Source organism: Halichoerus grypus, chromosome 8, assembly GCF_964656455.1.
Source record: "Halichoerus grypus chromosome 8, mHalGry1.hap1.1, whole genome shotgun sequence".
Taxonomy (NCBI): Eukaryota; Metazoa; Chordata; class Mammalia; order Carnivora; family Phocidae; genus Halichoerus; species Halichoerus grypus.
The window spans coordinates 41,412,523-41,465,502 of NC_135719.1; the positions used below are offsets into that span (position 1 = coordinate 41,412,523).

The following is a 52,980-nucleotide window of genomic DNA, read 5'->3' on the forward strand; positions in this document are numbered from 1 at the left end:
CTTACTTGGGCAGGAAGTGGCCCTGATAACACCCTCCATAGGAGAACTTTAAAGAATAAAAATGGGATAATATATTAATGCACTTAGCATAGTGTGAAGTAAACTCCAAGCATCTGGTAAAAAGTAGTAGATGTTATTAAATACATCTGCACACACATACTCATGTATGAGTTCACTCATTCATTCAAAAATATTGTATTGGGCACTCACTCTGTGCTGGACAAGGCAACGTTCTAGGTGCTGGGATAGAAGTCAAGTCACCAACCCGAGCTTGCATCCTCGTGAAATTCCCACTCTAGTTGGGAATGCTAGATATAAACAATAAGCATGAAAAATAAGAAAGTCACAGTATGTGAAAGGTCCTAAGTGCCTTGGGAGAGGGCGTGGCATGTTCTGGAACAGCAAGGTGGCCAGTGTGGCTGGAGTGGAGGGTACGGGAGAGAAGGAGACTAGAGGGGGAAAATGGGGCGAGGTCATGTGGGGCCTTAGAGGCCATTGTGAGGACTCTGTGCAATGGGGACCTGCTGGAGAATTCTAGCAGAGGAATGTGAGAGACTGAATATACAAGCTGACAATGGCCAGGCTACATATAAAAAGAGAACCCTGACTTGCACCTGCAGCGACCTGCCCAGGGAACCACCCCCTTTTTTCTACAATAACCAGCCTAGGAAGCCAGCCTGCTGTGCGTCAGGTTTGTGGGAAGACAGACCTCTATCTCTAGTGACGATCCAGGAAGCCAAACAATAACTTCTGTAACAATTGGCCCCAAATGGTCAATAACTGACAGGTTGCCCACTTTTGGTCCCTCCTCCTAACTTAGAGTCAACCAGAAAAAAGCCAAATAGGCACTCCTAACCCATCACACAGGATGTTCTGCTTCTAGTCAGCCCACCTACAGCTCCCCTGTGCCAACAGCCTCCCACGGGGGCACACCTGAAGCCTCCCCATTTTCCTCCACAAAGCCTTCCCACGCCTCTGCCTGCCTTTGAGCCTCTGCCAAAACACAAGTGACGGGGGCTGACTCCCTGCCAAAGCAAGCTTCCGATAAATAGCCTTTGCTTTCTCATGTGGTTGGTCTTCATTTATTTCTATAAATGACAGAAATTGCCTTCCATTTTAGAAGCTGCTATTTTTTGAGAATAGACTGAATGTAAAATCAGGAAGACCCAGTAAGAGGCCATTGCAAGAATCCAGGCAAGAGATGATAGTGGTTTGGATCTACCTGGTAACAGGGCAGGTGACTGAAAGGGGGTGGATTCTGGGTATATGCATTTTATTTTTTTTTAAAGATTTTTATTTATTTGAGAGAGACAGAGAGCATGAGCAGGGAGGAGGGGTAAAGGGAGAGGGAGAAGCACACTCCCCTGCCGAGCAGGGAGTCCAACGTGGGACTCAATCCCAGGACCCTGAGATCATGACCTGAGCCGAAGGCAGACGCTGAACCGACTGAGCCACCCAGGTGCCCTGAGTATATGTATTTTAAATTTTTTTATTTTGAAATAATTCTAGAGTCACAGGAGGGTGAAAGGAACGCACAAAGAAGTCCCGTGCGCCTCTCCCCCAGCTCCCATAACCCTAGCACAGTAGCAACACCAAGGAATTGACCCTGACATCATCTAGTTTACTCAGATGTCACTGGTTATATGTGCACTCACTTGTGTGTGTGTTTGTGTGTAGCTCTACTCAATTTTTGTCACATGTGAGCCTGGAGTAACCACCACAACAATCAAGACACTCGACTGTACCACGGCCATGAGGTCCCTGGGGTCACCCCTTTTTAGCCACATCCCTCCCCTCCTGTTCCTAACCTCCGGCAGTCACCAATCTGCAGCTCTGTAACTATGTTCCTCCCCACAATTGTCACATGCATGGGATCAAGCAGTGTGTGTTCTGAGACTGGCTTTCCCACGCTGCATAATTTCCTGGAGATTCATCCAAGTCATCGCCTGCATCACCGGCTCATTCCCCTTTGTTGCCGAGTAGCGCTCCATGCATGGATGTGGTGTGGTATGTTGACCCATTCACTTTTTGAGGGACATCTGGGTAGGTTCCAGGTTGGGGCTATTACAAATAAAGCTGCTTAGGAACAAGTGAGCTCAAGTGGACAAGTCCCTCCATGAAAATAAGTCTTCATTCTTCTGGGCTAAATGCAATTGCTGGGCCCTTGGTAAGTCCATTTTTAGTTTTGAAAGGAATTTTCAAAGCTAGAACAAACAGTACAATCCATAAAAGAAAAACATGATTATATTGGCTTTCACCAAAATCAAAAGGAACTTTTTAAAAGACAGAGCCACAGGATCACCCGACAGATTAGATGTGGGTTTGAGAGAAAAGACAGGAGTTGGGGAAGGTTTGGAAGGAACAAATACACTTAGAGCAGTGCAGGGACACGGTAAGGGCTCACATCAGCTAGACAGCAGCTATGCAAGTGACAGCAAACAACAGCACAAAGTCTGGGGAAATGAGAAAACTCGTGAGACACTGCAGACCACGGGCACCAGGGAGTCCCTCAGGGGGCAGCCTTTGACTATCTGCATGTATCGAAAGTCAAAGAGGGGAGTCCCGCCTTCTCTCGAGATGCAGAAAGACACAAGAGAATGCCACTCCCATTCTAACAAGAAAAAGCCAGGTAATTTACAAACTGCAAGTTTTAAAACCCACCAGAGAGCTGAGGTTGTTGTGAGCAACCAAGAGATCTGAGTTCCAGAGAGTGACAAGGACCTCTTAGGAAAGACAGGACAAACGGCTTGCCTTGGGAGCTCATGTGGGGGGCAAGAGGGAGTTGCCCCCCCTTTCCCAGGAGGAAGACTGGAGGCAGAGTGGGAGGAGCAGGAGAGGGGAGAGACCCCCCCACACACACACACACGTGCAGGAGGTCATTGGCTGCTGCTGGAGGGCAGTCCCTGCGACTCACCTGTTTCTCAAGGAGGTTCTCTCAAACCCCTCGGGTGGGGGCAGCCGACTCTGGTCCCACGGCTGCTGGAGGAGAGGCAGAAACTAAGATCCTCCGCTGCTGGGGAAGGATAAAGGTCAAACGCCGCCGCTTGCCCTTGTGGGAGGTGCAGACCTACCACCAAGGTAGGGTTTTGTCTAAAACCCACTAAAAGTCACAAGGTGAAGGTCAGGAACACTGCCAGGGCCCACCCTCTGCGTCGCAGGTGCACAGTTCTGTGAGGCTGGGCCCGGAGAACGGAGAAACAGTAATAGCAGTCTACCACTAGGGGGAGAGCAAGAGCACTCAGAGGGACGAGGCAGGCAGGGACCTCTGAAGGCTGAGGCTGGAACAGCAACAGCGCCCCCACCCCGGCCCCTCCGTGAACCCCAGGCTGCCAAGAAACCCACTTTAAATATAAAGACCTCGGTAGGCTATAAGTAAAAGAATGAAAAATAGACATGCCATGCAAACACCAATCCAAAGAAAGATCAAGTGCCTAGACTAACAAGACACAAAGGAGACTTCGGAACAGAGAATACTTTTAGGAATAGAGAGGGACAACACAGAATGATAAAGACGTCAAGTTCATCAAGAGGAAAACCAACCTCAGGGTGGAGAACAGACCCCCAGGATAATTGCAGCTGATAGAGCTGAAAGGAGACATAGACACATCCTTGTCTCAATACTTCAAAGAACGAGCGCGTAGACAGAAACTCAGTCTGGATGTGTAACTCGAATAACACAGTTAACTGACTAAACCTGACTGACATTTATAGGACACTCCACCCAACAACAGTGGGATACACATTCTTTTCGAAGCACATGGAACTGCCCCAACATTGATCATATTCTGAGCCATAAAACAAATCGCAACAACTTAAAAATGATTAAAATCATACAAGGATGTTCTCTCATCATAATAAAATTAAACTATAAATCAATGACAGATATTGGGAAAATTCACAAATATTTGAAAATTAAACAATATACTTTTAAGTAACTCATAATTCAAAGAAGAAACCATGAGACTAATTAGAAATACTGTCATTAAATAAAATAACACAACCTAGAAAAATTTAAAGCAGTGCTTAGAGGGAAATGACAGCATTGCAAGTTTATATCAGAGAATAAAGGAGAATATCTTGGCGACCTTATTTAGGTAGAGATTTCTTAGCTAGAACAAATAGTACAATCCATAAAAGAAAAACATGATTATATTAGCTTTCACCAAAATTAAAAACTTCTGCTTTTCCGAAGGTACTAGGAAGAAAATGAAAATAGAAACTCCAGATTGGGGGGCGCCTGGGTGGCTCAGATGGTTAAGCGTCTGCCTTCGGCTCAGGTCATGATCCCGGGGTCCTGGGATTGAGTCCCGCATCGGGCTCCCTGCTAGGCGGGGAGCCTGCTTCTCCCTCTGCCTCTGCCTCTCTCTCTCTCTCTGACTCTCACGAATAAAAAAAAAAAAAAAAAAAAAAAAAAAGAAACTCCAGATTGGGAAAAAATATTTACAAAAACACATAACTGATAAAGAACCTGTGTCCAGAATAGATAAAGAAGTCTCCCGACTCAATAATAAGACAGGCAGACCATTTAAAAATGGGCAAAGGATTTAAAAGGAGACTTCATCAAAGTTGAGGTATGATGGAAATATGTACATGAACAGATTCTTACCATTATCCATCATTAGGGTATGGCAAATTAAAAACATAATGAAATGCCACTGAGTACCTACGAGAATGGCTTACAAAAAACGACAGTCCAAAGTTCTGGCAGTAACCACTTTGTGGAGCAATAACCACTTTGGACAACAGTTTGGCAGGTCCTTGTACAGTTAAACATGCACTTATCATATGACTCAGTCATCTCATTCCCAGATGTTTACCCAAGAAAAATGAAGACGTATGTCCACTCAAAGATCTGTTTGTGAATGATGACAGCAGTTTTCTTCATAATGGCGCCAAACTGGAAGTGACCCAAATATTCATCTCTGGTAAGGGAAAAAAAAAAAAAAAAAACCCTGTGGTCCCTATGATGGGATACTACTCCGCAAGAGAAAGGAACAAGCTATTGATACGTGACAACAGGGATGAATTTCAAAAGCATTCCGTTAAGTCAAAGACAACAGATACAAAAGGTCATGCACTATATGATTCCATTTATATAAGAGTCTAGAAAAAGCAAACTATAGGGGCAGAAAGCACATCAGTGGTGGCCAGGGGCTGGAGGTGGGGCTAGAAAATTGGCCACACAGAAGCATGAGAGAACATTTAAGGGTGATGGAAATATTTTACATCTTGATTGTGGGCTTTTCTTTATTTTTTTTTACAACTGCACATACTCGTCAAAACTTACCAAGCTCTACACCTAAACTGGGTGAATTTCACTGTATGCAAACTGTTCTTTAATATATCTGAATTAGTTTAAAAGTGAAAGAGACAGTTACTGTGAATCCGAAGCGAAATGGTCCTTGATGTCACGTATCCTGGAAACAGAGTCCTGCCCCCTCTGGTGGCATCCAGGGGACAGTGACAGTCTGTTTTCTGGCTGTGAAGCTCCCAGACGGCTGGGACCCCAGACGGAGGCCAAGGCCCCCATCTCTTGTCTGGCACGGGTGCACCGTCAGCTGGATAAAGTCCCTTGGGCCCAGGATTTGGTTGCCCAGGTCACCACACCGCAGGCGCTGTCTCCGCGTTTCGGGGGGTGGGGGGTACGTATATTGATACCGCAAAGAGGGAATTCCTTCAGGACATGATTATTTAATCAGATGTTACCAAGCCCAGCAGGGAGAGGGCAGAGGATGTAACCTATTTAAAAGCAAACAAGCAAAGACTTAAGAACTTCTCAAAAAGAAAAAGAAATGACAAATTGTCAACCTCACGGGGTATTCTGGCTGACCACAAGTTTCCAGCAAGTAGCAGTGACTCAAGTTGTAGCCTTTTTGTATCGTTGCAAACTTTGCAAACTCTCTCTGCATCCTGAGAGGGGCACTTAAGACTGGGAGGGAGTGTCATGTCCCTTTCCTTTGGACCCAGATAGCAGGGTCCAGTTTAGCCCCACCATAGATCAGGGGTATGGGAAGGCATGCCACACAGCGGGTGTTGGATGATTGTGGGCAACGCTGACTGCATTAGAGAACATGATAAAACAGGGTTCTGTTTGCTGGTCTTTTATCCAGGACTTTTGTATCCACTGCCAAGAGTAAAATTGGTCTGTGGTTATCATCATGAGGGCGGGTGGGGTGATACGGTTCTCTTTGTTAGATCTGGGTGTCAGGATTATGTTAGCTTCATAAGATCAACTCAACAGCATAACATCAATCTGTAAGTTTCCCCTATACGCTCTGGAAGAGTTCAGCTTAGAAATGACCTGCTCCCCCAGTTTGAAATAACTCATCCTAATAGTCTTTACATGTGATGTCTTTTTTAGAGATGATAACTTTTTTAAAAGATTTTATTTATTTATTTATTTGAGAGAGAGAGAGAGCACGAACACGGAGAGAGGCAGAGGGAGAGGGAGAAACAGGCTCTCTGTTAAGCAGGGAGCCCAACGTGGGACTCGATTCCAGGACCCTGGGATCATGATCTGAGCTGAAGGCAGACGCTTAACAGACTGAACCACCCAGGGACCCCTAGAGATGATAACTTTGAAAAATTTCTTCTGTGGTTATTGGTCTTTCGCTCATTGAGTCAATTTTGGCACTTTACAAATATATTCCTAGAATGCTATGATTTAATGTTGAAACACTCTAACTTATAAGCATGGAGTTGTACGTACTACTCTCTTAAATTTCAAAAATAATCGCCATGTGTTACTATTCCCTTTCTAATCTCATATTTTGTATTACTATTTTTCTTGACTAGCGTAGCTGAGGGCTTGTCTATTTTAATTCGTTCCTACCTTCCCTGCCCATAAAGAACAATCTAAGTATGAATTATACTGCTTCTAAGAGGAATTTTGCCTCTCCCCTCCCAGCCACTTTTTGAACTGCTGTTTCCAGGAGTCATGATTCCAGGAGCTGCAGAGGAAGGAGATGAAGGTTTGAACAGTGGTCAGGCTGTCCTTCCAAGCACAGGCATATGGCTTTCTGTCTGGTCCCAGATGCCTTGGAGGATCTCGTGGAAGCCACACCCCTGTCTCCAGAAATTTGCTTGTGTTTGAATCCTGGCTCTCCTATTTACTAACCGGGGGAAGTGGGGCAAGCCACATGGCCCCATGGCCTCTCTTTGCCGCAGCTTCCCCATCTGCAAAATGGGAATAATAATAGCGCTGCCTTCATAGGGTCATTGTGAGGATTAAAGGTGAATGTTTGTATACACTTAGGGCTGAGCCTGGCACATGGCTGTGTTCAAGAAGTTAGCTTTCATTGGCATCATTCCTGGTGTTCTCCTGCAGGGTCTTTTCCCCCTCCACCCCCCCAGAAGGTACTAGTGTTTCCCCACCCCAAGGGCCAGATCTGAAGTGGCTTCGTGAACCGAGGCACACTGTGGGGGTGATGGAAGGTTGCCCCAAAGAGGAAGAGGAAAGGAGGGAGGAATTGGGGAAGGCATGGTGGAAGCCGGCAGAGGAAGGAGGCTGGGAGAGCTTCCCCTGGACTGGAGAGACAGGGATGTGCCTCCCCTGGTAGCAAGGACAGTGTGCCGCTCTAGGCAGCGCCCTGAGGATGTAGTCACCCTCCAGGGACACTGCTGCGTGGTGTCCTTGCACCGCCTTGCGGAGTTCGGCCACGGGGCCAGCGTGCAGTGCCTGGAGTGGACTGAAGACCACAGGGTCCCTCGCTGTTGTTCTGGGCCTTTAAAAACCCCTAGGGTAAACCAACTAGTAGCGTGCGGCTCGAAGCAGGTTAAATGTGATTTCGAAGAATTAAAAAAAAAAAGAAAAAAGACGTGATTTCACATAGCCAGGGAATGTGGAAACCCAAATATATACCAGCTTCCCCTGCCTTCTGTATTTTGAGTTTCTCTGTGAAAGCTTTTTCAGGACCTTCTCATTCTCAGAAAGTTCTGCTCCAATGTCCAGGGTGATGTGCGTCACCCATGGGCTCCAGTGAGGGTCCGGGGGTGTGGGCAGCACCCCTCCTTCTCCCTGGCCAGCTGGTGCCAACCCTGCCCCCGGGCACCGTCTGCATGACTCAATCTGGGGGATGGCTGGGGGGCTTGGGGGGAGGTGTGTGGCACTTTCCAGCAAGTGCTGTGGTTTAGTTTGTACCCGGATGCAGCCATAGTGAGGAGCCGCCGGGGAGCCCAGGCCTGTGAGCGGCCACAAGGCGCAGAGGCAGTGGTTGGATAGCTGGGGAAGCTTTGGCCTCTTGTCTTGAGCAGGAAGGGGAGGAGAGGCCTGGCAGAAGCTGGGAAGCAGGGCTCCCCACCCCAGGCTGGAGGGCAGGTGCTGTCACCCTCACTCAGTCTGGAATCTTCGGGGCCTGCAGGAACCTCCGTCAGGAGGCTGGCCTGACCGGTAGCATCAGGGGTGAGGTGGGCCTGTGGGTCAGGGTGGGTGCTGCGGGATCAGGCGGAGGGACCTCCAGTGCGGAGGGGCAGGGGCAGGGCCCTGTGTTCCCGGTCTCTTTAGGGTCACACTTCAGAGGCTTTGTTTTCATGAAATCTGTAAATATCTCACAGGCCCCCCACCCCCGGCCAAGCAGTCTACTCAAGTGCTCGCTTAAGGGTCAATCCTACGGATCAAGAAGCTCCTCGCCTAAAAGTCAGGAACGATGTGGGCCGGCTCGGCCGCTCACACTAGTTCTCAGATGCTTCCATGACCCAGGCCTAAGTAGCTTCTCAAAAAAGGCGGGGTTTTTGTGGAGTCAGGGAGCCAGGAGGGGTCATGTTTTCTCCCAGACCCTACGCAGCAGGCACAGACCCCACTGCCGCTCTGGGGAGGGGGCAGGCGTGGAACTCGGTGCTTAGGTGGCAGGGGAGGGCAGAGGGCCGAGGCTGTGGCCAGGAATGCTGCGGGACCTGGGTCTGAGTGGTCCTTTCACCAGAGACCCCGGCCCTGCCCCCCTCCCCTGCCCAAAGCCCACTGTGAGGCTTTCCGAAGGTTCCAGCTGCAGTCTGGTTTGGCATCTGATGCCCCCACCTCAAGCCTCTGTCTGGAGCATCCCCCAAGCCCAGTGATGCCCCAGGCCCTCCGCAGGCTGCCGTCTCTCCCCTGGCTGCCGTGCTCTCAGTCCTGCAGCAGTGCCCTGACCTGTCCCCACACAGCCTGGGCTTTGCATGTCACCTCTCCTCTCCCTCCCCTCTCATCTCTTCTGCCCAATTCTCTGGAAGATGAGGAGCAGCACAGGGGCCCAAGGTGCCCCGTCCCTCGGGGCACAGATGGGGAGACTGAGGCCCAGCGGCCGGGAGAGTTAGGACCACAGCCAGGTCCCCTGCCACTTGCATGGTGTCTGTTCTCCCTGTCCTTCCTGCTTCCAGCCACGCTTTCCCCAAATTATTAGTACTTCACAGATTCCGTGGCCTAGACCTATGAGGAGGCTGACAGGAGGCCTGTTGCCCCCCGAGATGTTTCTCATAGCATGGTCTGAGAGGTGGTGAGCTTCTCCGCCTGGGGCCTGAGCAAGCCTGGCGCGGAGGGTATTGGGCAGGTGTCTGAGAGGCCCTTTGTGACCTAGATGGCACATGAGTGCCCAGACGCGCTGGTGGAGGCCCTCTGGGTCTGTGAGTCCTGGAGCGAGGTGCTGAGTCGGGCGTGGCGATGGCTCGCCCACCAGGCCTCTCTTCTTCCCCCACAAGGTCCTGTATGGGGCTGAGTGCCCAGCTCAGGGGGGCACACAGGACCAAGAGGGACTCTCTGTGTGGCACTGAGGACCTCACTGACCAGTCCAACCCCGTACTGTTTGCTCGGAATGTGAAGGATTCCAGGGAATCACTCTTTCTTGGTTCAGGCAGGGAAGGTGATCCCGCTCCTCCTGCTGGTGTTGCTCCCCCACCCTCTGGCCCCTGAGCGCTGTGCCTCCCAGGAGGCTTCCTTGAGCTGAAGGCACGGATACTGCCCCCGAAAACACCGGCACGCACCTGGCATGCAGCCCTGGCCCGCGGCTGAGCACAGGCTCCAGCACTGGGTCTGTCTTGAACTCACCTGGGCCCTCAGACAGGCTCCCATTCTGGGCTTCAACTGTCTGACCTGGGAACTGGGGACTTTTGACTCGACCTCCTAGGGTCCTTCTTGTCTGGGACCTCCCTTGCTCACTCTGGGGGCACCCAGAAGGGAGGGGGGTGGGGCTGGAATCGGGACAGCATCTCTGGGGGCACACATGGGCAAGGCCACAGCAGAATGGGGAGCCCTGGATGACAGGCTCCTGCCCACACTCCTCAGTCCTTCAAGCAGTCCTTCTCCAGTGCCTCATGGAGGGCGGCAGGGTCTCAGCACCTACCCTGTGCCAGGAAAGAGTTGAATCCCAGCACGACTCAGTGAGGGAAGGTGCGAGGCTGTGGCCAGGCTTCATTCCATCCTGCTGACTCGGCTAGGGAGTGGCCCCAGGACCCTTCTGGAGGAACTGCTTGGCTCCAAGAAGCCCTGCCTCTCCGCCCCGTTGCTGCGGGAGGCCCCGAGGCATGAAGAGCGTGAGAACCAAAGTGAGGTGGAGGGCTGGGCAACCCCCCTGCCGCTCCCCCAGTGCCTGCCCCTGTCACAGCGGCTCACTGGCTCTGTGTCAGCATGTGAACCAGGCACAGGGGCATTCCCATTTTATGGATGGGGAAACCGAGGCCCAGAGCAGGACTTGCCCAAAGTCACACAACCAGTGAACAGGGAGAATTGGCCTTGGCCCCTAGAGCTCTGATTCTTAGACCAAGTGCCTTGCCCGTTCTCACTAGTGTTAATCCCCAAGAAAGGAAGGGGCAGGTGGGTGCAGAGATACCCTAAGGGCTCATGCTAGGGGAGGGGGAGAGGCGCCCTCCTTCTGCTTCTTCCTGCCCCGACCCAGTGTCCGGGACCTTGGGGATACCACGGCCAGGGCAGGAGAGGGAGGGCCGGTGGCCATGGGGTCACCCTCCACCTCCCACTCCCACCCCCTTCAGCCTGAGCCAAGTAGATTCTTGTCCCTTCCCTTCCTCGGAGACGCCACCTGCCTACGGAAGGCTCTCCCTTTTCTCAGTCTCACTAGGCATGGTGAACACCCTCCCCCCTTCCCTGTGAGCTCCCTGACAGCAAGACTGAGGCGCAGCCTCAGCACAGGCCCGGCATTCAGTAGGTACTCAGTATTCGAGTACGGCAGTGGGTGGCTGGTAGAGTGAGTGATGGTGTGAGAAAGGGAGGGGGTGGGAGTGTGAGGCTGCAGGAAGAAGGGAGGCGGAGGAGGGGGACCCTGAGCAGGGGTGAGTGGGCTAGAGCTGCCCCCACCCTGGCACCAGGGTCCCACCCTCAGGGATGTGGGCCCCTTGCCACACAGTGGGCTTGGCCTTGGGATAAAGCCACAGGGTTTCCACATTGGGCTGGATGCCTTCTTGGTCAAGCTGCGGTCCTGACAGGTGGTGGCTGTCCTTGCCACATTCTGCTAGGGGAAGGAGGAAGCCCGAGGACGTCCCCTGAGCCCGACCTTGCTCTGGCCAGCCCAGTCGGCAGGCCACAGTGCAGAACCACAGAGTAGAAAAACCTTGTTTTATTCAGCCCAGGCCTGGGCAATCTTGCTCTGTGATATGGCCAAAATATAAAAAATAAAAACCAACAACCGACAAAATACCATTGTCGAGAAGAGTTAAGTACAAAATTGGGCCTGGCATCCAGAATCCCTGTGGTTTCGGTCTGCGTTTGCTCCCTGAGGCCGGCAGGGAGGGATGCCTGTGGCCTCCAGCTGCCCCTGCCTGTGGGGTGGGGGGGCCAGGTCAGTCCTGGCAGGAGGCTTCCTGGGGAGCCTGGCCGGCTTTGGGAAGTGGGGAGATTGGCCGTCTGTCCATCCTCTGCGAGATCAGGATCTAAGGAAAGAAAGCAAGCAGGTCAATGGTAGCTGCGGGGCAGGCCCCTCACTCAGCTGTGTGCCCCGCGGAGGCCCAGATCCCACAAGGGAGGGAGGGCAGGCGCGGTGGAACCCTCAGCCCCAGCCTCCAGAAGAGGGGTGTCCGGGCCTCCCCCACCCACACAGGGGCCGTCTCAGCACCCCCCGCCCCCCACCGCCCTGAGTTCCACAGTGTTCTCTAGGCCATCAGTAGAGACGCTACTGTCTGGGAACACTGTCTTGTTTTTTCTAACAAAGTGCTTTTTAAAAAAGCCTCCTTCCTCCTCTTCTGAAACATGACCGAAAGCCACAGGCGTCAGTCCCGTGGCCTTTCTGGGAACACTGTGTCCGGCTTCCTGTGCGCTGGCCCGGCCGCCTGCCTGCGGTCAGGGTACCAGAGACGCTCTAATAAGACTTGAGCCTTTCCAAGCACTTATGTAAAGGGCTTGGAAAGAAGGGCCTCTGCCTTCCCTGGCCTGCAGGCCCCCGGGGGAGCTAGAGGGGGGCACGGGGCTGCTTCTCCATCTGCCGTGTTGAGGGGCCTAGCTCATGGCATGGCCGGGAAATGGGATGCTGTTTCAATCCACACTTCCCAGTGGCAGGCAGGACCAGAGAGGGATGTAGGCTCCCTGCTTCCCTGCACACCCCTTGGCCGCCTTTTTTTCTTGCATGCCCTTTCCTTCCTTCCTCTGTCTCCTTCCATGGAATTGCTTCCCAGAAACCCTCTACCATTTAGGTGACCCCTGAATTGGGAATGGCTGAATGAGACAGGACCTGAGGGAGGAGGAGGTCAGAAACCCAGGCCTACGAAAGAGCCAAGGTACCAAGGATGGGGCAGGAGTCAGTTGTTTTAAACATACTCTGTGACCTGGACAATTCTGATCAAATTCAATTTATGAGGAATCTAATCTCTATACTGAACTAGAGGCTGCTATTCTCATTTTTAATATACACAGGGTGGTGGTGGTGGTGGTGGTGGTGGGGTGTGTGTGTGTGTGTGTGTGTGTGTGTGTGTGAACGGTTAGCTTAGTGGCTGCAGCTAAAGGGTCCTGACTCTGATCACACGCTGAGCCCTAATCTTGGTCACACACTGAGCCCTGAGCCTGGTCACACACTGAGCCCTAATCCTGGTCCCACACTGAGCCCTAATCCTGGTCACACACTGAACCCTGAGCCTGGTCACACACTGAGCCCTAATCCTGGTCCCACACTGAGCCCTAATCCTGGTCCCACACTGAGCCCTAATCCTGGGCACACACTGAGCCCTGAGCCTGGTCACAGGCTAAACTTCATACCTGTCAATCATTAATAAGCATGTGCTTTTGTCTCTCTGGGCCTTGAAATCTCTGCCATTTGTCCCCCAGCTGATGGACTAAAGTTCTAGGACTACTCCTGTTTTATTTTGTTTTTGTTTTAATGGAAAAGAGTTGCTTTGAGCCGATCAAACATTTTAAATTCCCATGGAGCGGGGTGCTGTTTCTTGGTGAGTTCATAAGCAGAAGGTACCTCTGCAAAGTACTTCACATGAGGAATCAGGAGCCAGACTGAAGACAGACAGACTAGAGCAGTGGCAACTGAGCCCCTGTCCTGGAGCCATGTGCCAAAGGCCTGGGCCAGAGTCCTTCAGCTTCTGGGTATACCTGGGCCCAGATGGCAGCTCATCCCAACCAGCATCAGTTCTAATCTGGGACTGTTTCGTTGAATCCACTCGCCACAGACACTGTTGGTAAGGCAGCTGCCATTCACGGGGCATGGCTGGGAAGGTTCTCCAACACCAGACATCAGGCCTTTCACTCTTTTAATCTCACAAGCCTACCTGGGAAGGGGCCTCTTTTGTGTTGAGAAAAGTAGTTCAGAGAGGTGAGGCGACCTGCCCGATGTCACAGACAGACTCCCCCCCCCAAGTATGCCGCTTCCTGCTGCTGGTTCCCCCTTGGGAGAGCTTAGGGAGCCGCACAATCTGGCCCCAGATCAACAGCCTGCGGCTGGAGCCCCACCACGAGCACTCAGCTTGGGGTGGGCATGGACGAGGCTCCGCCCGCGCAGCCGTGTTTGGCTGGGAAGGCGACCCAGAGCGCAGGCACCTTGTGTGGTTCACGTGGCCCCCGCCTGTTCCCCAGGGAGGACAGGGGCTGGGGCAGCACTTACTGGACAATTTTGCAGTTTGTTGTAGAAACATAGCGACCTGTGTAGTGGATGTTGCATCTCACCACGTTGTTGGTGAAGTCAGACTCCAGCACAATGTACTTCGGGTTCACGTGGACCTGAGGAAGAAGGGGAACAGAGGGGAAAGGGATCTGGTCGGGGGGCTGCATTTCACCTGGTCACCAGGGAAGGTGGTGGAGATGCACACAGACAGACATGGAGGGGACAGAGAGGAGGAGAAAGACCACTTGAGACCAAGAGCTATGGAGACAGAGATCCAGTGACGCAGAGACACGGAGAAATGCAGAGAGAGGGAAGAAGAGACAGCTCGTGGTCGAAGAAAACATCACCAGGTCACTCTTATTGGAAGATGGGAAGCTGCCCCAGAGCCAGAGCCCAGGCCAGGGGGGCCCTGCGTGGGGCGCTCAGGGTTGGGGAGGCTCAATCACTGCCCCAGGGATCACAGCAGTGAATGAGGGGCCGAGCAGGGATCCCGGGCCTGGTCTCCCGAGTCCGAGGCTGGCACCCTTTGACCACACATGTCTGTCGAGATGACCCATGCAAGGGCTGTCCGCTGCCAGGGGCATCTCCCGCCCTGGACCCGGGGATGCCTGACACTAAGAGGATGGCCCAGGCATAAGCTGTGCCTTTTGTCTGCAGAAGACCTGTCGGGACACAAGGAAGCCTTCTGAATGTTGGATTAACTGGCTGCACTGGGGTAGGCTACACCCAGATTTACAGTTGCAGAACATCTAAGAACATGTTACTTTTAAATCCTTTACACTCCCCCAGGGCAGGAAGTGTGCATTACTGATGTGGTTTGAATCCGAGTGCCTGGAACTCAGAGGCCTTTGTACACATGTGGTGAGTGGATGAACCCGGGAAGGAGAAGACCCCTGACAACCCTGGCCCCTGGCTGAGTCTGAGCAGAGGGGCCACCGAGCCTGCTGGGAGGTGCTGGGGACGGGGCTGTAACCAGAGGCCCCCAAGTTGCTGTGTTCCAAATGCAGCCTTCCCAGCAGGCCGTGTTCATGCGGCTCAGAGCGCCTCCCAAGCCGGTCTTCACTGCTCACTGCTCCGTCTCCTGCTCTTGGTGTAGAGCAGCGGGTCCAGGGGCAGAATGGTTCCCTGCCCTTGCTTCGCAGCTACATGGAGGAGGCCACGACGCCCCGGGCCCTGCGCAGCCTGCATGGACGTACCACAATGGGCTGTGTGTCCTTGACATGCTTTTCTACTCGCTCCCACCCCACCCCAAGGGAAGTGGCACTGGAGCAAGCATACACTGGAGAAGGGGGTCAGGCCAGACGGGACTCTTGGTCCCAGGGGCCCTTGGCTTTGCGGGGGTCCCTGTGAGGAGCGCCAGGTCCCCCTCAGAGCACGGCAGCATCCTCCTGCGGATGGCACAAAGCCTCCCGTCTGCAGACAGGGGGTCCACCGCAGAGCCCTCCAAGTCCTCTGTCCCCCAAGGAGGACAGCGTCACTACCTCTAGCATCGCCACACCTGGGCCCAAGGTTCCTTGTCTTCATGGAAAGGGAGCCTCTGCCTGCTTGAGGCTAAGACCCTCCAACAGGCAGAGGACACCTCCGCTTGATGGCCGGGACGTGATGGCCCCTGGCTCCGCAGCCGGGGACGAGGGGATGCCCTCGAGGCCGAAGCGCACCCCAGAGGCAGGGACACGGAGCGGGGCGGCAGGTAGGAGGGAGTGCCCCAGAGCAGGAGGCCCACCTTGAGGATGTAGTTCCCGGGCTGCACGTCGGTTATATCAATCCACTGGCAGTCGATGTCCGCGTTGTAGGTGTCATAGCAGCCGGGGCTCAGGCCCTGGGAAAAGGGACAGGAGTAAAGGCTGGGGTGCTGGGCACTCCTCAGAGCCACCCAGTGCCACTCCAGCAGTCTGGGCCCCTCCTTCCTCCCTTCTAGAGCCCGCTGGGTGGATGGACCAGACAGAAAATAGGGAGGGACAGAGTAACAGCCAGGTGGGAGGGACTGAAGGAGGGGGATGCCTGGAGAGTCGGATGGAGGAACAGATGAAGAGACAGATGGGCAGGATAGATAGACACTCTATAGGTGCCTGGACAGACTGACAGGAAGACGGATTTGGGTGGACAAACAGGCAAAGGAACACCATGCCATCTAGACTTTGTTGGAATGTTCCTTTCTTTCTAGGGGCAGACACGCCTGGGAGCGATGCAGGAAGGGACCCCGTGGTGACCTGATGATGGGTGAGAAGACCCGTGCTCCCACTGAGCGGAGCGGCCAGGAGCCCGCACTCCTGGGTCCCCGCCCTGGCCCTCTCGCCCGGCCGGACCTGTGTGTGAGAGGTGCACGCGTAGCGCTTGAGGTTGCCGAAGTCACAGGTGCTGTCCTCCAGGCAGAAGCTGGCCTTGTGGCCCTCAGCCACCTTCTTGCCTGTGGCTGCATCCAGCAGGTCATAGTGGCTGAACTCATCCATGCTGTGGTAATGTCTGGGGTCAAAGGACAGGAGGAGGAGAGAGAAGGGGGCCTAGTCACCGCTGGGCTTCCTGAGACGGGCCAGCCTCCTGACCAATCCTTGGTCCCCTGTGTCCCCCGGGGCCGTGTCTCTGGGGCTCCCCTCCTAGCCAGATCACCCTGGAGAGCACCTCCTTGGGACTCCTCACTTCCTTGTTGGGCTCCCACCTGGACTAGCCTCCCATGGGCCATTCCCTGTATTCTAGACATTTCCGTCCCTTAAGACCGATCCTCTTCCAGTCGAGTTTAGCTAAAGAGCCCTTGCCCTGGGGGTGGATCCATGGCAGGCCCTCCCACCAGCACCAGCTCCTCCCGGAGCACTAACTGGGGGGAGGAGCTCAGGCACCGAGGGGGCCCCCACCCCGGCCCGGCCCGCGGGGGTTGGGGGGGTGTAGGGGCGTGGGGGGCGGGGCACTCACTGGTGGCAGCTGTGCCACTCCCACGTGTGCCGTGGCCGGTTCGGGAGGAAGTCCGCGGTGCCCTGGTTCTTCACGCGCTGGGGGAAGCGTAGCAGCACGCGCACGTCGTAGTCGGTGGCCTCGGGGCTGTAGGCTGTGCTGCAGGGACAGGTGCAGAGACCGGCGTGGGGCGGGGTCCCGCGGCACCAACACCCGGAATGGGCCGACTTGTCCCTGAAGATCCTCTCCGCTGACTCCCCGTCCTGTGCCTGAGGCTCAGGCCTCTCCCCAACTCTCCTGAGCACACGGGCTGGGCGGTCCCCTCCTTTCTGGCTTCCAGCACGTGGCCGGCAGCTACCAAGGAAGCCTTTCTCAAGTGGCATCAGGCCTGACAAGGACAATCACACCTGCAGGTGACTTTCTGCTGGGGGCAGCCTCGGGGAGGGGGGGCATATCAAAATCTTTGGAGGGCTTTTGAAAAGTGGCCCTATCCAGGAGATTCTAGTAAGTGCACGGAGCCCTGATTGTTGACCAAAGTATGCCACGTCTCAGGTACGGGCCTAAGAAACGAGCTCGAGCTCTTCCGTGTCAAAGCCATTTCACTTTCCCGATCCTGTCTGCCCTGCGGCTCCCCCACACATCCTGGGGTTCCAGCTCCAAACACTGTTTCTCCAGCAGACTTCACTCCTGTTAATCTATACTGTTGCCCATGCTGTTCGTTTGACCCAGAACTCACCCAGCCTCCTAGGCCTCCTAGGAGGGAACTCAGGTTCCCTCCTCCAGGAAGTCTGCCTTGATTGCCACACTTAGAGGCATCTTGACTGCCTGTGAGCTCTAACAGCACCTCCTACGGCCCAGCCTGATCCCACAGGCCCCCTGAGCTAGGTCGGGGTGACTAGGCCACCTTTCCCCGACTGCGCGGCTGCCGGGCCAGCGACCTGCCCTGTTCTGTTTGGGGAGCACGAGTCTGCTGCAGACCGCCGGCTCACAATTTACTTGCTGACCCCTAATTCCCAACCGAGACGGACTTTGTGAGAAGAGAAGGGGCGCGAGAGAGGAATGAGGGGCAGCAGCGAGGGGAGAGAGACGGACAGACAGACACACACTCGCGCGCGCCTGCGCAGGGGCTGACCGAGGCTCCGCCCTTCCCCGGAGGACTGCTGACAGCTGTCCTGGCCGGCCTCAGGGGCACTTCCCTGGCACTCAGGAAGGTCTGGGTCCCGAAGCCAGAGGCAGGAGGCGGCCAGCTGTAGGGATTAGCTCGCTCTCTGGGAGGATGTCTGCACAACGGGCGGTGCAGGCTTCTGTCGGCCAGGACGTGAGGCCCTTGGCCTTGTCTGGCGGAGGCTTGGAATCCGTCTGGGTCTGGGCTGGAACAAAACCTCCGCCTTCCCTCTGTTCAGTTCAATCCTGCCCTTCTGTTCAGCTCAGCACACCGTGGGAACCCATCAGGGCCTAGGTTCGAGGCCCAGCTTGGCCACAGCCCCGCGCTGAGACTTGGAGCGAGTCCCTTGCTGGTCCGGGTTCGGCAGCTCTGCGCACCGGTAGCGCTCTGCGGCCGGTACTTCCCACGCTCCCGAGCGCCCCGCTGCCCCAGCTTCAGTTCTGCCGGCTCTCTAGGTCTGTGCCCCACGCCCCGCTGCCTCGGCTGCCCGGCCGGCCGGCCTTTCCTCCTCGCACCTACCCCCCGACAGCTCCGGCCCGAGAGCCGCTCCCACCCGCTCTCCTCCCACTCTCTGCGGCTGGGTCCTGTCATCCCGCGGACCAGGACAGGGACCGGGCTGCCGGCTCCCCAGCCCGTCTGGGAGCTTGGGTCTGGGCCCGCAGGATGCTCCGTGAAGATGGGGCGATCATTTGGCTTTGACCCAAACTCCTCAAAACTCAGCCTCGGTGGAGTGCCATGGAGGCTCTGACGTGCTCCCTGCTGGAGGGACTGTAGCAGGAACGTGATCAGGATGCTCTCTTCCCAGGGACAACTGACAAGACCAGACCTAATGCGCAGGCCGACTGAGTGGTACAATGGACCCCCTTATCCGTGGTCTTGCTTTCCGTGGTTTTGGTTAACCACGATCAAAGGCAAGACATTCTGGGCCAAGGAAGCAGTGAGCAAAGTTACATTCTGGTGCAAGTGCCTTATCTTGTTATGGATAGATCACGCCTTGCGCGTGAGCAGTTCCGTAACTGGGAAAATGCTGAGATTCCAAAGGGCTTCCCAGATACTTAAGAGTAAAAGTAAATAAAGAATTCAAATACAAATACAAAAACAAAAAAAAAAAGGCAGCAAGTAATTAAGAAAAACAGGTGCTCTCCAACATAGAGGGATGTCAATAGACGAGGCAGGACGACGTCATCTTTAATTCTTTCAGCACAGGGGGATGTCCCCGAAGCGCATGTATTTGAACAGAATATTCACGGTTAATACATTCAGAAGCAAGCTCTGCAGGAAGGAGAATCACCCAGGAATAAGGGAGAGCTAGCTGGGCTCCCATTCCTCGGTCTTGCAAACTGGTCTCCTTGCCCTTTCTCTCCACTGCCACACATAACTGAGGCCTCTTTGTCATCGTGCTCCCTGCCCCAGCTGGAGAGCCAACCTGTCCTCCGTGGAGACGGTTCCGCACTGCTGCCCTCTATCCTGAAGGCTATTCCCCCACTGGGGGGAATTCCCTGTGTCCTTGTGGGAGCACCTTCTCATGGGGCAGCTCAGAGCGGGAAGGTTCTAGTTCCTCTTTGCTCCTCAGTTGCCTGACTGGAAGAACACATACCCTCAGTGCCATGGCAAAGGTCCTTGTATCGTGACCCATATGGAAATGCTCGCTTGTCCCCTTTCCCTCCTGGCTCCCTGGGGGTAGGCGAGACTCACAGACGAAGAGGTCCGGGTCCTGAGAGGTTCAGGGGCTTGACCAGGGTCATTCGGCTTGTGGGCAGCCTGGCTGGCATGAGCACGGGCTCTGGGTGACTCCCAGAGACTGTCTCCACGTTCCACACTTCAGCCTCGGCCCCTTACCTGGCCAGACACTTCTCCTCCGCAGCACAGCGCAGCGAGTACAGATGGGCTCTCTGCACGTAAGTGGACGCTTGCACGTAGTTGGGGTCTGGGACCAAGTCAGGGAGACCTGGCAATGGAGCAGGAGAGATGGAGGAGGGGTGTCAGGCTGGCCACAGCTAATGCCCAGAGACCTCCCCAGCCCCAACCGCCCTTTACCATTCTCCTTCCTCTACACAGGCTGTCGCCTCTTCCAAGAAGCTTCCTAACCTGAGCTAGGGGTGTGATTGGAACGATTCCCTCTGGGCTCAGGCGTGGGCCGAGGAGGTCAGGGAACGGGGGCTCACTTCTGGAGCTCCGTGCTGTGGGAGCCTCTGAGACCCCCTGGAAGAGCTGGGACAGGAGCGAGGTCTGGGAGGCAGGATGGAGTCTGGTGAGCCAGAGAACAGGGAAGGGTACACTTGGCAGGGCAAGCCGCATGAACAGGGGCCTGGAGGCAGGACTGAGTGAACCAAGCAATTTCCTGACAGAGGCACTCCCTCCATGTCCTTGTTCGCCAGGCCTCTGGACACCAGCCCCCAGATGCCCTCTGCAGCCAGCATTCTTCCTGAATCCCCAGGAGAGCCCTGGGCTCTGGCCCCAAGTGGCTCCCAGAAAGCCCACGGGCAGAGCCAGGTGAGTATTGGCTGGCACAAGCGGGGTGGGCAGGAAGGGAAGGGCGAGCGGGAAAACACATCCCTAGAGTGGGCTGCTGACAGGGCAGGATTCTCGGCCTGGGCACCTAGCCCGACCTTCTCAGGATTTCTTTCTTCTTGCCATCGGCCCCCAGACCTAACCGCACCCTCGCCTGTCTACATCCTCTGGCCTGCAACCTGAGGGGCCTGGCTGCCTCCCCTGCAGGGCCCAGGGGAAGTCTGGAGTCTGCTCAGACCCCGTGATCACTTGCTCCTGGGACATGCTAGAGCCAGGGGCCTGTCCATCGGGCACTTCCCCCACCTCCGTGCCTGCGGTGGTCCCGGGGAGCGTGCGTTATTAGGAATTTGCAGACACCAAACTCACATGTCCAGACCCCGTCTGCATTGGAATAAAGGAACGGATCTGCTCTGGTCGCTGGGAGTGCAGGAGCGATGGGGCACGGGGTGGGCTGGGAGGTGGGCAGGGGACTCCAGAGCCCTGGGCTCTCCCCCAGCTTGGCCATCGACTTCAGGGTGAGTGAGCCTGGGGCCTCTCTGTCCCCTCGCCCTCAGGCTCCCGGGATTCTGGCAGTTAAGCGAGGACATGAGGTTACAGGTTGCTCTTGACTTTCTTCCAAGCCCTCTGCTCTTGGGGGGCAAGTAAGGTGCGGGGGCTTGAGGCACACAGACAGCAGTCCAGCTCCTCTGGCCAGCTTTCAGGTTCCGAAGGTGAGGCAGACCCTCACACACCCATCCCTTGGGCTCCGAGACCCCAGCCCGGCTCACCCTGGGCCTGGGCCTCACGCGGGAGCCTGGTCCCGGCAGCCGGTATGATCTCACCTACTCGGAATGAAGAGGAAGCTTGGAGCACAAGGGTGGGTGAGGATGAGGTGGCTCCTGGCTGAGGGGGGCCGTCTTGGCCAGCCGAGGTCCCATTACTCAAGCTCCAGGAATGCCTGCAGTCATTTCCCCGGGGATCCTTGGGCCCTCAAAGCAAGGGCCCACCTCGCTGCCAAGCCACTTCTCACCCTCTGGTACCCGGAAGCCTCTGGTGGGGGGAAGTGAGGAAGACAGGAGTGGTCCCCTTCCCTATCATCAAAGTGCCTTTCCCGCAGCAGCATGTGGGGGTGGGTTCGCTGGGCCTGAAGCCTCGTGAGACCCAGTACTTGGCACCAGACGGCCTGCCTCCCCCACCCCAGGCCCGGTTTCAATAAACAATGTACAGATGGCTCCTCAAAGCTTTTCTGGCCCGACCCTTCCTCTCTAGGCCATTCCAGGAGCTGGCTCTGCAGTCCAGGGAAGTTCGAAGAGCCAGCTGAGTAAGAGGCCAGAGGTACTGAGGGCCAGCGAGGGCTGGTGCCCCTCCTGGCCTATGACTGAGCCCCAACCCTGGTCCTGTACCGAGTCCAAACACACTGAGGTTGGATACTGTCAACAACTCTGAACCCCCAACTCATTGTTTGTCCCCAGACTACGTACTAAAAAACTCTGTACTTAAAAGTTTTTAAGGAATTGCTTTGACATCATGACTCCTTTTTATTGTAACTGAGTGGGTGGGTTTTGTTTTATTTTGTTTCGTAAGTTCCAAAGCCACGGGGGAGGGGCATCTGCACCTACATGTGGGGATTTGGGAGGAAGACTACGGACAGACACCTCAGAACTGCTCCTCACAATCTGAGCCCTGGCCCTGGCCCTAGATGACCATCTTCCTCTTACTGTTGATGAATCTCAGGTTCACAGGTACCTCCTGCTCCAGGAAGTCCTCCCTGACTGGCAGTGCTATTCCAGGCCGCGCGTAGGTCTGTCCCACCACTAGATTCGTCTTGATCTACAATTAGATTTCGTTGTACTTACCTGGGTCTACTCCCCCCCAGACTCTGCACGCTCTGAGGGCAGGGACTAGGTCCCACTCACCCCGTTAGCAGGCAACCTACCATGCTTTGGGGCTGACTGCTTGCCCCATCACATTGGCCTCTGCCAGGCAAGTTTCTTTAACGATTAGTGGCTTAATGTTTTACTGTCCCAGTGATTGAGGGTGCTCTGCACCCTGTCCCCCGCAAGACACCAGGGCACATGGAGGTGCTGGAGGGACCAAGGCTCAGAGAGGGCGATGAATTTGCCCATGGTTGTAGAGTGAGTGGGGGCAGCCCTAGGAGAAGCTCCCCACCCCCTCCCAGGACTCCACTTACTACTCTTTTTATAAAAATGAGCTTTTTGGAAGTATAATCTAATCACAGAAATGCAGACTTAAGGTTTACAGTTTGATAAATTTTGACAAATGGGGCAACCGTGTGACTACGGCCGCCATCAAGCTCTGCATTGTTTCCATCATCCCTGAAAGTTCCCTCCTGTTCCTTCCCATTAATGCCCCTTACCTCCTCCACCACCCCAAGCAACCATTACTCTGCTTTCTAATCACTGTAGAGAGTTATACCTTTTCTAGACCTTAAATGGAATCACTCCTACCATTATTTTATTTTCTTTGTTCTGTATCTCTGGCCATCACAGAGGTCCTGTGTCTCTCCTAACTGGCTCCCCCTGGCCATGCTCCACCTCTGTCACACTGGGGGAAGCTGCTGGAAAAGAGAGTAGCCTCGGAGTTCAGGCTGGGTTCCCCTACCCCGGTCAGAGGAGGGGACCCCCTGCAGAGGTCCCTGGGCACTGCAGGCCCCTCCCTCAGCTAGAACAATGCGTCCTTCTCCACCTGCTCTCCTATGAGGTATTCCATTAGCTTCCATGAGCAGTGGGCCCCCAGGCTTGGGCTCTCAGCCCCAGGGGGCTGGGACTTGGAGGGCACCCTGTGTTGTTAGAAGCAGGGGAGGAAAGGAGTGAGCAGGGGCTTGTGGATGGAGGGATAGGGGATTGGTTTGCTGTTTCTGGTTTAGGGGGTCCAACCAGGCCCTCCAGGCAAGATGGCCCATGTTGCCTGAGGTGCAGCTGCAGCGGGACCATGTGCCCAACCCCCACCCCAAGAAGTGTACGGAAGGTCCTTGAGAGAGGGTAAGGCTTACTCAGCAGGGAGAAGCCTCAGTCGTGGAGATGTCATTTTGAGGAGGGGCTGGAATCTTTTATCCAGAAAATATGGAATCATCCAGCCCTGGGACCTGGCACTGGAGACTCTATATAAAGTGGGTTCCAATGAGAACATCTCCCAGAGACCCCCATTTGTCTAAATGCAGACACTGAATTAATTATAATTCTCACGTCAGAGCAAACTAACCATTATCGCTGGTCTGGGCAAGGCCCCTCTCTTGGAATAACATTTTTTTTTTTTTTGACCATCATCATCACCCGACCCTCCGACGGATATCCTTGAACATGTGTACCTCTGTATAAAATCCGCAGTGTGTTGGAGGTAGGCATGCATTCTTGAAGTATATAAGTGATACTGTCTTAGAATCTCATTGCATTTCTTGATTTTTCAGTCAACGTATGAACTTTTAAGGTCTACCTAGCTCATGATTTGTCATGGCTAAATAGGAATCCACAGTGTGCGCCCTCCGTGGCTAATACGGCCAGTCTTCTTGTGTTGGGCCCCCAAGGTAGGGCCAACCACGGAGAGTCCAGGTGTACGGTTTGCTCAGGCTACCCAAGGAATCCCTCATCAGCATCCCGCCTTCCCCTCCCAGGAGGGAGACAGGAGCCTTGCTGCTTACCCTCCGTCACAGACTTTCTGTGGGAACTGGGGCTGGCCTGCCCCCTCTTCAGGCCCCACTGCCTCCACTTCTCCAGCTCTGACTGTCCTCTATCCCACTTAAGGCCTGGAAGAGCTCTGGGCCAGGCCCCTGTGGGCACTGTTCCCCAGAAGCAAAGTGCTGACCATGGGGTTTGGGCCCACAGGGACCCAGGCTGCAGTCTGGGCCAGGGTTGGAGGGACACTGAGGCAGAGGGCAGTAAAGGCCCTTGGGAAGGCTGAAGCTAGGCTGCTCTGCTGGGGAGGGGTGGGTGTAAGTGAATCGGGTCCCAAGGCCATTCTGCAGGTAGCCTTGGAGGGGGCCCCGTCAGACCCTCCAGGGCAGGCAAGACCCAGAGCCCAGGATAAGGACCTTCTGCATTCTGCATTCCTGCTCCATCCCTGGAGCTTCCTCTGGGTGGGGGGGGGGGGGGGGGGAGATCCAGGCCCCTTCATAAGGCGCTCAGGACTAGCCTGCCATGCTCCCACCCCAGGCTGGCCCACATGTCAGCCTGCGGGAACCTGAGGCCTGTCTCCCTCTTCTTCCCTGGCAGGACCTGGCTGGGGCCTTCTCTGGGAAGGACTCCAGAAGGCAAGTTTGCCATTTCCTTCAATCCCCTGGTGTATAAACCCTTCCCTTTTCTTAGGCTCAGTCTCCCCATCTGGATGATGGAGAGACTACACTAACCTGCCTGTGAGCAGTAGGCAGTTCGGCAGTTCGACGGCTCCAAAAACACTTGGGAGATGATTTTCAGGAGCTCCTCAGTCTCTTCCCCAGCCTCGGGCAAGAGCCCAAGACCTCTTACAACCTCTACAGACAATACTTTAGCAGCCAGGAAATTCTCCCACTGTCTGACCTAAATCCTTCCTGCTTCAGAAGAACTCTGGTCCCTCCTGCTCAGCGGCTCCTGGAGGCCGCCCAGTGCAGAGGGCCTGTGGTTACGTTCCTGTCACTTGCCCACACCTCACCTGTTTCCCTCTTGGCTTCCCCCTTTCTGTGGGTTCCATAAACCTCGGCTCCTTTGAACTTTTTCCTCCCCAGGCCTCCTGCTCACAAGCAGATGAAGGAAAGTGGAATGCAAAATCGCCCTAATCTCTTGAGCCCGGGGCTGGGGGATAAACAAGGTCCAGCAGGAACCGGTCAGCGGGCTGTGAGATATGTGTGGGGCGGGATGTTTTGGCTCCGCAGCCAGCCTCCAGAGGAGCCCTTAGGTAGGGAAAGCCGCGAGCTCACAGAGCTGGGCCTTGCATAAAGATGAGCCGGCAGGGCCTCCGGGGGGGAGCTGGCCGCTCCGAGCCCTATGAAATCATCATCTCATAATCAGGACATTCAATTGTCAGGGCTGGCCTGGTGGGGCCGCACCTGTGTGACCAGCGGGTTGGCAAGGGGGCTGCGGGATTCGCTACGTCCTGCCATGAAGGGGCAGTCCCAGCCCAGGCAAAGGAGCTGTGATAGCCAGAAGGCCAGGCCCAGAACCCGCAGGGGCTCCCCACCGCCTACAGAATCGGGCCCAGACTTCTCAGGGTGCAGCTAAGGCCTTCTTTGGCCTGGCCTTAATGGAGCCTTCCAGATCGCATAGCCCTAAGGCTCAGGAGGCAGCTCCCTCGCACCCCGGCCTCTGACGCCATGGTGCCTTGTCTTGGAATTCCGCGCGCGCGTGCGCGCGCACACACACACACACACACACACACGACCTTGCAGGGATTCACAGTCTTTAGGCCCCCAAGCCTACCTTGTCAGTCCTGACCACCCCTCCGCCAGCACACGTCTGCTGCCCCCTCTCAACGGGTAGAGACAGTCCAGGGGCAGTGACCGCCTCACCCCCCTGTGTGGCAGGGCCCAGCTCCAAAAAGGGGAACTGTGAGTGTTTGCTTAGTTCAGTGACTGCCCGGGATGCAGGCTGGGGCCGAGCTGGGAGCAGGGTGACATTAACTTTTGGGGAGGTCAGCTACCTTCCGCTCTGGCCAAGCCGGTCTGCTGCCTCCTTGCACATCACACTCTCTCACACTCTTCCCTGCTGTGAACACAGGCCCCTGCTGCCCCTGGTGCTCTCCACTCCCCTGGAGGCTTGCAGGGGTGCCCCCTGCCCCTACCTCCAGAAGCCTTTGTGGATGCTTCTGTCCCCTGGGTCTCTCCCTGCCCCGCAGACCCTTCACAGTGACTCGAACTTTCATCTTTCTTACAAAACCTGCTCAGCCCACTGCCTTCCCCTCTCAGCTCATGGCAGCTTCATCCTTCCAGATGCACAGGCTACAGACCTTCATGTTAATGCCTGACCCCACGTCCAGCCCATCGGGAAATCCCATGAGCTCCATCTCCAGACTAGATCCCGAATCTGACTTTCCCCCACCTCTGATGTTAGCGCCCTGCCTGGTGCCATCACCCCTGCCTGCATCTCTCTACCAGCCCCACCTCAGTCTCCTGCCTGCCTCCCCACTGCACATCCCAGCGTAGTGGTCAGTGACCCCGTTTAAATGTCACTGCTCAGCTCAAAGCCTGCGGTAGCTCCCTAATGCAGGGAGAGTAAAAGCCCAAGTCCTCCCAGGGGCCTCCACGGTCCTGCTGCTTCTCTGGCCAGCCTCCTCTCACACCCCTGACTCCCATCCTGCTCTGCTCTAAACAGACCGGAGCACACTTGAAACCCCCAGGGAATTCCTGCCTCAGGGCCTTTGCATGGGCTATTTCCCCTTTCTGGAATGCTCTTCCTGATCGCCGCATGCATCACTCATTTGCCTCCTTTCTCTCTGCTCAAATGTCACCTTCAGGAGGCCTACCTTCACCACCTTTGCAACCTGCTCCTCCCCCCTCCCCACCCACACCAGATCTTAGTTATCTCTACTTTCCCACATTCTATTACCACATCCTTACCACATTCTATTATTTCCCTATTTATCATGTTTATGCAGGAAAATATGTCCACAAAGGCAAGGGTTTTGTGTCTTTCTTTTCGCTAAGGAATACTCAGCTCTAGACGCGCCCAGCACGCAGTAAGGCACTCAGTAATAGTTTCTGAATGGATGAATATCCTCAGAGGAGAGCCCTGGGGGTGGGGGGGGGACTGGCCTTTGCCTGCTGCCCAGCTGTGGGCCCAGGTGTCAGCGCACAGCAGGTGGGGGCAGGAGAGACCCGTGAGAGGGTGGTGCACTTGGGCACCTGCATCCTGTGGCCTGGTTTCTGGCCAGCGGGCTGAGACCTTGGTGAGGACAGGCCTGGGTCTGGCGCACCCCTAACTGCTCTGTGCACAGCTCGGGGCCGGCACCTGTGGGCCCTGGGAGCACAGGGGCAAACAGCTGCAGGGGCTGGTGGCATCTGTCTGCCTGAGCAGACTGCATTATCAAGCAAAGGCTGGGACTGATTCCAAAAGTCCTTTCTTTTGAAAAAGGATTAGTTTTGGGGTTGGACAACCCATGGTTGCTGTCGGTCTACAAGGAGGAGGAAGGGGGGCTTGTCTCCTGAGGCTTTGATGGCAAAGGCCTCTGGGACCTTGCCTTCCCCACCTGAGTCCCTTCCTGCTCTGATGTTCTGACACCAGCCCATTTCCAGGTGACGCTGAAATGCCCGGTTCCTGAGTGCTCGTCAGCAAGGGGGAGAGGGACCCAGGCCCAACCCCGGCCCTGTAATTCTGAATCCATACAGAAAGGCCCTCTGGGTCCAGCTGCCTGTGGCGAGGAGGCTGTTAGGTCAGAGCAGGGGAGGGGACCAGACCCAGCCTCTCCTTCCGGCCGCCGAGCCGACTGCTGCCCCGCAGGAATGCCCGGCACGGGAATTGGAAGCAGGTGTGGGCTGCCTGGGCGGACCACCCGCCTCCTCCCCTCCCCCCGCTCCTTCCTGTCTTGCCATTCCAGCACTGCCCTGGGGAGTTTTCCATGTGTTCTCGGCTTGGACAGGAGTGGGGTGGACTCAGGCTGGGACTACTGGCCGTGTGAGTATGTGAGTGTGTGAGTGTGTGTGTGTGCGCGTGCGTGCACGCTTGAGCCTTCACAGCTGAGAGGACATTGAGATGGGGACCCCTGGGGTTAGGAGAGAAGGGAGGAGGCCAGACACTCCTAAGGCCCTAATGATCCCCCACCCTGCTCAGCTACCACCCAAAGGCCTATGGGGCCTGCGAACTCAAGGCAAAAGTCCAAATTTGGGTTTTCCAGGGTTTTAGACCTGAGAGAAACAAGGAGATAGCCTTCCCTGAGGGGTAGGAGTGGAGAGGCTTGGGCCGTCCAGCAGGGCAGAGGGGCGGCCTGGCTCCCAGCCTGGCCGCCGATGTCCTGAGACCTCAGATGAGTCACTGAGCTTCTCTAGCCTCGGGCTCCTGGTCCGCACCACGGGGGCGATGATACTCTCTACCTCCCGGGGTTGCTGGGGCCACTAAATGAGAAAACGAAAATCCAGTGCTTAGCTTTGTGTCTGGTGCACAGCCAGTGTTTGAGAAATAGCAGCTTCTATGATTGTTATTTAAAATAGGAGCCATCTCTTTTTGCAGGGATGGTCCAGCTTGAGACCAGGGGAGAGAGGATGTGGCCTTGCAACCGGATGATAACAGAGGAGACAGGAAGTCTGCCTGAGATGAGGCTGTTGGGGACACAACTTGTTCGTTCTGACACTAGTGACCTTTGCCGAACGGGGGAGCAGGAAGAGGACCCAGGTCCCTCTGTCTCCACAGCTCGTCTGACCCCTCACAACAGCTTCCTCAGCCTGAACACTCCATTTCTTTCTGAAGGAGCTCCCAAGACAGCCTCAGGGAAGGAGAAAGGAAGGCTGAGCTGGGATTCTGGCTCTGCCAGTCACCAGTGATGTGACCTGGACAAGCCACTTACCCCCTGAGAGCCTCAGTTTGCTCATCTGCTAAATGGGGAAGATAAATAATACCTAGGGTTGCCCTGAGCATTAATGGACTCTAATCATAAAGCTCCAGGAAGAGTAGAAGACACCGAGAAAGCACGATATAAGTGCTTGTGACATAAGCGTTCTGGAGTCTGGAGTGAGAATGGCAAGTCTTTGCAAACACCACACCAGGAAGGGACTCTGCTTCCAAAACCTTGCAGATCCGCTGTCCTGACTCAGCCTGTCACAACCAGTGCCTGGAACATAGTGGACAGGCAAATATCTGAAGGAATGAATAAATGAGGTGTGCAGGAGAGGCAAGAATACATCAAGTTGAACAAAATTATGTCTGGTGGTTAAGAACTCAGGATGGGGGTTCATGCAGACTCACAACCTGGTTTCACGACTAAGAGGCTGTGTGAACATCAGCAGATGAGCCTGTCACCTTATCTATGAGATGGGATGAAGAACGGTACCAGGCTCGTGGGGTTGCTACGATAATTAAGGGTTGTGATGCGTAAAGTGCCCACAAATGCTAGTGTCATTCTCCCTCCCCTGGCTGCAGCTGGAGAAACTGAGGCCCAGAGAGCTGCTGGAGGAGGCCGAGGTGCTTGGCCTGCCCCACCTGGCTCGCAGGTGGAGTGTGGGTCTTCCTAGGGTCATCTGGGTGCAGTGCAGAGACGACAGGCTCGGTCTGAGTTCCGGCTCGGCCGCGCCAGCTGGGAGGCCTCCCTAGATCTCTGCTTTCTCAACTGTGCCAGAGGAGTACTACCCCCACCTCTCCAGGAGGCTGTGAGGGTGAGTGACAGTGCACATTTCAGCCACCCTGCTCAGGGGGTGCTCTTCAGCAGATGGCCGGGTTGTTATTATCATCCCCTCCTTAGGGCTCGAACTCTGGATGCTTTTTGGGTAGAGGCCAGCTTCTGTCCTTCCCTGCATCTACTCCAAGCTCTGTGGAGGTAGGGAGGTGACCTGGAGAAGGGGAGGCAAGGGTGGGGGGTTGGCCTAGGCGTAGGGATGGGGGCAGGGAGCCAGGACTGCTCTCAGGGACGAAGGGGTCCTGTCTGGCTTCTTGAGTGCGGGAGGTTAGATGGAGAGGGGAGTACGCTAGGAACACCTCTGGGTGTACAAGGAGGTGAGACTTCCAGGCCGGGGCAGCCCGGTTCCCAGGAGTCTGTGGGGTGTGAGGCAGGGAGAAGGAAAGGAAGGAGGTGCCTCTGCTTTTGGAACAGTAGGCTAAGGCATTTATTTTGTCCTGAAAGCCTTCAGGAGCCACAGCATGTTCTTGAGCAGGAGAATAATATGGTCAGCACTCCAGGGCTTTATCTGCCCCACGTGTAGAGGGACTGGCCAGGGAGAGGCTGGGAGCAGGGGACCAGGGAGGAGGCAGCCAGAGCTTCCTCCTGGGCTCTGGCCATGTGAGGACGGGGTGGAGGACCATGCCAGACAAAGCTGGCGCAGCCATCAGCCAGGGAGGCTGCTCCGTGTTGCTTCCACAGGGTTGCCAGGGCCGGTGAAGCTGGCCGGGGCTGGAAGGGGGAGCCCTGGGGGAAGAGCTGTGGTCTTCAGAGACCTGGAGTCACCTTAGTTGGTCCAAAGACCACCAGCTCAGAAAAGCTGAAGCTGGGGGGGGGGGCGCGGCGCGGGGGCAGGAGCAGGGATAGGAGGCCGGGAAGGGAGGGCCTGGCCATGGTGGAGGGAGAGGCGCCGTGCAGGGGACACGGCGAGGCCTGGGAAGCTGCCGGCCCCCCTCCAGGCGTCTGCACGGATTTGCTGAGAGCCAGGCAAAGTATGTGCCCCTCTCTGGGCCTCTGTTTCCTGGTCTTCTCTCCAGTTACAAGTTGCAGAGTTGGAGACAATGGGATTGCAGGAGGTCTGGGCAGCCCCAGCCCTGGGTGGGAGGGAAGAGGGTGCAGGCGCCAGAGGAATAAACCGGGCTCTGGACAGACGCTTGGAAAGTGCCCAAACATGGAGGGACGTGGGCGGAGCGCACATGTGTTTGGTGTTGTGAGGACACATCCACGCCCACACACACAGGCTGCCAGCACCCAGCCTCAGACCCCTGGGTGTGTGGCCAGGAGGAATGAGGTCAGTCCCAGAGAATCTGCCTGGACTCCCACACCAGGCCTGGGGGTCTGATCTCAAGCACAAGGCTTGGCCTTCTCCTAACTGGGATTTTCCATGGTCTGGGCCTAGCAGGGTGGGAAGGGGGAGTCAATGATGGGGGAGAAGGTACTGCTCCTTCCCTGGTCTCTCTGTGAGCCCCAAACTAGCCTGTGCCCCCACACTCCCTCCCATCCCCTCACCAATTCCCCCCCCCATGACTAGGGGAAGGAGCACCTGGAAGGGGCCGATGGCCATCACTTGCAGCAATGCAAGGTACCTCCTCCTCTGGGAAGTCCTCCCTGAACCCCTAGCCCCTGACGGGGGAGGCCCCTCACCTGGGATCCCCTAGTTCATGCCTCTAATGCCTGCCCAATCACAGCACGGACGCGTCCCCTTTGCCATGCCTCCTCCAGAGCAGGGGCCGGATGTGATGCTTACCAGCACACTTTTAACCCCAAACGAACTGTGGGGCTCAGGGGCAAGACCAGAGACTCTGATAAGCACCAAGTACCGCCGCTCCGCACATGGCCTGGCCCTGGCTGGTCGCCTCGGAACTTCAGGAACTGTCAGGCCAAACAGGGGCCCTGGAAAACCCACTGGCTTGGCTCACAGACGCTGAGTCCCGGGCCTAGCTCTGCCAGCAGAGCTGTGGCATTGGCCGCCTCTGATTTCTCCCATGCCCAGGAGTGGGGCACTTCCGGAGGAGTCCCACTCTGAGGTCGTGGATCCTCAGAAAGCCACCTCGAAAGCTTAGCACCCTATAAGGTGGGATGCCCTCTCCTCCAAGGAGCTCTAGGAGCAGAGGATGCCCAGCTTAGAGCACCCTGCTGCCAGGCTGTAGCAAGTCTCAGTGAGGACCCGAGGTGGGTGAGGCCACGGTGGGCAGGAGGACGCATCCTTCAGCACATCACAGAAGGGCCCCCCATCCGGCTCCTGTCCCGAGGCCCCTGCAGGTTCTCCAGGTGGGATTCAGCACCCAACCTGAGTGCTCTGCCGTGGATGTGAGGCAGCGGGTGCTACCAGTGGGGACACTCCTCTCCCCTAGCCTTGGACTCCAGCAGCCCCGAGGGAGACAGAAACCCTCCCCCCGCCCCCCACCCCCCGCAGCAGCCTCTCACCCAGGTCGGTGTGGCTGGAGACAAGGCAGCAGGCCCTGAGCTGACAGCGGCCGAGAGGCAAAGTCTGGGGCTGTTGTGCCTTTGCCCCGGGCCCTGCGGGCCTCAGCCCTCACCTGGCAAGCCTGGCCGGGCAACCTTGGTGGGGAGCAGAGAACTGGGGCATTGACTGCAGCCTGGAGGGACTGAACGGAAAACCTTGACTGCAGCTGACTTTGGACTTGCAGATACAGAGGCAGAAAGGGGAATTCTAGGACAGCAGAGGGTGGGCTGATAGCCATCTAGCCTTGGCCAGGCCCCTAGCGGGCTCTCACCACAGTAGCCCGCCTGCTAACAGCATGTGTGGAGTTGTCCGTCTCAAGAAGGAAAAGCCGCCCCTTCGCTGTGTTCTCATGTACAGATGGCTTGGGCCTTCCCAAGACCGGGTCATATCTTCACGGGCCCCCTCCCCCCAGAAAATGACAGACGGAGGGATGTCTACAGCTCCCCCCTGGGGCTCTCCCCCAGGGCCAGCACCACAGTGAGCTGAGGGAAATGAGGGACGCACTGGCCTGGGCGCCAGAAAACTCAATAACCAGAAGTAGTATTTGCCGCAGTACTTTTAAAAATCAAAACCAGTGCCACACCTCCAGGGGCATGCCCTAAGGCCTTTCTGACCCTGAAGACCCAGGTTTCTGACGCTGATGCTCCCTGCTTCACCCTGTGGGGTCGGCATAAGGGCATCCCCAGGGGTGGAAGACTCGCCCTGTTGAAATAAGGGAGGAGCAGGAAGAAGGTCTCCTTCCCTTTGTCCCCAGATGACCCAAACCAGGTCTGGAAGGTGCCTCCTCGCCAAGCCCGGCCAGTCCCTCCCTCCCCGACCCCTCCAGCCAGGGTCAGAGCCCAGGCCTGCCTGGCCAAATCCTGCCACCAACGGTGCGTGGACCTGGGGAGGCTGGGAGGTGGGACGCACGGTGGCTGTCGAGGCGGGTGGGGGGGATTCCTCACTTAGCTCGGGGGAGGCCCACGGACGGCCGTGGCCGTGACCGCGAGCGGGAGGGCGGCCGGCGGGGCGCGGGCCGGTACTCACCGCGGCCGTTCTGGTTGGGCCGGTACACGCTGCCCACGCTGAGGCGGCCCTGCTGCGCGCCGCCGCGCTCCCCACCTGGCGGGGGCGCGTCCGAGCTGCGCACGGGCAGGTAGGGCGGCTCCAGCACGCGGAAGGGGGGCTGCGGCTCCACGGCCCGCGGCGGGACGTAGGCCTCGGGCGGCACGTTGGCGTAGGGCGGGTACCAGCCGAGGCGGGGGTCGGCGGCGTAGGTGCCGCCGCCGCCGGGCGGCGCGTCGGGGCCCGGCTCCGGGTGGGCCTGCTCGAAGCCGGCGGTGCCCTCGTGGTACAGGCTGTGCGAGTAGCGGCGGTCCAGGCCGTCGGCGGGCTGCGGCGGCGGCGGCGGCGGCGCGTAGGGCCTCTCCGGGGCGGGGTAGAAGGTCTGCGGCGGGTACTCGGGCTGCTCCTCGCCGCCGCCGTACTCCTCGTAGCGCGCGCGCAGCTGGAAGGGGTAGACGACCCCGGCCGAGGCCACGGCCGCCGCCGCCGCCGCCGCGCTACCGCCGCCGCCGCTGCGGTAGTACACGTAGCCCTGGTCGTAGGTCCGCGACGCGGGGTCGTAGGTCTCATACTGGCTGACGAAGGGCGCCTGCGGGTAGGGGAACTGCTGCGGGAAGGAGGGCGGCTGGCGGTAGGTGGTGGCGAAGGCCGAGGCCGAGACCGAGGAGGCGGAGCCCCCGTGTCGTTGCTGGGAGACGGAGGTGCGGGCCCGGGCCATGCCTGTGCTGTCCCCGACGGCCACCTCGCGCCAGTTGTCGGGCACCTGGCCGAAGCCGAACGGGTGCCGCGCCTGGCCGCGCACGGTGTCCGAGCCGACGCGCCCGGGCAGGGGCAGCGACGGGGCCTGCCGACGCCGGAGGCCTCCTGGGCTGCGCCGCCGCGGGGCCTGGGGAGCGCCGGCCAGCAGCACCCGGGAGCTACTCTCGGTGCCCTGCGGCCCGGCCGGCAGGTACTCTGGGCCCGAGTTGAGCAGGCTGTACACCTGCCCGTTGTTCTCCCACTGAATCAGCTGCCGCCAGCGCCCCGGGTCCGAGCCCTGCCCCGGCCGCGCCTCCTGCCCGTGCACCAGGACGCAGAGGCAGGCGCCCCACACCAGGGCCCCCAGCTGCCAGCCAGCTCGGGCTAGAGCCATGGTGGCCCCTCTGCAGAGGCCTGGTGGACCGAGAGGCTCTCAGGAGTGTACTCCTGTGCGTGCTTCTCTTCCCACGGCCTCGAGGACAGGACGGCTCCTTGCCTGCCCCAGCTCTAGCTTTGTCCATGCTGGCCTTGTCCCGAGCGGGACGGCTCCTCCGATGACAGCATTTCGAGGCCAAGGGGTCAGGGCAGGGCAGGGGCGGTGCCCAGGGCTGCAGGAGGCTCTCTGCAGGGCACCGGACAGGCAGGACTGCCTGGGGGCCTTACATGGCCAGCCCGGTACTGGCTGGCCGCTGGGCTGGCGCTTTCCCACTCTGAATGAATAAGCAACAGGCTGGGAGCGTTGGGAGGTTTGGGCAGCCTGGTCCGCCTGCTGGGGCCTCCTCCGCGGGGCCCTATGGCCCGCCGGGTTTTAGCTATGTTGCCTGTCCCACAGCTGCTGTGCTCCCTCAGTCCCTGGAGCTTCCAGCCAAGCCGCAGACCTGCCTCTGAGGAAGGGAATGAAGCAGGGAGTAGAAGGGGCCTCTGGGGGTGCAGGCAGAACACGGCTGGGGTGTCAGCACCCCTATGGCCATTTCAGCTTTGGACCCAGCATCCCTGGTCTCACCTGACTGTCTTCTCTGGGCTTGGATGAGCCCCAGCCTCTCCCCAGGACCCCCTGAGCTCCCCTTTCTGCAAAGCCAGTGCCAAGAGACCCCCTTCTTGTCGGTGGGCCTCCTTGGGGGAGATGCTAAACCTGAGTCTGGACCCCAGGGGCACCTCAGTTCCTTAGGCCTGAGGACAAAAGGCCTGGAACTTCAGCTTTTTCCCTTCCTGGCACACCTCTTGGCCTTACTCTCCCAAATCTGTAGAATGGGGTTATGCCCTTGTGCTGAATAGAACTTTTGAAATCATGGGAGAGGTCAGCTTCTTAGGCATCACATCACGGAGGTTTCTGCTCTGCGTCTCTTGAATCATAGTAGCCTGGCAATAACCTGAGTGTGCCCGTGGGTAAAATGCGACCCAGGGGCTGTCTTTGGTATGGCATAGGAAGCTCAAGCGCTGTCAGCATAGAACAGCAGAAAGGGGCATCCAGAAGAGCTAGGCCTCGTCCTGGTGCCGTGACTGGGTGATCTTGGGCAAGCCCCTTAACTCTGATCCAGTTGCCACATCTGATCAATGGAGGATTAGACTACATGGTCCCCAGGAGTGCTTTGGGAGTTTCTCTGTCCTCTCTGAGGAAGGCAGGCATAGGAAGGGTGCCAGAAGTGTGAACATCTTGGCATCTAAGAAGTCACCCTCTGAATGCCTCCCCTGGGCTGCCTTCTCCCACCTTGCTCGTGAACTGGAGGGCAGAAATTTCCTTCCTGTGCTTATACACCAAGTAGAAAGAACTTGCCCTTAGTTTGGCCCCTGCAGATTCCCCTCTACTTTGGAAACTCCTGGAGCCCAACTGGGAGAAGACAGCTAGAGTGGACGTTCCTCGGGGACCCTGGAGCCCCGGCCCTCACCCCTGCCGGCCAGCATTTGTTCACCCATTGCACTGTGCCTCAGGATGAGGCTTGATTCAGGTGACTGTCCACCCTCATAATCCAGCCGGCAACCATTCAACACGGGCCCCTCAGCTGCCCCACGTGGGGTTAGGTTTCAGACTGCAGGCAGGACTCCTGCGAGGAGTGACTGGTTTTCTCCCCCACCCCCACCCCCATCAAGCTTGATGCAGAGTCAGGTTCACGGAGGGGAGGGCTGGAGGGCCGGGACCTGGAGGGTTAAGCCTCCCCTGCCTCCTGCCTGCCCCCTGCAGTGCTGGCCCCAGCTGCTTCGAATCCCTGGGGTCCTGTAGGGCCCTCCCACCAGCCAGATGGGCAGCAGCGCCAGGAGAGGAGGAGGAGAAGTGGAAACAGGCCTCAGGGTACCCCCTGTCAGGGAGGGGAAGGGAGGAGGAAGGATGGGGGGAGGACAGAGGCTGGCCGCCAGGTAGGGGAGCCCCAGTAGCTGAGAGTGGAGAAGGGGGGAGCTGTCTTCCGAGAGCCAGGGAGCCTGGCGAGGGCAGGGGGTGCCTCAGGGCTTTGGGGCTGTGGGGGGGTCGGGGCACAGGCTACCCTGCTCAGCTGGCCTCAGCCTCAGAGCCAGCTCTTGGCGTGAAACCCTACCCAGGCCTGGTTCCTGCTCCTCTTTCCTTTTTTCTTAATAAGGTCGGATCAGAGTGAGTCAGAGGAGCCAAGCTTCCTGTTAGGCTCTGAGTAAGCTCTGCTCTGCTCAGAGCTTGCACCTCTGCATAGGTTCCCCGGGCCAGAGCCATGGCCCCTGCCGTCCGTAGAGCCGGGGTCCCGAGGCTGACCCTGCCAGGGGCCTGGCCTGGCCCTCAGCCATTCCCTGGGGAAGTCTGGTGCCCTCTCAGAGCTTCGGTCTTCATCTGCGTCTTGGGGCTGATAACACGTTTATCGTGGTAAATTTGGGAGGATGAAATGGGAAGATAATGAAAAGTGCCCGGCACAGTGCCAGGCACGTGGCACTATCTTCCCTCCTCGGGCAGCACCGGGGGGGGGGGGGGGGGGGAGGTGGGGCTCCTCGCCCACGGGTGATCCTCCGACCCCCATTTTCTCTGTCCCTTTCCTGTTTGGATCTGTCTCCAGCATCCTTCCTAGTCCAGGGGGAGCCTTGTGCAGGGGGGCCGAGCACCACCCCCTTCTTTCCTCCTCTTCACTCCCTCCCTCCACTTCCTTCTCCCTTCCTGTCTGCACCTCCTGCAGCTTTGTGAGCCCAGGGCAGCCTGCCCAGCTCCCCCTCTGCAGACACAGGGCCAGGCCTTGCCTCGGTAGCTGGAGGTGTCCTGGCATCCTCCGACTGAAACCTTCAGAGTGGTGGTCTGAGAGAGGCCTGGCCAGGCCGCAGAGGGTGCAGAGCTTGGCTCAAGAGAGGCCCTTGAGTCACCAGGTTGGGCTGGGCCTGAGCTGTCTGGACACGAGGGGGTGGCGTGGGGGCTCCTCTCTAGGCCTTGTCCTTACAGGCTGGGATTCACACCCACATTTTTAAGATCTTGCCATATGGTTGAGGCTTGTTGCCAGTCCCTGGCACCAGGAACCGGGCTCAAGGGACCTCGGAGGGCCAGCGATCTAGGGTTGAAAGCTTGCCGATAGTGCATGACTTTGTTAAGACCTACTGTGTGCTGGGATCTGGGCTGGGCTGCTCTGTTGCTGGGGCTCTCATGGAGCAGTTCGTGTCTCGTGACCCTGTGATGGAACTCCAGGTTCTGGAAAATCCATGCAGGAGTGAGGAAGCATCAGGCCTGACCAGCAGAGGGTTTGGGGAGCAGAGGAGGGACTGAGTATGGGACTCCTCACTATTCTGTAGAGGGAAGGACCAGGAGGCCCACTGGGGGTCTGAATGTTTCTGCAATGGCGGGGGTGGGGGGGGTGGGGGGGTGGGGGGGGTTGGGAAGTGGTAGGGATGAGGCAGGCTCCCGTGCTCCTGTCCTGGGTCTCCCCCTCCTCCGTGTGATCACTGGCTGCTGAACCCAAGCCCTGGCACTGGGTGGGCAGCTGAGGAAAGGGCATTGATGGGATTTGTGTTGAATTGGGAATGGAACCTCCAGCCCAGCCAGCCTTGAACTGTGTACCCCGGCAGTGCTTCTGGAAAGGGGACTGAAGGAAGTGCTGAATGAGGAGGCCTGGTGAGCTGGCGCAGAATTTGCTGACTGCAGGGAGAGGACCACCGAGTGACCACTGCCAGCTGAGGCCCGTGCTGTCCCCTCCCGGCAGCGACATCTGGCGCGATGGTTGGGGAGGCAGGGGGGCTTTGGTCCCCAGAGCTAAGCCAAGGGAGGGGCCCTGGAGGGGACTGCAGCCCTTTGGTTTGGAGTGTCTCTCTTCAGGGCTGGGACTCTGGAGAAGTCCGGAAGTGGGGGAGGGGAGGTCAGGACCCTTTTCAAGGGATGGATTGGTGGGGAGGGGAGGGGAGGAACCCACCCTTCTCTAGGACCCAGAGGAATTCGGTGGCTCTAGCTGCCTCCCACTCTGCTTTCCCTCCCAGCTCTCTGCTACACCGTCCCCCCCCCCCCCACCGTGGTTCCTTGGGGAATTGGAAATACCAGAGCTGAAATAACAGTCTGGGCACCAAGGCAAGTCTCCACCGCTCCACAGAAGCAGGAAGCCCCCTTGGTCCCCCTCGGTCCCCCTCAGCCACCAGCCTGGCCAGCTTCTCCCTTTCCTGACACCCCCCCCCCCCCCCCCCCCCCCCCCCCCCCCCCCCCCCCCCGGCCTCCGAAGGCAGGAGTGGCTGGGGCCTGCTGAATGGAAACCTGCCCTGGTCCCACCCCCAACCCCTCCAACCTGGGGCCCAGAACTGCTAGAGGCCAAGCTGATCCTCAGTACAGGAAGGAAGAGAGGGGACCTCCTCCCAGGGCCTTCCTCAGTGGAGGGATTGTGCCAAAGCTGTTGGCTGGGGCCTGCTGTGGAGAGCCCCTTCTGTCCAGGTTGGGGGGCAGGTGGACCTCAGCCAGCATGCAGTGGGGAGAAGGAGGGAACAGAGTCCCCTGCCCAAAGGGGAAGAAAGCTGACAAGACCCAGCAGGCTGCCAGTCCCTGGGGCTACAGCCCTGTAAACCCTGAGGAGGGAAACTGAGGAAGTCAGCCCAGTGATGCTGACTAATAACATCCTGGCAAGGGTAAAGGAAGCCTGTCTCTCCTCTCTATTTCCCTGCCCCTGTATCTTTAACTTTCATTTGGGTATATCACTGGGTTTCTCTAGCTTTTGTTTCTTTTTCTCAACCCCCCCCCCCCCACCCATCTCGTCATTCACTCATTCATCTCCATGTCCCTCCATTTCTGTGGCTAGCAGTCTCTTCCATCTGTTTGTTCTTTCACATGGCTTACCCACTCTGTCTCCACTGCCAATGTTTCTCCCAACTATTTCTTCATTTGTCTGCACATTCAGTCAGCATGTCCTCTGCGTGCCTGGGCTGGTGGCGGGGGTGACACCTGGCCAGTCCCCCAAAGAGCTTGCGGTGTGGCGAGGGCAACACAATAGGCAAGACAAGAGTGATGAGCCCTGAGTGGAGGTGGGGACGTTGTGCCAACTCTCTGTGACCTTCGAGAGAATTTCTGTCTGTCCATCATCCGACCATGATCCCTGCCCGCGTGTGACCCTATCCTTGAGTGCGTCACCTTTGTGAGGTGGCTTGCTTTCTGGAGGGCACTCGCCCTTTGCTCATTTCCCTCTGGTGGGGGCGGCAGTGGCGCTGAAGGGCCGGTGTTCTGGGCAGGTGGCCACGGGCCAAGGAGGGAGCAGGGCCCTGGGGACAGCCCTGACAGCAGTGTCCGCTCCCGGGCTGCCAGGGGCTCGCGTGCGCTTCGAAACGCTGAGTCTGACACTTGGGCTTCTACTCAAAGGGTGTGGTTTTGCAGGCAGTTCTGCTAAGATGAGATGCTGGTCATGGGTATGGATTAAGCTCCTACTGTATGCCACAGCACCGGACAAAATAAGGTTCTTCACTGATGGTATTTCCTGTAGTTTAGTGTGTGTGACCCCCCCTCCCCCCACCCCCACCCCGGGAGTCCCCCAGGGGTTCAGTTTTGCCCACCTGGGTCCTGGAAGGGGGGCGGGTCACAGGGTACGAAAAAGGAGTGGAGACAAGATACCAGCAATCTCTCCCTTACATATTCTATAGCTTTTTATTTCAGCTTACAAAAGAAACATGTCAATTACAGGAAATTTAGAATGTAGACTAATAAAAAAACAACGTCTTCTGTAAGGTAGAGAAAACTACTCTCTCCGGCTTTTCCCCCCTCTTTAAAAAATTGAGATCATACTGCATATGTTGTCTTACAACCTGCTTTGTTTACGTACTAATACTTGTTGACCATTCAGGGCAACTGTCAAGACCTGCTTCCCTTTTCAGTATTCACATTGATCACTGGAGCTCCTACTTGCCCAGAAGAAGAGGTGGTCAAGCCTTCATTGCCTCTGGATGCCCTCTGGGTAGGAGCCTGGGGGAGGGGGGGCTAGCTCCAGCCTCCACCCCTCCCCTGTTAAGCCCTCACCCCCTTCAGGACTGATCCTGGACCCTGAGGCTAGAGTCAGGTTCACCCGGGCAGGATGAACTCCGCTCTAAGTGGGGATGTCCTGAGCCGTGGGTGAAGATGGCAGGTGGAGTGGTAGCGGTCGCCTTAATTTCTGTCTGCCCAGAGGCCAGCCACTTCCTTCCTTCGCTCCCCATGGAGCAGGTGGTGGCTACCAGCCTTACACGCCTACATAACCAAGAGGGAGTCCGGGGCCCCCACAAGACCTGCTCCGCAGACATTTTTCTGTTCCCCAGGAGAAGCACCTGGCAACTTAAACTTTAAAAAATAACTTTAACATTTTTTAGTATAATATATACACAGAAAAGTACGCAAAGTGTACAGTTTGATGAAGGATCCCGAAGTGAGCATACCCATGGAACTACCACCTCGATCAAGAAATGGAACATTCCAGCAGCTGGTCACTGCCAACAGGAAGCAGGGAGCTCCTTGAAGTTCTGCCTATGTCAGCACTTGGCCGCATCTAGAACTATTTTTCTTCAACACGATCTTTAATGACTGAATTATGTGGATAAATCATAATTTAATAACCTCTCTTTGTTGGTTTCATTTTACTTTCTTAGCTCTTCTAAATGATGCTGTAATAAGCACCCTTGCACACGAATCTTTGTGTCTGCTCTGCTATGTACTAGCCTCAGAGGGCCTGGGGTTGGTTCCAGCCCTTATCTGTGAGCTGCACAACTCACTCTGCTTTTTTTCTTTCTATAAAATGGGAAGAATGGTAAGGATTTAAATGAGGGGATGTGTCGGGTGTGTTTAGTACACAGTCCTGTGCTTACAAACACTCAATAAGCAGTAGGCATTATGAGCGCCTTAGCTTAATTTGTTAGAAGTTGGATTTCTGGGGGCGCCTGGGTGGCTCAGTCGTTGAGCGTCTGCCTTGGGCTCAGGTCATGGTCCCAGGGTCCTGGGATCGAGCCCCACATCGGGCTCCCGGCTCCGCGGGAAGCCTGCTTCTCCCTCTCCCACTCCCCCTGCTTGTGTTCCCTCTCTCGCTGTCTCCCTCTCTATCAAATAAATAAAAAAATATTAAAAAAAAAAAAGAAGTTGGATTTCCGGAGAAAGGGTTTGAATATTTCTAAGGTTTTGACGCAGGTTACTCAGCTGCTTCCAGAAAGGTGGTCTCCATTTACCTGCCCAGAATGCCCTGGCTCTTATCACCACTGTGTACTATCTTCTTAAAAGAACATTAAACATGGGGTAGGGTTAAAAACCGTCAATGTGTCTTTTTTTTTTAGCTGCATTTCTTTGATTACCTGTGAGAGTGAGCCTTTTCTCTTTTGTGTTTGTTGACCTTCCATATGGTTTCCCTGCCTCTACCTTTGTACACAAGTCTATTCTAGGACGTAGCCAGAATGGCCCTTTTAAGACATAAGTCAAAATTTCTCTCTTCTGCTTAAAACCCAGCAGTGGTTCCCCATTTCCCCAGGAATAAAAGCCAAAGCCCTCTTAGTGGCCTCCAGGGTCCTCACCAATTGGACCCTCGCTCTCCCTGCCCCAGCCACACGGGCCACCCCTCTGTCCCTCCAGCACCCCATCCCACCCCACCCCACCCCCCACAGCGCTCTGAACTTGAGCTTTGCTCAACTGTCACCTTCTCAGTGAGGCCCCAATCCTTCACTCCTGATCTCCTTACTTTTCTTTTTCTTTTATGCATAGTACTTTTTTTTTTTTTTTAAAGATTTTATGTATTTGACAGAGAGAGACACAGCGAGAGAGGGAACACAAGCGGGGGGAGTGGGAGAGGGAGAAGCAGGCCTCCCACGGAGCGGGGAGCCCGATGCGGGACTCGATCCCAGGACCCTGGGATCATGACCTGAGCCGAAGGCAGACGCTTAACGACTGAGCCACCCAGGCGCCCTATCCATAGTACTTCTAAAATACAATTTACTTCTTTGTTTGCTGCCTATCTCTCCCCCTAGAATGTAAGCTCCACAAGGGTAGGCACCTTTGTCTTGGTCACTGTGGTGTCACAAGTACCTAGAACTGTGACTGGCGGGCATGAGGCACTCGGTGAATATTTATTGACTAAATGAATAAATGGTGAATTTCCCGGTCATATTTTATGACTATTTTCTATCGTCACATTCATCTGTTTAGTCTGAAGTTGTAGTATATTTAGCTCCTTTCCATGTATAACTCTTTGTCACATCTTGTACAGTACATTTTTGAAGTTTGTCATTTGCATTAATATTTTTTATACTTTACTGATGTGCCAAAGTGCCTCATTTTTAAGCTGTCAAATTATTCATTTCCCCTTATGATCTCAGACTTTGTTGTGTGACCTTTACCTTCACCAAGCATATATACATTATCAATTAAAATTTCTTTCATGATTTTGTGATTTCACTTTTTAAAAAAGATTATTTTAGAGAGTTGTGTGTGTGCATAGGGGGGAGGGGCAGAGGGAGAGAGAGAGAATCTCAATTAGCCTCCCTGCTGAGCGCTGAGCCGCTCATTCTCGGTGGGGCTCAATCTCAGCCCTGAGATCATGACCTGAGCCGAAATCAAGAGTGGGCTGCTTAACTGACTGAGCCCCCCCGCCAGGCGCCCCCATGATTTCATTTTTTAACTCTTTAACCTATTTATTTATTTATTTATTTATTTATTTATTTATTTGACAGAGAGAGAGACAGCAAGAGAGGGAACATAAGCAGGGGGAGTGAGAGAGGGAGAAGCAGGCTTCCTGCCAAGCAGGGAGCCCGATGCGGGGCTTGATCCCAGGACCCTGGGATCATGACCTGAGCCGAAGGCAGACGCTTAACGACTGAGCCACCCTGGCAACCTATTTAGTCTTTGTGTGTGGTGAAAAGTAAAAACAGAACTTTAAAACAAATTAAGCAACTATCCCAATATGGATCATAAATGAATCAGTCATTTTCTAGTCATCTAAAAGGCCATTAATCATATACTGAAGATATTTTATGTGTTTGGACTTTCTGTTCTGTCCCATTGGCCTGTCAGATCATTCTTACACTGATATTGCCCATTTTAATAATTGTGACAGTTCCCTTTATTATTTTTAAACTATGTTTTGCTCTTGTCATTTATATGAACTCTAGATTTTTTTTTTTTTTTTGGCCGAGATAAACAAAATCAAAACAATACTTCTGGGAATTGGAATTGGATTAAACTTATATATTAATTTAGTGACAAACAACTTTACACCATTGAGTGTTTCCAGCCAGGAACATGGTGTATCTTTCTATTATGAAGGTCTCTTTTATTGTTATTCTTGAGTGAGGTTTTGTGTTATAGATGAGTGTGGTTTGTGCTTCTTTTCATGAAATGCAGAAATTGTTTCTGTGGTGGGCAGCTTCTGAAATGGCTCGTAGCGTTCCCTGGAAGTCCTCATTCGTATGATCCCTTCCCCTTGTCTGTGGGCTGGACCCAGTGACTGGCTTCTAATGAATAGAATGTGGCAAAAAGTGATGGGATGTTACTTCTGTGATTATGTTATAAGAAACTGTGACTTTTGTCTTCCTAGAACTCTCTCTGGCCCTCTTACTTGCCTGCTCTGATGAAACCGGCTGCCATGTTGTGAGCCACCTTATGGGAAGCCCACATGGCAAGGAACTGAGGGTGACTTCTGGCCAACAAGTAGGAAGGAACTGAGGCCCTCAGCCCATCAACCCATGAGGAACAGACTCCTGCCTGCAACCATGTGGGTGGGCTTCTCCAGGTGAATCTTCGGATGAGACCATAGGCTTGGCTAAGAACTTGATTGTAGCCTCGTGGGAGACCCTGAGACAAAGAACTCAGCTAAGGCACACCCAGGTTCCTGACCCACAGAAACTGAGAGGGTAATGTTTTAAACCACTACGCTTTGGGGTAATCTGTTATGTGGCAATGGATAACTAATATAGCATCTTTTGTTGTGTGCATCATGCTTTCTAACAGGTTAGTAGGAAGTAGAAAAGACTAACTTTTCTGTAGTTATTTTATAACTGGCCACTTTCCTAAAATCTTCTATTCTGATAATTTTGTATTTTCCTAGTTTTTCTAAGAAGACCATCGTCTTTACAAATATGTTATAATTTGTTTTCTCTCTCTCTTTTTTTTTTTGGTCTAACTGCATTAGCTAGGATCTTTAGAACAATGTTGAATAACAAAATAGTAGGAATCTTTGCCTTGTCTCCATATTTAATGAGAATGCGTCTTGACTTCCACTCTTTTGGTATTGCCTGTGGGTTTGAGAGTTAGTATTTTTTATCATGTGAAATAAGTACACTTCAATTTCCAGTTCACTAGAGCTTTTTAAAAGAAAATCAGGAAATGGATGTTGACATTTACCAAACATCTATTCAGCATGTGAAATGATCTTTTTCTTCTCTGACCTATTGCTGTGGTTAATCAGCTTGCTGCGTTTTCGATATAGCATCATCCATGCATTCCAGGAATGTTTACTCATGGTGTATTCTTTTAATATATTGTTGGACTTACTTTTGACTTAATCTGATTAAACTTTTATTAGGACTTTACATCTATATAAATGAGATGAGTATATGACTCATTCATGCATTCCATCTTTCTTTGGTGCCAGTCGTTGTGTTTTAATACCAGGGTTATTCTCCTCTACAAACAATCGAGAAGTGTGCGAGTCAGGGTCCCGGCATGAAACATTCTCCCAAAACGGTTTAGATAAAGAGACTTGAATGAAGGGACTACCTACAGAAGTGTGAATAAGGGGAAGGCAACAGACAAGGGATGGTGAGGCACCTGGAGACTAGCAGTGACCGGGAACCATTACCACCCCCAGGACCACAGGGACAGGGGAGGAACCCATGTGTCTAGAGTACAGAGAGAGCTGGAACCGAGGCTGGGAACATTAGTGCTTAGAGAGAGGGCACTAAAGTAGGGAGGGAGCAGGAAGGGTATACCAAACACTTCTCTCCTCCTACCCTCCAGTCTCCTGCCCATGCCTCCTGTTGTCAGAACCCACCAGAAGCTGGTAGACCAGGGAGCCTCTGGGATGAATGCAGTTTGTGGGGGTCAGCCCCCTGGGGCATGGGACGAGGCAGGGCAGGATGTGGTTTCTGTCTCATGACCGGACCCTGATGCATTTGTACAGAGCCGTGCGTCTGGCAGCTTTTAAATGTTCACTTCCAGGGGCGCCTGGGTGGCTCAGATGGTTAAGCGTCTGCCTTCGGCTCAGGTCATGATCCCAGGGTCCTGGGATCGAGTCCCGCATCGGGCTCTCTGCTCCTTGGGAGCCTGCTTCTCCCTCTGCCTCTCTCTCTCTCTGTCTCTCATGAATAAATAAATAAAATCTTTAAAAAAAAAAAATAAATATTCACTTCCAGGTCTTTTATACAACTTCCTCATACAGATTTTTTTTTTTTGGTTCACTATGATTTTGCTTCTCTCCTGCTTGCTAAAAGTGCATGGCTGAGTATTTTTCCCCCATGGAAGGTAGAGCTGCGCATGATATGTGTGCTAAGTTCTGGTGTGTAGGAAAGTCTTTCTCTCTTGTCTTCATGCAAGAACGCACCTGGTAGATTGTTGCAAGTTCAGGTCATAACTGTGACCTCTCAAAATGCTGTAGAAGTGTGGTTCCCAATGTGTATTCCATTGAGCACTCATCTAACTGCATGGGTTTTATTGGGTTCATTGAGTTTCATTGAGTTCATGGGTTTCAAGGGTTTCATTGTCAAATAAATTTGGAAAACTGTACTTGCTAATCTTGCTAAGTTAACAACATGTGCAAACACTTTAAAAGCCCTGAGAAAGCCTCAGTCTGGGATTTTGTCTTTTTTTTTTTTTGCTTCATTCAGCATTTCTCAAGTTTGTTTTATGGCAGAAGCTCTTTTCGCCAACAGAAACACTTCCCAACATTCCATGGAATCTCTCTTCCAATTATACATTTTCAGAAATATTGTAGATGCTCCCTGCATCTTTCCCTCTCCATGGGTGCTTATAGGATATTTCTTTACCCTTAAAATGGACAAAATCCTGCATGGTATTTCCAAGGATGCCTTTGTTTTTACTAATTTGACTTGGATAAGAGGGAACCTTTCAACTTTATAAGCTCAGGCTTTTCATCAGCCTTTCTACTTCGATTCTTGCTTTTGTATGGTTTCTTCTTTGCACCTCAGTGTCTGTTATGTTCTCTCCCATTGTTTTTATCCTTTTGGGCTTTTCCTCTGTATTCTCAAAGAACTACTGTCTTCCACATCTATGGATTCAATTTTCTGTAGTTTCAGTTCTGTTCTTTACCATCAAAATGCAGTTTTGAATTCTGCTGCTGCTTTTTCGTTTCTTTATAGCCTCCCTGCCCCCCCCCCCCGGCCCCATGGTTTACTTTTGATTTCCCCCTGCTTCTCAACCAGCAAACTTTTTGTTTCATTCTTTCCATCTTGTTTCCGACTCTCCTTTCTTAGAGTTCACATTTTAATTAAATGAATCAAGTACAAAGCGGATGTGGCCTGAAAGTTACTTATATTTTTGTGATAAACCTTTTTCAACAGAATTATTTTTCTCTGCCTTTTGAGGGACACCATCTTTTCCCTTCGTGATACAGAATCTTTCTAAAGACTGTGTTTGCAAGCGTGTATTTGCATGTGGGTGTGTGCTTGCGGGTGTGTGTTTGCTTTTACTCCTCCTTAAAAAATGAGTATTTTGTGAAATTTTATTATTTTCCCCAAAACAGGATGCAAAGGAGGAGATTCTCTTTAGCTCACCATCCACCTGGATGTTTTTCCAATTGTCCCATCATAATTTAGGCTGAAGAACTGGTTAATGCAAATTCACATCACCAGCTGGCTGTGAACACAAGTTGTCTGTGATGTATGTTCCCCCAACTCATTGCCTGAGTTGACCTGTGGGTTTCACTGGCTCCAGGGTGTGTGTGTGTGTGTGTTGTGTGCACACACATGCTGTTTTCTCCACTCAGGTCAAGGCTTCCAAGGGCCATTACGAGCTCAGGGATCTAGTTGAGGGAAAGGGGTGGGCATTGGCAGGGGGCAGGCCCAATAGGGAACTTTGTGCCCTGAGGCAAGCTGTATGTCATGCTCCTCCTCTAGGTAACTGACAAAGCCATGGCAAGACTTGTGCCCACCCTGTCGGGACAGGAGAGATGAGGCATCAGGGAGACACTGATCCAGGGAGGAGCTCCCCCCAGTTATCTACTTGATCTAGCAACTATGGGCACCCCAAGACCTCTCAGTGAGCTCCTCCCAAGTGCTGTTGATCCCCAGCACTGATACGTCTTCCAAATGACATACTGTCTGCAAGCCCCATGCTTCCCACCTGCCCTCTGAATTCAGGGACAGTCAGCAAATGCTGTCAGCATCTCATCTACTTGCTTCTCATGAGGGAAGTTTTTGCTTTCTCAGAAAGTGGAATTGTGATCCAGTCCTTGGGGGTCTCCCTTCAATCTGGATCTTGCCCAATTTCCACAGATCGCCGGCATTCCTAGAGTGGGGATACGCCTCCCCTGGCTTCCAGGCCAACACAGGTTTTCCCTTCTTTATATTCATCTGATCAATTCAGCTGGGATCTGGGCAGGAGGAAAGCCTTGCACCAGCATAACAGGATGTTGCGTGGGACTTCTCCTTCTGTTCTGGAATGCAGCTAAGACCCAAAACTGAGTACAAAAAACACAAGGGACCCTGTGTCCCTACACTCAGAGAGTGAGCAGCGGAGCTATATCATCTCCCTTCGGCAGGGCTCGCAAGGGGGCTGCGCTGGCCCCTCTCCCATCAACCACCACCACTGCCTCCCACAGGGAGTGCAAGGGGCAGGGGTGGGGGAGGTCATCTGCCATGTAGGGAGTGCAGTGTTTATGTCAGAGCCTACTCTCTTCCTTCTTCGGGGGACGGCTGCTTTTTCTCCCTGAAGCCACAGGGAATTTTGAGTAAGGCAGACCATCCCATCATAGCCCAGGTGGGTGTCTGTGGACTCTGAACCTTCTGAGTAGGGAAAGGGAAATAGGAGACAGACGGCAGGTGGAGGGAGCCGTGCATGCTGGCTGAGCTCAAGCCCGCACACATGCTGGTGCCCAGCCCAGGGGGACCTCGTCCAGGGCTTCAAAGGATGCCTTCACGGTCCTCCTGGGGGAGCCAGCTTTTGAATAACGGATGAGTCAGAGGGGCCACAGAAGCAGTGACGATCCACCCAGGAGAGGACAGTCTTGTGAGATTTGCTTCCATATCCCTCTCCTTGCCCCCTGGTCCCAGGGATCCCCAGAAGAGAGAGCGGGAGGATGGGTGTAGCCGGATTCCCCTTGCTCTGGGCCATGCCGCTGGGGGTCAGCGCTCTGTCTGAGCAGAGGTGGGGATGCCTGGAGGGGGTAAGCAGGAACCGGTCTCGGTTCTGGTTACGGAAACTAGGCTGTCCCAGTAGATGAAGAGGGCAGGTGTTGTGTCCTGCAGCCATCACTGAGAGCCCTGCCGTCCAGCAGGAGAGGGGATTTCAGCCGGGCCGAGGGCGGTGAGGAGGGTGGCGGTTAGAAGGCAGTTTTATACCTCAACACATCGAGACTCAAAGAAATGTGTTACACTTGAACAAAATCTTTCTTAAAAGCAAAAGGGGAAAATCCAGCTTGGGAACGTTTTAGGGTAGGGAAGGTACAGAAGCGTGGGATGGGAGCGTCTATGAGTGAGGAGGGAGAGAGGCGGCCATGAGCAGGGGACTGAGAGGCTGGAGGAGCACGTCCTCGCCCTTTTGCTTTCGACAGAAGCCCCATTCACACCAGCTTCCGCAGAAAGTGGGATTTATTGGAAAGATCCCAAAGCATCTCACAGAGTCTAAGTAAGAGTCCAAGAGTTGAGCGGGAGGAGGGGCCGGGTCACAGGTGGTGGCATCAGGAACTGGGGGTCTGGAGCCCCAGGGCCTTTGCATGCCCTCATGTTTTACTCGCCCTGCAGGTCAGCCTTGCTGTCCCCTCATGCAGACTGGTCTTCTCACAGGGCAGAAAATGTGACCACCGACAGCTTCCAAGGATCATGACTTGGAGGTTCTGCCGCAAGACAGGACTGCCTCTCGTGGCCCCAGAGGAGGCCTGGCCCATCAGCCTGGCCCAGCGAGGGCCACTCTGCAGACAAGTGGTGAAGGGCCATCCCAGGGGAAAGAGGGTTGGTGTCCATCAGGCAGTAGCTGCTGGTCTCTCTGGCAGGAATCTGACGGTCTGATGCTGGCCTCCTGCAAAGATGTGGCTCCCACTGTGGAGGTTCTGAGGACACTGTGCCCTCAGCCCTCTGGAGACCCACGGCGAGGGAAATGACCGTAGTGACAATAGTTCACATTTATTGTGCACCTACTATGTGCCAGGCCCTGGGCTGTGCTCTGTACGAGATTTCACTTCATCCTCACAGAAACTGTATTATCTCCACCCATTTTGGGGATGAGCGTGCGGCAGCTTGGAGAGGGTAGGGGCCAAGGGGCCAAGGTCACACGGCCAGTGAGGGGCTGTCCTCGCACGCTGCCTGTATCTCTCTGGCTCCCAAGCCCGGCTTCTTCACCATCAAGCTCTCCTGCCTCCAAGATGGAGCGTCTGGGCTTCAGCATTTGCAGAGAAGGAAGAAGAGTCTTTCTGGTCTGGGGTGTAGTTCTGTCATGTGGACTTTTACAGCCTGGGACCATCCCTGGGGCCTGGCTGTGTCACCATGAGCTCCCAGAGGGTTGTTTTGAGCATCTGAGATGACTCTATGGTAAACCCCTGCTGCGGTCGGTGGAGTGGCTACGTAGCCCGATCCTCCCTCCTGGCAGCTTTCAGGGCAGAAGGGGCCCAGCTTCTGGTTTTCCCTCCTCCTCCACTAGATGGAGGGGAGTCCTTGTCCCTGTCCCCACGGTTTGCTACATAGGCTCTAGCTGGGTCCCCTGTGGACTGCAGACAGCACGATTCACAGCAGAGGGCGCCAGAGCCTCTTCACACACCCAGGCCCCCGGCCTGGCCCAGGAGGGGAGAACTGAGAGGCAGGCAGGCAGGATGGGTCTGTGTGCTCCCTGCCCATTCCTCCTGCCTCAGTGGGTCTGAGGCCCATGCACCTGCACCCTGAGCTGAGAGACAGATGTGCGCATGCCCCCGTGTGTGTGTGTGTGTGTGTGTGTGTGTGTGTGCGCACGTGCGCGTGTGTGTGTGTGGCAGTCGGGGGGTGGTGGTGGTGGTGGATTCTTCCAGGAACCACATCTGACAGCCCTCCCCTGCAGTGTCAAGGAAGGTCAGAGTCAGGGCATAGGAACAGATATTGATTTTAGCCACTGATTTTACAGATCCTAGGAAATCCCCATTTTCTGGGCAGGCATTTCAATTCTAGTTTCTGTCCTACTGTGGGACAGGCAAAGAATGACTTTGTATGAAGGGAGGTTACCAACCCTCCAGGTCTTGGCCAGGTAGGGTCTTGGCTATCAGCTTACGCCTGTCATCCTGGTTAACCATCCCAACAGTCCCGTGAGCCAGGAGATGTTAGCTTCACTGTGCAGCTGAGGATGATGAAAGCTCAGAGAGGTTAAGTAACTTGTCTGAGGTCACACACCCAGGAAGTGGTAAAGCTAAGATTTGAACCATAGTCTCTCTGATTCCAAAGTACATGCTGGTTTCACATCTTTGAAACTGGGATTTCTCAGACTTGTGTTTCCCCCACATGCAGACCCCACCAAAAAATGGGCTTGAGAGCAGCCCAGTGAAGTTTCAGGGAGCAGCATCCTGGCTCATGGCTGGAATGACTGAGCTGAGGAATGGAAGCTGATGGACGGTTTGTGGCCAGTTTCTAGGAGTCAAGGAGTAAGGGACTATATTTAGCTGTTTGCTGTGGGCTAGTCAGCTGATAGGGAGTGGGGGCCCAGGTGGGGAGGGAGGTGGGAGAGGCAGAGACAGGGAGGCAGAAATGAGAGAGACAGAGGGAAAGGGAGAGTGAGAGAGACAGAGACACAGAGAGAAAGAGACAGAGAGAGAGAGAAAGAGAGAGAGAGAATGAATGGCCAGCTTCTGTTGCTAGCTTTGCAAGGAAGCATGATGGCTGGTTGAGGTCTCTTTATGACAGGAAGGTCCAGACCCTATCACCAGGCTTCTGGGACAGAGAACAGGCTTGCAGAAGAGAATCTTCCAGGCCTGAGAGTGTCTTCTGCACATACATGACATTAGTGTATGAGCCATTCCAGCTCAGGATGCTGGGGCTCTATAGACCAGCACTGGGCACAGCTCAGATCCAGAAAAGAGTCCCTCAGCACTGCAGATAAGTCCTGGATGCAGTCAGGGGTCAGATGCGTCCCTCTCATCTACCCGACCTCAGTTGCCCCTCCTTGTGGCCCAGTGCATCGTTCGTCTTCCTCACAAGAGGAAACGCAGGCCCCTGCTGTAGACATGCCTGGGCTTGGTTTTCCCGAGCAGTCTGCTTCCCGAGGAACAGAAAGATGACCTCCGGCCTTCTCCTCACACACAGGTCTGTGGTTCTGCCCCCGCCTGCCCCGCAAGCAATACTTGACATGCTTTTTGGGCATTTCTCCCCACCCTTCTCTCCACTGAGTTCTCCCACCTCCCTGCCTGCCCCCCAATCCCTCAAGGTGGGCAACTCAAAGGCCATTGGTCCCCAGGACTTGGCTTCCCAAAAAGCCAATGGAGCTATAAATAACAACAAAGCTGCTCTATATGTAGAAGGAGCACCAGCTTTCTGGGTCTCTCTAAGGCTAGCAGAGAGGCCAGTAGGCCAGCCCAGCCCAGCCCATCTGTGTCCCTGGTGACCTAGGGCCGGTCACTTCCCTTGCCTGGCCTGGGTTACCCTGACTGACACATAGGGTTCTCCGAGGCCAGCACTCTTCCCTCCAGTCCACACTGCCTTGAGGGGAGGCACCCAGCACGCCCACCTAGGCCCCATGCTGCCACTTGACCTCCTCCAAGGCCTTCTCCTCTGCCCCTTGAGGGAGGCTCACACCTGGGCCTGAGCAAGGGCTCGGCTTCAGCACAGCTGGGAGCCAGAGATTGGTGGGGGTGGGGAGGTGCGTGAAGGAACTCACCTGAAGGAAAAAAGAACTGGTGTGTAATAGCTGCCAATTCCCACGGTGTCGATACTCCCCCCATGACCGATTTCAAGCGACCAACATGATGCCCCTGCGTGCAGAATTGGGAAAAGGTGTGCAAACACGTGTTCCCGAGCCTGTACAAGCTGTCTCGGGCACAGCACTGGCTAAGGGGAAGGGGGTGAATCTGGGGACCCTGCCCTCAAAGATGCGCCCAATCCCGTGGCGGAGAACCCCTAAGCAGAGCTGTAGATCTACACGTTCCTCCACCGGCTGATTTAAGAAGGGGGAATTAAAAACTCAAGGGAGCATTATGAAGGAATTTCTTTCAGAAACAATCAAATCACTTTGCAATTTAATTGCTTAAATATTTTTTACCTAGTTTAAAATCGCTCGTCATGTGAGTAATTGGGCAATGCGTTATTGAATTACGGAGGAATGCAGTGCCTCAACTGAAGAAGCAATCAAAACGTTT

General features: G+C 55.0%; 1 protein-coding gene across 2 annotated transcripts; it reads right to left on the reverse strand.

Annotated features, from left to right (window-relative positions):
* Nucleotides 1–11,522: 11,522 nt before the first annotated feature.
* LOXL1 (lysyl oxidase like 1) lies at nucleotides 11,523–34,800 on the reverse strand. 2 transcript variants are annotated; one of them, XM_036080462.2, is made up of 7 exons: nucleotides 33,341–34,800; nucleotides 19,909–20,017; nucleotides 16,926–17,063; nucleotides 16,325–16,481; nucleotides 15,742–15,837; nucleotides 14,019–14,134; nucleotides 11,523–11,850 (listed from the first exon to the last, which is right to left on the reverse strand). In XM_036080462.2, exons 1-7 carry the CDS (start codon nucleotides 34,488–34,490, stop codon nucleotides 11,844–11,846), a joined length of 1,773 nt encoding a protein of 590 aa, XP_035936355.2. In that variant the 5' UTR covers nucleotides 34,491–34,800; the 3' UTR covers nucleotides 11,523–11,843. The 2 variants fall into 2 exon arrangements, with proteins under 2 accessions (XP_035936355.2, XP_035936356.1); XM_036080463.2 differs by lacking the exon at nucleotides 33,341–34,800 and adding an exon at nucleotides 20,947–21,208.
* Between the last annotated feature and the right edge of the window lie 18,180 nt (nucleotides 34,801–52,980).

Bases quoted from the DNA above. Each gene is read 5' to 3' on its own strand.
- LOXL1 (XM_036080462.2), bottom strand. From the start codon at position 34,490: ATGGCTCTAGCCCGAGCTGGCTGGCAGCTGGGGGCCCTGGTGTGGGGC. The intron at 20,018-33,340 runs GTGAGTACCGGC...CTCCATTGCCAG, and splicing joins GCCCAACCAGAACGGCCGCG to GTCTCCCTGACTTGGTCCCA. The intron at 16,482-16,925 runs GTGAGTGCCCCG...CTTTGACCCCAG, and splicing joins GAGTGGCACAGCTGCCACCA to ACATTACCACAGCATGGATG.